Raw genomic sequence first — 70,006 nt, forward strand, 5'->3', positions numbered from 1 at the left:
CCTCCATCGACCACAACTCCAGGTACACTCTTTACATGTTGCTTTTATTGTTGCATCCTTTGGCTTCAGCATTCAAATTTTAAAACATAGTTATCTTAACTTGTTGATGTAAAAGGTTTGAATAAATAAGCGTCCATTGGACTCTTACAGAGGTCATTTTATGCCCTTTTATGGGTTCATATATTTAATTTATGTGCCTACTAAAGTACGTTCACAATCGCTAATGTTCAAAAAACGTGTTTGTTTTCATGTACTGCTCCTCCTTGCTCCCTCTCCGCTCTGAGTCTGTCAGCTACGCTCTGTTGTGCCCACACTGCAAGACCCCACGTGGGCCAAGTCTGCTCTGATTGGTCGGCCTGTCGGCTCTGCTGTAATTGGTCAGTTGCTCAGCACGGTTCTCGGAAATGTCACGCCCCTTTCACCATATTGGGAAGTCATTCATTAGTTTCCCCCTTCCTTTTTTAACTTTCATTGACAAACTTTGGGTTTCACTGCAACGAGAGTGAGTGCTGTCAGATGGGGCCCCTTAGGGAGGTCTGCTACTGTCATTGCAAAATTTGAACATTTTGGGCCACTGCTTTGGTTTAAAGTTTGTTAGCCCTCAGGGGCCCCCCTTACTGGTCTGGGGCCCCAAGCAGTTTGCCTGCCCCCTGGAAACATCATGTGTATATAGTTACTGCAGTTTTAAAGTGTGTTGTTTTCTTCTTTGTGTAATTCAGTTTCAATTTGTTTTTTGAGATTTTAAATGATGTTTTAAAAAAAAAAAAAACCCAATCTCTTCTTCTCTTGGGACAATGCTGTAAAAAGTGCACACACAAACACAGACACACCCACACACATCATAAAGAACCAGTACATGTATGACAAGAAGAACAAGGTAAATCCCCGTCCAGCCCTGTCTCTGGGTGTGTCAGGTGTTGGCAGGTAAATCAGAATCACTGACACTCCTGAGGCCAGAACTGGTTGATAAATTCTTTATTTGATCCCTCTTCTGCTCCACTAGCGACGGCAGGCTAAATAACAGAGCTTCACTTACACAGCCTCCAAAGACACTTCCTTCATATTTTAACATCTTAAGACCCACAAGCACTTTATGTATAAATAGATTTATTCTAAAGGCTAACAACAGGATGTACAGAACTGTTACATCGTCTATTTATTTCAAAGCAAAATGAACTATAGTGATGTGATGAATATTGATATCCTTAAATCAAATCTGAATTTCTAAACTACGAGACATCTCACACATTATACACCAGCTGAAGTGAAAGTTAAACTTATCACAGTATATATTATGATGTCAAATTTCACACTTAAGTATAGTCTATTCATTTATGTATATATATAATACATAATGTAGTGAGTATAAATAATGAGTTTGCAATGGTTTTCAAATAGGATCTGAACTCAGTTTAAATGGAAACAATGTAAAGAGTGATATTATATTTGGTCCAACACATGAAAAATGCAGAAACAGTAAAAAAAAAGCTATAAAGGACGGATGCTTTTATGAGATCACAGTGAACCACCAACCGGCAACCTCCAGAAAAATAAAGCCAATGCTGAAGTGCAAAATCCTGCAGGTGCTCGAGTGTCCGCTTGAGGCTGACTCCAGGAAGTCACATACACACAACAGGCAAAAAAGCCATTTTTGCAGCAGAAATAAAAAAAAATAAAAAAAATAAACAGGTCTGATTAGGGATTGTCATTACTGGCACACACAGTACAGGGGGTTATTTTTTAAATAACTGCTCCATTTTGATCTTGAAAACGAGACGTGTTATCCATAGTTAGGCGTGGAGCTGACATGATTGACAGGTGGGCGTGGTTTAACGGTTTGTCAAGAGGCTTAAAACCCACCTCAGCTTCAGCTCTCAACCTGTCAACAGGTTGACTGAAAGTTAGACTGAGACAGGATTTCCAGCCGGCAGAAACAGATGGCTGACATCACTCAGACTTCATCCATTAATATTTACAGTCCACTGTTTGTGACCCACACATTGCTTCTGAAGAGTATTAATGATGCTGCGCTTTTGTCAAATCCAAACGGTTGAGATTTGTGGACAAAGTATACTGAAATGTTATTCAAACAGCAGATTAAAAGTGGTGTAGGGAGTTTAAGAGCCTTTCTTTGACTTAAAAACAAACTGAGGGACATGAGGGAAATAAATGCAATTCAATTAAAAAAAACTGTATTTGTCCAGGGGGGGAAATTAAAAAATGTAGAAGGGAGAAGATTTTCTTTTATAACAAATTATAAAAAGTTAAAATGTTGAGAAAAAGTTGAAGGTTAAGTTTCATTTCCAGGTTCAGGCTCAAATCATTTGGGATCAATTCTTCTCTGATATTTAGCATTTTATTCTCATTTTTGATTCTCTCCTACTTATTTGACATGTCTTAAGGTGAAGTTTTGACTTGATTATAAACATTTAAAATATATTCAATATGCTGAATGTGAGAAGATCTCTCCTATAATTAGTTTAAGCCTGTTACTGCGCAGTAGGTTCTAATAGAACCCTAAAGTACTAGGTATGTGGGTCTTGGCGGCTGCTGTAGAAATACACTCTATGTGCTCCATCCTCGCCACCTGAGGCACAAAAACAGGAACGTTTTATATATTCTGTTGGAACACAGAATGTGCAGATATTTAAGGTGTGAGGTGATACCCTCACCTGAATGGCAGATAAAGTTGAGGTGCTCCTCACACGGCCTGTCTTTCCACAGGAAGCTGTCTCCTCTGGCTACAGCTCCACAGGCGTGACTCACACGTTGGGGGGCAGAATCGTACTGCCATTTGGTAAAATCCATGGCTTCACCGGACATCCAGAACCAGCTGTCCCCCATTATCTGTCTGCCCAATCAAATGAACAGGTTTACACATTAAAGGTGCTGGCATGTTAAGGTCCCTTATGCTTTGTTCAGTCTCCAACACATCCTGGCATTTCAGAAGGTCTAACAAGAAAATGTGATGAAAAAAAAAAAAAAAAGGAAAACTGTGGCTTGTAATTTTATGTTAGCGACAAATAGATTTCAGTTTGTTTCTAAGGTTATTTTTTTTAAAGATTTTTTAGGGTGTGGCTTCACTGAGAGCTGTTTTCAATGCATCGAAGCACGTCCATGCAAATATGGCACAAAAACAAAGGACACGCTACATTTGACTGGACGACCTGTGTCTTTTGAGTAAACAGAATTCATCAGCAACATTTAAATGGATTAAGCCCTCTGATTTGGTTGAGGGAGAGAGCAGGAATCTGCCATTTGAGTCTTCATCAGGACCATAGACTTCAGTCAAAAGTGCTTCTTCCTATCTCTTTCAACCTCCAATCTTTGTGTTGAAAGGTTTCTTCCATGCAAACGTTTCTGCACTTAGAATAATAGACTGTGTTGTTGCAAACTTAAAGGTCACATATTCTCCTCCTTTTCCGACCAGTTTAAATAAGTCTCAGAGGTCTCAAAAAACATGCCTGTGAAGTTTCTCAGAACAGGCTGTTTCAGTGTCTGTAGCTTTAAATGCAAATGAGCACTTTATCCAGGTTTGTTTTGAAACTCCCAAAGCCTACCACCTGTACCACCAACCTGCCAAGGGACTACAGGTGGAATTAAGTCCATGGCTACAACCGGGTATACAGTATTTACATGTTAATGTTCATTAATGTGCACTGTCCCTATTTTGAAATAAATAAATAAAACAGTGTTTGACCACGCCCCCTCTCTGTAAGGCCTCGATTGTCTTGGCCTCTCCCGCTCCATGCCCAGTTGTTTACGGTGAGAAGGCGGACTCAGAGGGCAGAACAAACGCCGAGCTGTGGGAGTGTCACCCACCTGGGGAAGGGGTTACTGCCCTTTGTGATGTCATGAAGCCACAATATGTGACCTTTACATTATATCAGAGTACTATAAACAAACAAATATTTAAAAAAGGGACCTATACAGATGGTAATTCTTCAAAAACATTTTAAATTATAAGATTTAAACACTTGAAATTTTGAAGATGAAAATCCAACGGTCACATTTTATACAGCCCCCATGGACAGCCGTACCTGCGCAACCCCAGCCAGACATGATCTGTGAGCAGGAAAGAACCTCGGCTCAGCAGCTGCTCCACCTCGCTCTGCTCCTCTCGGCTGAGAATGCTCAGCAGGTCCCAGTGATGACGTCTGCAGTAGAGGAGAGCATCGGACCAGCAAAGCCGCTCACCCACCACCGTCACATTCCTGCCGTTCAACAGCATGCTCTCAGTCGCAGGAGGAGGAGGAGCGGTGTCTGCTGGCCAAAAACATACTTGAAATACATTTTAAAACAGGCTTGTTTTGATGATTAATTTCCTCGGGAAGTTTTAGTCAATGATGAAATGCTGACAACTGACAGCCAAAATTTGGGATTGGATCCAAAATGTCCCTGAAATGCTTTTACACTAACATTTTGTCTGATGCAATGAACCCTGAAGCCATTGAAAATAACCTTTTTTTTGTGTATCTGGCCAACCCCTTTTGGATAGAACACATCTTGTCTCTTTGCCAGGGGCGTGTCCAAAGGGGTGGCATGGGCCCCCACTAGAAAGTTGATTGGCCACCCCAAAACAATGAATTGGCTATATGCCATGTCAGAGGCGGGATATAAAAAATAATATGCTGAACCGCCATGTTCACCTATGTGTGTGTTTATTCACTGCTGTGCTAGCTTACTCTCAGTTAACTTCTTTCACAATCAGAAGGTAGCGAGAGAGAACTCCAATGATCCCCAGCTAGCCTCGAAGTCATCGTTTGTTATTGTTGTATTGATTGAGAGGAATCTACATATTGAGTCTTCAAATAATCAGGTCTTTTTTTATATCATGGACAAAAAGGGGAAGCAACATACCTGCCAAAGAAGCATACACTTCCACTTCACAGAGTGACAAAATCCTTTTCTGTCCCGGTAAGATCACAACCACGTAGCGACCTTCCATGTCTCCACAATGGAAGGTGTGTGTTAATGTACCTTCAACCGATGAGATAGTACCACATCTAATGGAGGAAGATGATGGAAATATTTCTCAGATTATATACAAAACTAAGAATTTCCATCACCAGTGGTGCTGCTAAGGCTTTCTAATGGCTGCTTGAGCGGAATTTAAGGAATGATAGTTCTATCGTGCTGCTAGACTGAAGCTGAAGAATGATTTCTTTAAGAGATAAGTCTGACTTACCTGGGGTTTTGGGTGACCTCGGTTGACGAAGAGTTCCCAATCAGGATCTCTGCCCCAATGAGCCTTTTAGGACAACAGTCTGGCCTGTTGAAGATAGTAACAGCACGAACCCTGTGCACAGCTAACAAGTCCAATTTCCACCAAGGAGAGGACTGGTTTGCAGTATGTGAACATAATCCAGTCATATCCCCATTTATAACATTGACTGCATGTACATTGTTCGCGTAAAGGGATGACTGCGTTGCTTGTCCGTTTGGGGCCACGTTTGCGAGAGGGTCCACTAAAGTGAGAAAAGACAAGAAAAAGAGGAATGAACTATTATCAGAATTTTTGAAACAAACCAAAAAAAACAAGGCAAAGTCAGTGACAGTTGTACCTGCATACACCTCCACTTCACACAGAGTGAGAATCTTCTTCGGTCCAGGGATAATGACGTTGACAAAGCGACCCATCACGCTGCCTCCCTCGCAGTAAAATGTGACCGTTTTACCCGCCCCGATGTGGGAGATGGAAGCACACCTGACAGTGGAAAAGAGTCAAAAGTCAGTAGGTTTTGGTCAACTTACAGACTTTTCATTCAAACACAACATCAGAGTCATGAATGGCTCAAAGAAACTCCAGGAGAGTCACAGCTCATCTCAAAAAGTACCAGCCAATGAATATGCTGCATTTTGGACACACTGCAAATGTCCATTTTCAGAATCCCATGATGGAAATGCCGTCATTCAAAGCTATATGAGATGAAGAAAAACACAAACGCTTGGAACAGAAAGTAGCACTGGTGCAACCTTCTTCAGTGCGGCAAACGCCGGTGACGACAAACTTAAACGGGCTGCTAAGGAAGGCACCTTGTGTGACCAGTGTAGGTCGATACATGTGGGTACAGTTCAATTAAAGTATCCTGATATGGAGGTTTCGACCATCACCCTAGCCATAGCAATAGTTATGCTAGATTGCTATCATGTTCCATATGATATGGCCTGGCTAACTGCATAACAGCAAAATGAATGAATAAATAAGTAGCATCAAGCTTTCCAAAAATATGAATTAAAGACACAGTAAACCCTTTCCTTGATGTAACCAAGTGAAATGGATGAAAACATCAACGAAGTGAGTTTCAAGACAAACATGACTGCACGTGGTTGATTCTAGAAGTTTGCGGATGAATCCTGGCGTTTGGTGAAGACTTCAAAGTCATGTAAAGTTTGCAGGGATTGGTTGAATTTTGCGAAGTTGACAACATTATAACTCCCCTTGAGGGAGTTCATTCCTGTCTTAACTTTTCCCATGAGCACTGAAGAATGTTTAACATAATCGCTGCAGAGAAATATCTGAACTTTTACAAGTTCTCCTGAATAATACACCTTGCTGGGCGATTAGTGATAGAGCAGCTTCTATTTTGGTTTCTGGCTATGCACAAAGAAAGTTATATATGCTAGATAAAAGAATATATTAGTCTGATAGTGATTAAAAAATGAAATTGACATTGATGCTGAATGCTCCCTTATTATGGTTTTTACTTGGGGTTGTCATTTCCGTTGTTCTCTGCCGAGTTCCCGATTCGGATCTCGGCTCCATCCAGCCTCTGAGCGCAGCAGTCTCTTCTATTGGTTACTTGGACAGATGTGACTGCGTGTGTTTCTCGTAGGTCCAACCTCCACCATGGGTTTGTCTCTTCCAAGGTGTGGGTACAAAACCCGTCACCGTAGTTGGAATCGCGTCGCCCATCGATGGCCTTGGACGCAGAACTAGAACCACTAGCTGTTGAGGACTGGAATGCTTTGCCTCTTAGAGCCAGATTGGGTACATGATTTCCTTGAAACAAAGAAAGACAGACATCCTTCTTTACAATGATTCATCAAGTGCATACAAGTTTAAACAAGTGCTAATTGCAACAGGCAATCACTAATTGGATGGAGGAGAAGGTGGACTTAAAAAACGTAAAAAAAACAAAACAAAATAAATTGCTCATAAATGATTGGTTTATTCTCAAAAATGTGTCATGAGAGTTCACAGTGACATTGATCTCAGACGTATTCACAAACTCAGTCTTATCAGACTCAATCTTTGAGTTGAAATCCACAAATTGCCTAAATTTGATGAAATGTCACCAAGGCGTCACTGAGATTCAAAGTTCAAGAGAATGGGACTGATGATAGACAATTTGTGAGGCAGAATGCCTCCTGGATCCTGTCACAGGTCTCATTGGCCCAAAAGCAGAAGTCTCAAGACTGAAAAAATGTGAACCAAAAACACTAGGCCCATACAGGTTGATTTTCGTCAACTCGGGTAAATAACAACTCTCAAACTTATTCAACCTTAAAAACAGTGAGATTTACGACGGAGGATTAGGGCCATGTTAAATTTTTTTTATTTTTTTTATTTCAAGATTAAACATGTAAATTTAGGACTTTATTCTTGTAAATTTACAACTTTATTCTCGTAAATTTGGGACTTTATTCTTGTAAATTTACTACATTATTCTTGCAAATTTACTACTTTATTCTTGTAAATTTACAACTTTATTCTCGTAAATTTAGGAGTTTATTCTCGTAAATTTACTACTTTATTCACGTAAATTCACGTAAATTTACGACTTTATTTTTGTAAATTTTAGGAGTTTAATCTCGAAATTTAAAAAAATCATAATTTTTTCACATGGCCTAATCCTCCCTCGTAGGGATTAACATTAGTTAGAAAAATGTTGTCTGTTACTGACTGATTTTAATATTCTTGGCCCTAGACTGAAGAGTTCTTGAGCTCCAAAACTTGTTTGAATCATATGTACGTACCATCAGCATAATCTAAAGGGAAAACTTGGACATCGCAGAGACTAAGAATCTTCTTTGTTCCTGGAAGAAAAACTGTGACGTAGCGTCCCTCTGTAGAGCTACATGGGAAGTAGAAAGTGCGTCCTTTGGGAATGTGGGAGATGATTGCACACCTGAGTTTGAGAAAAGGATCAGAAAAGAAAACACAAAGTGAGGTAGGTAAAAGCTTTTCCTTGTCCCAATGGGGGATGTAATATAGAAGTCTGCGTCAAGCACCTGGATTTTTTGGCACCATTGTCCTCCAATGAGTTTCCAATCCAGATTTCAGCACCGTCTAGCCTGTTTTCAAATTCATTTCTGTTGGTTATCATCACAGCAGTAACTGTGTACACATTCTGCAGGTCCACCCTCCACCAGGGATTGGACTCTTGGTGGGTAAGTGAGCAGGATCCTTTCGCAAAATTTGGGTCTCGGTTTCCATCAACAGCATTTCTGGCAGGACCATCAGGGTGCGATGAAGACTGGTCTGCAGTTCGACTCAGAGCCACATTTTGCATAAGAACACCTAGTTGAGTAAACAAATATTCACCAGTCAAAAGAAACAACAAACAAGTCTTCAGCACAAAGCTTTCCAAAAATGTACATAAAAGATACAGTAAACACAATCCTTGATGTCTATACAGTAGAGTGAAATGGATCAGTATTTTGAACATCAATGAAGTGAGTTTAAAGACAAAAAGTTTACCTGCCAGTGCTCCAGATGTCATCATGAGGGAAATGCCTGTAAGGCGATTCGACAACCAAGTTAGAGATTTAGACTTAGACAAGACCAACAAAAAGGATCACATTAGTCCAGTTCTGGAGGTCTTTACACCGGCTCCCAGTCTGTCAGAGAATCGACTTTAAAACCCTGCTGCTGGTTTATAATGTGCTGAATGGTTTAGGGCCAAAAATACATCAGTGACCTTCTGATTAACTGTGAACCATCCAGACCGCTCGGGTCGTCTGGGACAGGTCTGCTCTCTGTCCCCAGAGTCAGAACCAAACACTGAGAAGCAGTGTTCAGCTTCTACGCTCCTTATATCTGGAAAAAACTCCCAGAAACCTGCAGGTCAACTGAAACTCTCAGCTCCTTTGAATCAAGGTTGAAAACTCTTACTGCCTTTCATTAAACGATTCCAATTGAAACTCTGCACTGTAACTTTTACACTTATTATATTTTTTATTCTTATTTTACTTATTTCAATTAATTTTAGTTTAATGATTCAGATTTTATTTTAACATACAGTATTTCAGTGATTTTTACATTTTCTATTTTAATGTTTCTTGTCTTTCCTCTGTCATGATGCTTTTTGACGTCTTGTGTGAAGCACTTTGAATTTCCTTGCTGTTGAAATGTGCTTTATCAATAAGCCTACCTTGCATTAATGAAATATAATAATTAAGTGCACTGTTCAAATTAACACAAACTTACCAATAGTGGGCTTAGTTTAAAATACTCTGACTCACCATTTAGGATCCAGATGTACTGACTCCCATTCATAGCTTCGGAGGCCGGCAAAGAGTCAAGGTGAAAATAATTTTAATAAAAAAACGATCAAGAGGGATACACATCAGTCACTTTGTAGACGTTCTCTCTCCCTCTGTATTTCCAGTTTACCCGTGAGCATTACCAACTACCCTATTTACTGGATAATTTGTCTTGTTACACACGAATATGCAAATTGGAAATCAAGGAAGTTTGCATGAAAGGCAAAACATCCAGATGGGTAAACAGTCCATGCCTATTTAATCAACTTGGATTCTTACGTATCATACGTATTAACATTTCCTTGCCAATGAAATGTAAAACAAGCCTTCGTTTTTTGACTTCTTGTCATGGTTAAGGGCCATTTTGTACATTTTGCGATATTCCCCCAATGGAAATTCATTTGAGAGTTAAATAAAACAAAACAAAAAAAAGAATAATGCTAAAAGTTCAGATTAAACAAATGACGATTCAGACATTTTGACATTACATATTTATTTCAAAATGATGTACAAAATAAAACTCAACTGTAATATAATGCACTGTGCAAAGTCAGTTTCACCAATATTAGCATTCTAAATGAGCGACAACTCATTTGCAGTATGTTTTCTTCATTTACACACACATACACACAGACACGCACACACAATCACATATGGCTTCATTATCACCATTGTTCAAGCATACACATTCACATCTCAAAAATAAAATAACAATATTATATTAGTGATAATAAAAAAATCAACATATTTCAGAAGTGCTGTTTGTTCTTTTACCGTAATCAGTGAAAGAGGAACAACATTCATACTTTTCTTGTCTTGTACAGCATGTGTCACAAGAACACATTGATGAGCATGGGATGAAGCAAAAATAACTCTGGTCCTTAATAAGTGAATAACTCTGGTCCGAATAAAGTGTCACTGGTATCACAGGAAGTAGATTGATACAGAGGTCACACCAACTCATGAGGTTCTTTCCCAACAGTAGTGATGTGGGAAACAAAAATAATCAGACCCTGGTCCCCAAATTTGTATTTGCTGACCTCTGCTGGTGAAAACAAGGTATTGGTTCATTTGATTTCCATTTTTTTCCAGGGTTGATAAGCATTCATGGTTGTTTTTGCGAGATTCTAGCCGTTCAAAGATTAAGGCCCTGTGTCCACCTATGATTTTTTTTTCTGAGCGTCAGCATCCCCAATTATTTCCAAAGAAGAGAGAGAGCTTTTCAAAACAGACGGCCGCCTGAATAAAGGCAAAGCTTTTTTCAAACATTTTTCTCTGCATTAAATAACTCATTGGACATAAATCCAGCAGTCCTATAGTTACAAAAAAAAACAATCTATAAGTCTTAGAACCTGTTTTAGAGCCCTTTAAAGATGTGAAAGTGAAAAAAAGCAGAAAAAAAAGAGGAGTGATACATACAGTTTATACATCATGCCACCTTTTGCATAAGTCAGTGCCCAAGGGTAAAAAGTCTGAACACCCTCCTTAACATGGATAACTTCCTGGTGGATAGTTGTTTACAGATGAAAATGAAAAAAGATTGTGTCATAAATAACATGTTAGAAGTTACATTTCTGAGCTCAGGGATGTCCTCACCCATTTTTCTCTGATTCGTCTCTTCATTCAGGGAGAGCATGTCTCCTCTTGACTCGATGGTGTTGCAGCTGATAAAGCCGGACCTGCTGGACCAGGAAATAGAGAATCCCCTCAGTGCCACCTCCAGCACCCCGGCCCTCCATCGACCACAACTCCAGGTACACTCTTTACATGTTGCTTTTATTGTTGCATCCTTTGGCTTCAGCATTCAAATTTTAAAACATAGTTATCTTAACTTGTTGATGTAAAAGGTTTGAATAAATAAGCGTCCATTGGACTCTTAAAGAGGTCATTTTATGCCCTTTTATGGGTTCATATATTTAATTTATGTGCCTACTAAAGTACGTTCACAATCGCTAATGTTCAAAAAACGTGTTTGTTTTCATGTACTGCTCCTCCTTGCTCCCTCTCCGCTCTGAGTCTGTCAGCTACGCTCTGTTGTGCCCACACTGCAAGACCCCACGTGGGCCAAGTCTGCTCTGATTGGTCGGCCTGTCGGCTCTACTGTAATTGGTCAGTTGCTCAGCACAGTTCTCGGAAATGTCACGCCCCTTTCACCATATTGGGAAGTCATTCATTAGTTTCCCCCTTCCTTTTTTAACTTTCATTGACAAACTTTGGTTTTCACTGCAACGAGAGTGAGTGCTGTCAGATGGGGCCCCTTAGGGAGGTCTCCTACTGTCATTGCAAAATTTGAACATTTTGGGCCACTGCTTTGGTTTAAAGTTTGTTAGCCCTCAGGGGCCCCCCTTACTGGTCTGGGGCCCCAAGCAGTTTGCCTGCCCCCTGGAAACATCATGTGTACATAGTTACTGCAGTTTTAAAGTGTGTTGTTTTCTTCTTTGTGTAATTCAGTTTCAATTTGTTTTTTGAGATTTTAAATGATGTTTCCAAAAAAAAAAAAACCCAATCTCTTCTTCTCTTGGGACAATGCTGTAAAAAGTGCACACACAAACACAGACACACCCACACACATCATAAAGAACCAGTACATGTATGACAAGAAGAACAAGGTAAATCCCCGTCCAGCCCTGTCTCTGGGTGTGTCAGGTGTTGGCAGGTAAATCAGAATCACTGACACTCCTGAGGCCAGAACTGGTTGATAAATTCTTTATTTGATCCCTCTTCTGCTCCACTAGCGACGGCAGGCTAAATAACAGAGCTTCACTTACACAGCCTCCAAAGACACTTCCTTCATATTTTAACATCTTAAGACCCACAAGCACTTTATGTATAAATAGATTTATTCTAAAGGCTAACAACAGGATGTACAGAACTGTTACATTGTCTATTTATTTCAAAGCAAAATGAACTATAGTGATGTGATGAATATTGATATCCTTAAATCAAATCTGAATTTCTAAACTACGAGACATCTCACACATTATACACCAGCTGAAGTGAAAGTTAAACTTATCACAGTATATATTATGATGTCAAATTTCACACTTAAGTATAGTCTATTCATTTATGTATATATATATATAATACATAATGTAGTGAGTATAAATAATGAGTTTGCAATGGTTTTCAAATAGGATCTGAACTCAGTTTAAATGGAAACAATGTTAAGAGTGATATTATATTTGGTCCAACACATGAAAAATGCAGAAACAGTAAAAAAAAAAAGCTATAAAGGACGGATGCTTTTATGAGATCACAGTGACCCACCAACCGGCAACCTCCAGAAAAATAAAGCCAATGCTGAAGTGTAAAATCCTGCAGGTGCTCGAGTGTCCGCTTGAGGCTGACTCCAGGAAGTCACATACACACAACAGGCAAAAAAGCCATTTTTGCAGCAGAAATAAAAAAAAATAAAAAAAATAAACAGGTCTGATTAGGGATTGTCATTACTGGCACACACAGTACAGGGGGTTATTTTTTAAATAACTGCTCCATTTTGATCTTGAAAACGAGACGTGTTATCCATAGTTAGGCGTGGAGCTGACATGATTGACAGGTGGGCGTGGTTTAACGGTTTGTCAAGAGGCTTAAAACCCACCTCAGCTTCAGCTCTCAACCTGTCAACAGGTTGACTGAAAGTTAGACTGAGACAGGATTTCCAGCCGGCAGAAACAGATGGCTGACATCACTCAGACTTCATCCATTAATATTTACAGTCCACTGTTTGTGACCCACACATTGCTTCTGAAGAGTATTAATGATGCTGCGCTTTTGTCAAATCCAAACGGTTGAGATTTGTGGACAAAGTATACTGAAATGTTATTCAAACAGCAGATTAAAAGTGGTGTAGGGAGTTTAAGAGCCTTTCTTTGACTTTAAAACAAACTGAGGGACATGAGGGAAATAAATGCAATTCAATTAAAAAAAACTGTATTTGTCCAGGGGGGGAAATTAAAAAATGTAGAAGGGAGAAGATTTTCTTTTATAACAAATTATAAAAAGTTAAAATGTTGAGAAAAAGTTGAAGGTTAAGTTTCATTTCCAGGTTCAGGAAATCAAATCATTTGGGATCAATTCTTCTCTGATATTTAGCATTTTATTCTCATTTTTGATTCTCTCCTACTTATTTGACATGTCTTAAGGTGAAGTTTTGACTTGATTATAAACATTTAAAATGTATTCAATATGCTGAATGTGAGAAGATCTCTCCTATAATTAGTTTAAGCCTGTTACTGCGCAGTAAGTTCTAATAGAACCCTAAAGTACTAGGTATGTGGGTCTTGGCGGCTGCTGTAGAAATACACTCTATGTGCTCCATCCTCGCCACCTGAGGCACAAAAACAGGAACGTTTTATATATTCTGTTGGAACACAGAATGTGCAGATATTTAAGGTGTGAGGTGATACCCTCACCTGAATGGCAGATAAAGTTGAGGTGCTCCTCACACGGCCTGTCTTTCCACAGGAAGCTGTCTCCTCTGGCTACAGCTCCGCAGGCGTGACTCACACGTTGGGGGGCAGAATCGTACTGCCATTTGGTAAAATCCATGGCTTCACCGGACATCCAGAACCAGCTGTCCCCCATTATCTGTCTGCCCAATCAAATGAACAGGTTTACACATTAAAGGTGCTGGCATGTTAAGGTCCCTTTTGCTTTGTTCAGTCTCCAACACATCCTGGCATTTCAGAAGGTCTAACAAGAAAATGTGCTGAAAAAAATAAAAAAAAGGAAAACTGTGGCTTGTAATTTTATGTTAGCGACAAATAGATTTCAGTTTGTTTCTAAGGTTATTTTTTTAAAAGATTTTTTAGGGTGTGGCTTCACTGAGAGCTGTTTTCAATGCATCGAAGCACGTCCATGCAAATATGGCACAAAAACAAAGGACACACAACATTTGACTGGACGACCTGTGTCTTTTGAGTAAACAGAATTCATCAGCAACATTTAAATGGATTAAGCCCTCTGATTTGGTTGAGGAAGAGAGCAGGAATCTACCATTTGAGTCTTCATCAGGACCATAGACTTCAGTCAAAAGTGCTTCTTCCTATCTCTTTTAACCTCCAATCTTTGTGTTGAAAGGTTTCTTACATGCAAACGTTTCTGCACTTAGAATAATAGACTGTGTTGTTGCAAACTTAAAGGTCACATATTCTCCTCCTTTTCCGACCAGTTTAAATAAGTCTCAGAGGTCTCAAAAAACATGCCTGTGAAGTTTCTCAGAACAGGCTGTTTCAGTGTCTGTAGCTTTAAATGCAAATGAGCACTTTATCCAGGTTTGTTTTGAAACAAATCCCAAAGCCTACCACCTGTACCACCAACCTGCCAAGGGAATATAGGTGGAATTAAGTCCATGGCTACAACCGGGTATACAGTATTTACATGTTAATGTTCATTAATGTGCACTGTCCCTATTTTGAAATAAATAAATAAAACGGTGTTTGACCACGCCCCCTCTCTGTAAGGCCTCGATTGTCTTGGCCTCTCCCGCTCCATGCCCAGTTGTTTACGGTGAGAAGGCGGACTCAGAGGGCAGAACAAACGCCGAGCTGTGGGAGTGTCACCCACCTGGGGGAGCGGTTACTGCCCTTTGTGATGTCATGAAGCCACAATATGTGACCTTTACATTATATCAGAGTACTATAAACAAACAAATATTTAAAAAAGGGACCTATGCAGATGGTAATACTTCAAAAACATTTTAAATTATAAGATTTAAACACTTGAAATTTTGAAGATGAAAATCCAACGGTCACATTTTATACAGCCCCCATGGACAGCCGTACCTGCGCAACCCCAGCCAGACATGATCTGTGAGCAGGAAAGAACCTCGGCTCAGCAGCTGCTCCACCTCGCTCTGCTCCTCTCGGCTGAGAATGCTCAGCAGGTCCCAGTGATGACGTCTGCAGTAGAGGAGCGCATCGGACCAGCAAAGCCGCTCACCCACCACCGTCACATTCCTGCCGTTCAACAGCATGCTCTCAGTCGCAGGAGGAGGAGGAGCGGTGTCTGCTGGCCAAAAACATACTTGAAATACATTTTAAAACAGGCTTGTTTTGATGATTAATTTCCTCGGGAAGTTTTAGTCAATGATGAAATGCTGACAACTGACAGCCAAAATTCGGGATTGGATCCAAAATGTCCCTGAAATGCTTTTACACTAACATTTTGTCTGATGCAATGAACCCTGAAGCCATTGAAAATAACCTTTAATTTGTGCATCTGGTCGACCCTTTTTGGATAGAACACATCTTGTCTCTTTGCCAGGGGCGTGTCCAAAGGGGTGGCATGGGCCCCCACTAGAAATTTGATTGGCCACCCCAAAACAATGAATTGGCTATATGCCATGTCAGAGGCGGGATATAAAAAATAATATGCTGAACCGCCATGTTCACCTATGTGTGTGTTTATTCACTGCTGTGCTAGCTTACTCTCAGTTAACTGCTTTCACAATCAGAAGGTAGCGAGAGAGAACTGCAATGATCCCCAGCTAGCCTCGAAGTCATCGTTTGTTATTGTTGTATTGATTGAGAGGAATCCACATATTGAGTCTTCAAATAATCAGGTCTTTTTTTATATTATGGACAAAAAGGGGAAGCAACATACCTGCCAAAGAAGCATACACTTCCACTTCACAGAGTGACAAAATCCTTTTCTGTCCCGGTAAGATCACAACCACGTAGCGACCTTCCATGTCTCCACAATGGAAGGTGTGTGTTAATGTACCTTCAACCGATGAGATAGTACCACATCTAATGGAGGATGATGGAAATATTTCTCAAATTATATACAAAACTAAGAATTTCCATCACCAGTGGTGCTGCTAAGGCTTTCTAATGGCTGCTTGAGCGGAATTTAAGGAATGATAGTTCTATCGTGCTGCTAGACTGAAGCTGAAGAATGATTTCTTTAAGAGATAAGTCTGACTTACCTGGGGTTTTGGGTGACCTCGGTTGACAGAGAGTTCCCAATCAGGATCTCTGCCCCAATGAGCCTTTTAGGACAACAGTCTGGCCTGTTGAAGATAGTAACAGCACGAACCCTGTGCACAGCTAACAAGTCCAATTTCCACCAAGGAGAGGACTGGTTTGCTGTATGTGAACATAATCCAGTCATATCCTCATTTATTACATTGACTGCATGTACATTGTTCGCGTAAAGGGATGACTGCGTTGCTTGTCCGTTTGGGGCCACATTTGCGAGAGGGTCCACTAAAGTGAGAAAAGTCAAGAGGAATGAACTATTATCGGAATTTTTGAAACAAACAAAAAAAACAAGGCAAAGTCAGTGACAGTTGTACCTGCATACACCTCCACTTCACACAGAGTGAGAGCCTTCTTCGGTCCAGGGATAATGACGTTGACAAAGCGACCCATCACGCTGCCTCCCTCACAGTAAAATGTGACCGTTTTACCCTCCCCGATGTGGGAGATGGAAGCACACCTGACAGTGGAAAAGAGTCAAAAGTCAGTAGGTTTTGGTCAACTTACAGACTTCTCATTCAAACACGACATCAGAGTCATGAATGGCTCAAAGAAACTCCAGGAGAGTTACAGCTCATCTCAAAAAGTACCAGCCAATGAATATGCTGCATTTTGGACACACTGCAAATGTCCATTTTCAATATCCCGTGATGGAAATGTCGTCATTCAAGTATCTCTATAATGAAGAAAACACAAACGCTTGGAACAGAAAGTAGCACTGGTGCAACCTTCTTCAGTGCGGCAAACGCCGGTGATGACAAACTTAAACGGGCTGCTAAGGAAGGCACCTTGTGTGACCAGTGTAGGTCGATACATGTGGGTACAGTTCAATTAAAGTATCCTGATATGGAGGTTTCGACCATCACCCTAGCCATAGCAATAGTTATGCTAGATTGCTATCATGTTCCATATGATATGGCCTGGCTAACTGCACAACAGCAAAATGAATGAATAAATAAGAAGCATCAAGCTTTCCAAAAATATGAATTAAAGACACAGTAAACCCTTTCCTTGATGTAACCAAGTGAAATGGATGAAAACATCAATGAAGTCAGTTTCAAGACAAACATGACTGCACATGGTTGATTCTACAAGTTTGCGGATGAATCCTGGCGTTTGGTTAAGACTTCAAAGTCATGTAAAGTTTGCAGGGATTGGTTGAATTTTGCGAAGTTGACAACATTATAACTCCCCTTGAGGGAGTTCATTCCTGTCTTAACTTTTCCCATGAGCACTGAAGAATGTTTAACATAATCGCTGGAGAGAAATAGCTTTTACAAGTTCTCCTGAATAATACGCCTTGCTGGGCGATTAGTGATAGAGCAGCTTCTATTTTGGTTTCTGGCTATGCACAAAGAAAGTTATATATGCTAGATAAAAGAATATATTAGTCTGATAGTGATTAAAAAATGAAATTGATGCTGAATGCTCCCTTATTATGGTTTTTACTTGGGGTTGTCATTTCCGTTGTTCTCTGCCGAGTTCCCGATTCGGATCTCGGCTCCATCCAGCCTCTGAGCGCAGCAGTCTCCTCTATTGGTTACTTTGACAGATGTGACTGTGTGTGTTTCTCGTAGGTCCAACCTCCACCATGGGTTTGTCTCCATGCTAGTGTGGGTACAAAACCCGTCACCGTACTTGGAATCGCGGCGCCCATCGATGGCCTTGGACGCATGACCATCAGCATGTGTTGAGGACTGGAATGCGTTGCCTCCTAGAGCCAGATTGGGTACACGATTTCCTTGAAACAAAAAAAGACAGACATCCTTCTTTACAATGATTCATCAAGTGCATACAAGTTTAAACAAGTGCTAATTGCAACAGGCAATCACTAATTGGATGGACGGGCAGGTGGACTTAAAAAACGTAAAAAAAAACAAACTCAGTCTTATCAGACTCAATCTTTAAGTTGAAGTCCACAAATTGGCCAAATTTCATGAAATGTCACCATTTCATGAAATGAAATTGAGATTCAAAGTTCAAGAGAATGGGACTGATGATGGACAATTTGTAAAGCAGAATGCCTCCTGGATCCTGTTAAAGGTCTCATTGGCCCAAAAGCAGAAGTCTCAAGACTGAAAAAATGTGAACCAAAAACACTAGGCCCATACAGGTTGATTTTCGTCAACTCGGGTAAATAACAACTCTCAAACTTATTCAACCTTAAAAACAGTGGGATTTACGACGGAGGATTAGGGCCATGTTAAATTTTTTTTATTTTTTTATTTCAAGATTAAACATGTAAATTTAGGACTTTATTCTTGTAAATTTACAACTTTATTCTCGTAAATTTGGGACTTTATTCTTGTAAATTTACTACATTATTCTTGCAAATTTACTACTTTATTCTTGTAAATTTAGGACTTTATTCTTGTAAATTTAGGACTTTATTCTCGTAAATTTACTTCTTTATTCACGTAAATTCACGTAAATTTACGACTTTATTTTTGTAAATTTCAGGAGTTTAATCTCGAAATTTAAAAAAATCATAATTTTTTCACATGGCCCTAATCCTCCCTTGTAGGGTTTACCATTATTTAGAAAAAGTTGTCTGTTATTGACTGATTTTAATATTATTGGCCCTAGACTGAAGAGTTCTTGCACTCCAAAACTTGTTTGAATCATATGTACGTACCATCAGCATAATCTAAAGGGAAAACTTCAACCTCGCAGAGAGTAAGAATCTTCTCTGTTCCTGGAAGAAAAACTGTGACGTAGCGTCCCTCTGTAGAGCTACATGGGAAGTAGAAAGTGCGTCCTTTGGGAATGTGGGAGATGATTGCACACCTGAGTTTGAGAAAAGGATCAGAAAAGAAAACACAAAGTGAGGTAGGTAAAAGCTTTTCCTTGTCCCAATGGGGGATGTAATATAGAAGTCTGCGTCAAGCACCTGGATTTTTTGGCACCATTGTCCTCCAATGAGTTTCCAATCCAGATTTCAGCACCGTCTAGCCTGTTTTCAAATTCATTTCTGTTGGTTATCATCACAGCAGTAACTGTGTACACATTCTGCAGGTCCACCCTCCACCAGGGATTGGACTCTTGGTGGGTAAGTGAGCAGGATCCTTTCGCAAAATTTGGGTCTCGGTTTCCATCAACAGCATTTCTGGCAGGACCATCAGGGTGCGATGAAGACTGGTCTGCAGTTCGACTCAGAGCCACATTTTGCATAAGAACACCTAGTTGAGTAAACAAATATTCACCAGTCAAAAGAAACAACAAACAAGTCTTCAGCACAAAGCTTTCCAAAAATGTACATAAAAGATACAGTAAACACAATCCTTGATGTCTATACAGTAGAGTGAAATGGATCAGTATTTTGAACATCAATGAAGTGAGTTTAAAGACAAAAAGTTTACCTGCCAGTGCTCCAGATGTCATTATGAGGGAAATGCCTGTAAGGCGATTCGACAACCAAGTTAGAGATTTAGACTTAGACAAGACCAACAAAAAGGATCACATTAGTCCAGTTCTGGAGGTCTTTACACCGGCTCCCAGTCTGTCAGAGAATCGACTTTAAAACCCTGCTGCTGGTTTATAATGTGCTGAATGGTTTAGGGCCAAAAATACATCAGTGACCTTCTGATTAACTGTGAACCATCCAGACCGCTCGGGTCGTCTGGGACAGGTCTGCTCTCTGTCCCCAGAGTCAGAACCAAACACTGAGAAGCAGTGTTCAGCTTCTACGCTCCTTATATCTGGAAAAAACTCCCAGAAACCTGCAGGTCAACTGAAACTCTCAGCTCCTTTGAATCAAGGTTGAAAACTCTTACTGCCTTTCATTAAACGATTCCAATTGAAACTCTGCACTGTAACTTTTACACTTATTATATTTTTTATTCTTATTTTACTTATTTCAATTAATTTTAGTTTAATGATTCAGATTTTATTTTAACATACAGTATTTCAGTGATTTTTACATTTTCTATTTTAATGTTTCTTGTCTTTCCTCTGTCATGATGCTTTTTGATGTCTTGTGTGAAGCACTTTGAATTTCCTTGCTGTTAAAATGTGCTTTATCAATAAGCCTACCTTGCCTTAATGAAATATAATAATTAAGTGCACTGTTTAAATTAACACAAACTTACCAATAGTGGGCTTAGTTTAAAACACTCTGACTCACCATTTAGGATCCAGATGTACTGACTCCCATTCATAGCTTCGGAGGCCGGCAAAGAGTCAAGGTGAAAATAATTTTAATAAAAAAACGATCAAGAGGGATACACATCAGTCACTTTGTAGACGTTCCCTCTCTCTCTGTATTTCCAGTTTACCCGTGAGCATTACCAACTACCCTATTTACTGGATAATTTGTCTTGTTACACACGAATATGCAAATTGGAAATCAAGGAAGTTTGCATGAAAGGCAAAACATCCAGATGGGTAAACAGTCCATGCCTATTTAATCAACTTGGATTCTTACGTATCATACGTATTAACATTTCCTTGCCAATGAAATGTAAAACAAGCCTTCGTTTTTTGACTTCTTGTCATGGTTAAGGGCCATTTTGTACATTTTGCGATATTCCCCCAATGGAAATTCATTTGAGAGTTAAATAAAACAAAACAAAAAAAAGAATAATGCTAAAAGTTCAGATTAAACAAATGACGATTCAGACATTTTGACATTACATATTTATTTCAAAATGATGTACAAAATAAAACTCAACTGTAATATAATGCACTGTGCAAAGTCAGTTTCACCAATATTAGCATTCTAAATGAGCGACAACTCATTTGCAGTATGTTTTCTTCATTTACACACACGCACGCACACACACACACACACACACACACACACACGCACACACACACACGCACACACAATCACATATGGCTTCATTATCACCATTGTTCAAGGATACACATTCACATCTCAAAAATAAAATAACAATATTATATTAGTGATAATAAAAAAATCAACATATTTCAGAAGTGCTGTTTGTTCTTTTACCGTAATCAGTGAAAGAGGAACAACATTCATACTTTTCTTGTCTTGTACAGCATGTGTCACAAGAACACATTGATGAGCATGGGATGAAGCAAAAATAACTCTGGTCCTTAATAAGTGAATAACTCTGGTCCGAATAAAGTGTCACTGGTATCACAGGAAGTAGATTGATACAGAGGTCACACCAACTCATGAGGTTCTTTCCCAACAGTAGTGATGTGGGAAACAAAAATAATCAGACCCTGGTCCCCAAATTTGTATTTGCTGACATCTGCTGGTGAAAACAAGGTTTTGGTTCATTTGATTTCCATTTTTTTCCAGGGTTGATAAGCATTCATGGTTGTTTTTGCAAGATTCTAGCCGTTCAAAGATTAAGGCCCTGTGTCCACCTATGATTTTTTTTCTGAGCGTCAGCATCCCCAATTATTTCCAAAGAAGAGAGAGAGCTTTTCAAAACAGACGGCCGCCTGAATAAAGGCAAAGCTTTTTTCAAACATTTTTCTCTGCATTAAATAACTCATTGGACATAAATCCAGCAGTCCTATAGTTACAAAAAAAACAATCTATAAGTCTTAGAACCTGTTTTAGAGCCCTTTAAAGATGTGAAAGTGAAAAAAAGCAGAAAAAAAAGAGGAGTGATACATACAGTTTATACGTCATGCCACCTTTTGCATAAGTCAGTGCCCAAGGGGAAAAAGTCTGAACACCCTCCTTAACATGGATAACTTCCTGGTGGATAGTTGTTTACAGATGAAAATGGAAAAAAGATTGTGTCATAAATAACATGTTAGAAGTTACATTTCTGAGCTCAGGGATGTCCTCACCCATTTTTCTCTGATTCGTCTCTTCATTCAGGGAGAGCATGTCTCCTCTTGACTCGATGGTGTTGCAGCTGATAAAGCCGGACCTGCTGGACCAGGAAATAGAGAATCCCCTCAGTGCCACCTCCAGCACCCCGGCCCTCCATCGACCACAACTCCAGGTACACTCTTTACATGTTGCTTTTATTGTTGCATCCTTTGGCTTCAGCATTCAAATTTTAAAACATAGTTATCTTAACTTGTTGATGTAAAAGGTTTGAATAAATAAGCGTCCATTGGACTCTTAAAGAGGTCATTTTATGCCCTTTTATGGGTTCATATATTTAATTTATGTGCCTACTAAAGTACGTTCACAATCGCTAATGTTCAAAAAACGTGTTTGTTTTCATGTACTGCTCCTCCTTGCTCCCTCTCCGCTCTGAGTCTGTCAGCTACGCTCTGTTGTGCCCACACTGCAAGACGTGGGCCAAGTCTGCTCTGATTGGTCGGCCTGTCGGCTCTGCTGTAATTGGTCAGTTGCTCAGCACGGTTCTCGGAAATGTCACGCCCCTTTCACCATATTGGGAAGTCATTCATTAGTTTCCCCCTTCCTTTTTTAACTTTCATTGACAAACTTTGGGTTTCACTGCAACGAGAGTGAGTGCTGTCAGATGGGGCCCCTTAGGGAGGTCTGCTACTGTCATTGCAAAATTTGAACATTTTGGGCCACTGCTTTGGTTTAAAGTTTGTTAGCCCTCAGGGGCCCCCCTTACTGGTCTGGGGCCCCAAGCAGTTTGCCTGCCCCCTGGAAACATCATGTGTATATAGTTACTGCAGTTTTAAAGTGTGTTGTTTTCTTCTTTGTGTAATTCAGTTTCAATTTGTTTTTTGAGATTTTAAATGATGTTTTAAAAAAAAAAAAAACCCAATCTCTTCTTCTCTTGGGACAATGCTGTAAAAAGTGCACACACAAACACAGACACACCCACACACATCATAAAGAACCAGTACATGTATGACAAGAAGAACAAGGTAAATCCCCGTCCAGCCCTGTCTCTGGGTGTGTCAGGTGTTGGCAGGTAAATCAGAATCACTGACACTCCTGAGGCCAGAACTGGTTGATAAATTCTTTATTTGATCCCTCTTCTGCTCCACTAGCGACGGCAGGCTAAATAACAGAGCTTCACTTACACAGCCTCCAAAGACACTTCCTTCATATTTTAACATCTTAAGACCCACAAGCACTTTATGTATCAATAGATTTATTCTAAAGGCTAACAACAGGATGTACAGAACTGTTACATCGTCTATTTATTTCAAAGCAAAATGAACTATAGTGATGTGATGAATATTGATATCCTTAAATCAAATCTGAATTTCTAAACTACGAGACATCTCACACATTATACACCAGCTGAAGTGAAAGTTAAACTTATCACAGTATATATTATGATGTCAAATTTCACACTAAAGTATAGTCTATTCATTTATGTATATATATATAATACATAATGTAGTGAGTATAAATAATGAGTTTGCAATGGTTTTCAAATAGGATCTGAACTCAGTTTAAATGGAAACAATGTAAAGAGTGATATTATATTTGGTCCAACACATGAAAAATGCAGAAACAGTAAAAAAAAAGCTATAAAGGACGGATGCTTTTATGAGATCACAGTGAACCACCAACCGGCAACCTCCAGAAAAATAAAGCCAATGCTGAAGTGCAAAATCCTGCAGGTGCTCGAGTGTCCGCTTGAGGCTGACTCCAGGAAGTCACATACACACAACAGGCAAAAAAGCCATTTTTGCAGCAGAAATAAAAAAATATAAAAAAAAGAAACAGGTCTGATTAGGGATTGTCATTACTGGCACACACAGTACAGGGGGTTATTTTTTAAATAACTGCTCCATTTTGATCTTGAAAACGAGACGTGTTATCCATAGTTAGGCGTGGAGCTGACATGATTGACAGGTGGGCGTGGTTTAACGGTTTGTCAAGAGGCTTAAAACCCACCTCAGCTTCAGCTCTCAACCTGTCAACAGGTTGACTGAAAGTTAGACTGAGACAGGATTTCCAGCCGGCAGAAACAGATGGCTGACATCACTCAGACTTCATCCATTAATATTTACAGTCCACTGTTTGTGACCCACACATTGCTTCTGAAGAGTATTAATGATGCTGCGCTTTTGTCAAATCCAAACGGTTGAGATTTGTGGACAAAGTATACTGAAATGTTATTCAAACAGCAGATTAAAAGTGGTGTAGGGAGTTTAAGAGCCTTTCTTTGACTTAAAAACAAACTGAGGGACATGAGGGAAATAAATGCAATTCAATTAAAAAAAACTGTATTTGTCCAGGGGGGGAAATTAAAAAATGTAGAAGGGAGAAGATTTTCTTTTATAACAAATTATAAAAAGTTAAAATGTTGAGAAAAAGTTGAAGGTTAAGTTTCATTTCCAGGTTCAGGCTCAAATCATTTGGGATCAATTCTTCTCTGATATTTAGCATTTTATTCTCATTTTTGATTCTCTCCTACTTATTTGACATGTCTTAAGGTGAAGTTTTGACTTGATTATAAACATTTAAAATATATTCAATATGCTGAATGTGAGAAGATCTCTCCTATAATTAGTTTAAGCCTGTTACTGCGCAGTAGGTTCTAATAGAACCCTAAAGTACTAGGTATGTGGGTCTTGGCGGCTGCTGTAGAAATACACTCTATGTGCTCCATCCTCGCCACCTGAGGCACAAAAACAGGAACGTTTTATATATTCTGTTGGAACACAGAATGTGCAGATATTTAAGGTGTGAGGTGATACCCTCACCTGAATGGCAGATAAAGTTGAGGTGCTCCTCACACGGCCTGTCTTTCCACAGGAAGCTGTCTCCTCTGGCTACAGCTCCACAGGCGTGACTCACACGTTGGGGGGCAGAATCGTACTGCCATTTGGTAAAATCCATGGCTTCACCGGACATCCAGAACCAGCTGTCCCCCATTATCTGTCTGCCCAATCAAATGAACAGGTTTACACATTAAAGGTGCTGGCATGTTAAGGTCCCTTATGCTTTGTTCAGTCTCCAACACATCCTGGCATTTCAGAAGGTCTAACAAGAAAATGTGATGAAAAAAAAAAAAAAAAAGGAAAACTGTGGCTTGTAATTTTATGTTAGCGACAAATAGATTTCAGTTTGTTTCTAAGGTTATTTTTTTTAAAGATTTTTTAGGGTGTGGCTTCACTGAGAGCTGTTTTCAATGCATCGAAGCACGTCCATGCAAATATGGCACAAAAACAAAGGACACGCTACATTTGACTGGACGACCTGTGTCTTTTGAGTAAACAGAATTCATCAGCAACATTTAAATGGATTAAGCCCTCTGATTTGGTTGAGGGAGAGAGCTGGAATCTGCCATTTGAGTCTTCATCAGGACCATAGACTTCAGTCAAAAGTGCTTCTTCCTATCTCTTTCAACCTCCAATCTTTGTGTTGAAAGGTTTCTTCCATGCAAACGTTTCTGCACTTAGAATAATAGACTGTGTTGTTGCAAACTTAAAGGTCACATATTCTCCTCCTTTTCCGACCAGTTTAAATAAGTCTCAGAGGTCTCAAAAAACATGCCTGTGAAGTTTCTCAGAACAGGCTGTTTCAGTGTCTGTAGCTTTAAATGCAAATGAGCACTTTATCCAGGTTTGTTTTGAAACTCCCAAAGCCTACCACCTGTACCACCAACCTGCCAAGGGACTACAGGTGGAATTAAGTCCATGGCTACAACCGGGTATACAGTATTTACATGTTAATGTTCATTAATGTGCACTGTCCCTATTTTGAAATAAATAAATAAAACAGTGTTTGACCACGCCCCCTCTCTGTAAGGCCTCGATTGTCTTGGCCTCTCCCGCTCCATGCCCAGTTGTTTACGGTGAGAAGGCGGACTCAGAGGGCAGAACAAACGCCGAGCTGTGGGAGTGTCACCCACCTGGGGGAGGGGTTACTGCCCTTTGTGATGTCATGAAGCCACAATATGTGACCTTTACATTATATCAGAGTACTATAAACAAACAAATATTTAAAAAAGGGACCTATACAGATGGTAATTCTTCAAAAACATTTTAAATTATAAGATTTAAACACTTGAAATTTTGAAGATGAAAATCCAAGGGTCACATTTTATACAGCCCCCATGGACAGCCGTACCTGCGCAACCCCAGCCAGACATGATCTGTGAGCAGGAAAGAACCTCGGCTCAGCAGCTGCTCCACCTCGCTCTGCTCCTCTCGGCTGAGAATGCTCAGCAGGTCCCAGTGATGACGTCTGCAGTAGAGGAGAGCATCGGACCAGCAAAGCCGCTCACCCACCACCGTCACATTCCTGCCGTTCAACAGCATGCTCTCAGTCGCAGGAGGAGGAGGAGCGGTGTCTGCTGGCCAAAAACATACTTGAAATACATTTTAAAACAGGCTTGTTTTGATGATTAATTTCCTCGGGAAGTTTTAGTCAATGATGAAATGCTGACAACTGACAGCCAAAATTTGGGATTGGATCCAAAATGTCCCTGAAATGCTTTTACACTAACATTTTGTCTGATGCAATGAACCCTGAAGCCATTGAAAATAACCTTTTTTTTGTGTATCTGGCCAACCCCTTTTGGATAGAACACATCTTGTCTCTTTGCCAGGGGCGTGTCCAAAGGGGTGGCATGGGCCCCCACTAGAAAGTTGATTGGCCACCCCAAAACAATGAATTGGCTATATGCCATGTCAGAGGCGGGATATAAAAAATAATATGCTGAACCGCCATGTTCACCTATGTGTGTGTTTATTCACTGCTGTGCTAGCTTACTCTCAGTTAACTTCTTTCACAATCAGAAGGTAGCGAGAGAGAACTCCAATGATCCCCAGCTAGCCTCGAAGTCATCGTTTGTTATTGTTGTATTGATTGAGAGGAATCTACATATTGAGTCTTCAAATAATCAGGTCTTTTTTTATATCATGGACAAAAAGGGGAAGCAACATACCTGCCAAAGAAGCATACACTTCCACTTCACAGAGTGACAAAATCCTTTTCTGTCCCGGTAAGATCACAACCACGTAGCGACCTTCCATGTCTCCACAATGGAAGGTGTGTGTTAATGTACCTTCAACCGATGAGATAGTACCACATCTAATGGAGGAAGATGATGGAAATATTTCTCAGATTATATACAAAACTAAGAATTTCCATCACCAGTGGTGCTGCTAAGGCTTTCTAATGGCTGCTTGAGCGGAATTTAAGGAATGATAGTTCTATCGTGCTGCTAGACTGAAGCTGAAGAATGATTTCTTTAAGAGATAAGTCTGACTTACCTGGGGTTTTGGGTGACCTCGGTTGACGAAGAGTTCCCAATCAGGATCTCTGCCCCAATGAGCCTTTTAGGACAACAGTCTGGCCTGTTGAAGATAGTAACAGCACGAACCCTGTGCACAGCTAACAAGTCCAATTTCCACCAAGGAGAGGACTGGTTTGCAGTATGTGAACATAATCCAGTCATATCCCCATTTATAACATTGACTGCATGTACATTGTTCGCGTAAAGGGATGACTGCGTTGCTTGTCCGTTTGGGGCCACGTTTGCGAGAGGGTCCACTAAAGTGAGAAAAGTCAAGAGGAATGAACTATTATCGGAATTTTTGAAACAAACCAAAAAAAACAAGGCAAAGTCAGTGACAGTTGTACTTGCATACACCTCCACTTCACACAGAGTGAGAGTCTTCTTCGGTCCAGGGATAATGACGTTGACAAAGCGACCCATCACGCTGCCTCCCTCGCAGTAAAATGTGACCGTTTTACCCGCCCCGATGTGGGAGATGGAAGCACACCTGACAGTGGAAAGGAGTCAAAAGTCAGTAGGTTTTGGTCAACTTACAAACTTCTCATTCAAACACAACATCAGAGTCATGAATGGCTCAAAGAAACTCCAGGAGAGTTACAGCTCATCTCAAAAAGTACCAGCCAATGAAGTACCAGCTGCATTTTGGACACACTGCAAATGTCCATTTTCAGAATCCCATGATGGAAATGCCGTCATTCAAAGCTATATGAGATGAAGAAAAACACAAACGCTTGGAACAGAAAGTAGCACTGGTGCAACCTTCTTCAGTGCGGCAAACGCCGGTGACAACAAACTTAAACGGGCTGCTAAGGAAGGCACCTTGTGTGACCAGTGTAAGTCGATACATGTGGGTACAGTTCAATTAAAGTATCCTGATATGGAGGTTTCGACCATCACCCTAGCCATAGCAATACTTACGCTAGATTGCTATCATGTTCCATATGATATGGCCTGGCTAACTGCATAACAGCAAAATGAATGAATAAATAAGAAGCATCAAGCTTTCCAAAAATATGAATTAAAGACACAGTAAACCCTTTTCCTTGATGTAACCAAGTGAAATGGATGAAAACATCAACGAAGTGAGTTTCAAGACAAACATGACTGCACGTGGTTGATTCTACAAGTTTGCGGATGAATCCTGGCGTTTGGTTAAGACTTCAAAGTCATGTAAAGTTTGCAGGGATTGGTTGAATTTTGCGAAGTTGACAACATTATAACTCCCCTTGAGGGAGTTCATTCCTGTCTTAACTTTTCCCATGAGCACTGAAGAATGTTTAACATAATCGCTGGAGAGAAATATCTGAACTTTTACAAGTTCTCCTGAATAATACGCCTTGCTGGGCGATTAGTGATAGAGCAGCTTCTATTTTGGTTTCTGGCTATGCACAAAGAAAGTTAAATATGCTAGATAAAAGAATATATTAGTCTGATAGTGATTAAAAAATGAAATTGATGCTGAATGCTCCCTTATTATGGTTTTTACTTGGGGTTGTCATTTCCGTTGTTCTCTGCCGAGTTCCCGATTCGGATCTCGGCTCCATCCAGCCTCTGAGCGCAGCAGTCTCCTCTATTGGTTACTTTGACAGATGTGACTGCGTGTGTTTCTCGTAGGTCCAACCTCCACCATGGGTTTGTCTCTTCCAAGGTGTGGGTACAAAACCCTTTATCGTACGTGGAATCGCGTCGCCCATCGATAGCCTTGGACGCAGGACCAGTAAAACTTGTTGAGGACTGGAATGCTTTGCCTCTTAGAGCCAGATTGGGTACATGATTTCCTTGAAACAAAAAAAGACAGACATCCTTCTTTACAATGATTCATCAAGTGCATACAAGTTTAAACAAGTGCTAATTGCAACAGGCAATCACTAATTGGATGGACGGGCAGGTGGACTTAAAAAACGTAAAAAAATAAAATAAAATAAAATAAATTGCTCATAAATGATTGGTTTATTCTCAAAAATGTGTCATGAGAGTTCACAGTGACATTGATCTCAGACGTATTCACAAACTCAGTCTTATCAGACTCAATCTTTGAGTTGAAATCCACAAATTGGCCAAATTTGATGAAATGTCACCAAGGTGTCACTGAGATTCAAAGTTCAAGAGAATGGGACTGATGATAGACAATTTGTGAGGCAGAATGCCTCCTGGATCCTGTCACAGGTCTCATTGGCCCAAAAGCAGAAGTCTCAAGACTGAAAAAATGTGAACCAAAAACACTAGGCCCATACAGGTTGATTTTCGTCAACTCGGGTAAATAACAACTCTCAAATTTATTCAACCTTAAAAACAGTGGGATTTACGATGGAGGATTAGGGCCATGTTAAAAAGTTTTTATTTTTTTTATTTCAAGATTAAACATGTAAATTTAGGACTTTATTCTTGTAAATTTACAACTTCATTCTCGTAAATTTACTACTTTATTCCCGTAAATTTACGACTTTATTTTTGTAAATTTCAGGAGTTTAATCTCGAAATTTAAAAAAATCATAATTTTTTCACATGGCCCTAATCCTCCCTCATAGGGTTTACCATTATTTAGAAAAATGTTGTCTGTTACTGACTGATTTTAATATTCTTAGAATCATATGTACGTACCATCAGCATAATCTAAAGGGAAAACTTGGACATCGCAGAGACTAAGAATCTTCTCTGTTCCTGGAAGAAAAACTGTGACATAGCGTCCCTCTGTAGAGTTACATGGGAAGTAGAAAGTGCGTCCTTTGGGAATGTGGGAGATGATTGCACACCTGAATTTGAGAAAAGGATCAGAAAAGAAAACACAAAGTGAGGTAGGCAAAAGCTTTTCCTTGTCCCAATGGGGGATGTAATATAGAAGTCTACGTCAAGCACCTGGATTTTTTGGCACCATTGTCCTCCAATGAGTTTCCAATCCAGATTTCAGCACCGTCTAGCCTGTTTTCAAATTCATTTCTGTTGGTTATCATCACAGCAGTAACTGTGTACACATTCTGCAGGTCCACCCTCCACCAGGGATTGGACTCTTGGTGGGTAAGTGAGCAGGATCCTTTAGCAAAATTTGGGTCTCGGTTTCCATCAACAGCATTTCTGGCAGGACCATCAGGGTGCGATGAAGACTGGTCTGCAGTTCGACTCAGAGCCACATTTTGCACAAGAACACCTAGTTGAGTAAACAAATATTCACCAGTCAAAAGAAACAACAAATAATTAAGTCTTCAGCACAAAGCTTTCCAAAAATGTACATAAAAGATACAGTAAACACAATCCTTGATGTCTATACAGTAGAGTGAAATGGATCAGTATTTTGAACATCAATGAAATGAGTTTAAAGACAAAAAGTTTACCTGCCAGTGCTCCCGATGTCATCATGAGGGAAATGCCTGTAAGGCGATTCGACAACCGAGTTAGAGATTTAGACTTAGAAAAGACCAACAAAAAAGATCACATCAGTCCAGTTCTGGAGGTCTTTACACCGGCTCCCAGTCTGTCAGAGAATCGACTTTAAAATCCTGCTGCTGGTTTATAATGCGCTGAATGGTTTAGGGCCAAAAATACATCAGTGACCTTCTGATTAACTGTGAACCATCCAGACCGCTCGGGTCGTCTGGGACAGGTCTGCTCTCTGTTCCCAGAGTCAGAACCAAACACTGAGAAGCAGTGTTCAGCTTCTACGCTCCTTATATCTGGAAAAAACTCCCAGAAACCTGCAGGTCAACTGAAACTCTTAGCTCCTTTGAATCAAGGTTGAAAACTCTTACTGCCTTTCATTAAACGATTCCAATTGAAACTCTGCACTGTAACTTTTACACTTATTATATTTTTTATTCTTATTTTACTTATTTCAATTAATTTTAGTTTAATGATTCAGATTTTATTTTAACATACAGTATTTCAGTGATTTTTACATTTTCTATTTTAATGTTTCTTTTCTTTCCTCTGTCATGATGCTTTTTGACGTCTTGTGTGAAGCACTTTGAATTTCCTTGCTGTTGAAATGTGCTTTATCAATAAGCCTACCTTGCCTTAATGAAATATAATAATTAAGTGCACTGTTTAAATTAACACAAACTTACCAATAGTGGGCTTAGTTTAAAACACTCTGACTCACCATTTAGGATCCAGATGTACTGACTCCCATTCATAGCTTCGGAGGCCGGCAAAGAGTCAAGGTGAAAATAATTTTAATAAAAAAACGATCAAGAGGGATACACATCAGTCACTTTGTAGACGTTCCCTCTCCCTCTGTATTTCCAGTTTACCCGTGAGCATTACCAACTACCCTATTTACTGGATAATTTGTCTTGTTAAACAAGAATATGCAAATTGGAAGGAAGTTTGCATGAAAGGCAAAACATCCAGATGGGTAAACAGCCCATGCCTATTTAACCAACTTGGATTCTTAAGTATTCCTTGAAACAATGATTTCATCTCCAAACAAATTGACTTAACATTTCCTAAAACAAGCCTTCGTTTTTTGACTTCATACGTAAGGGCCATACAAACAACGCTGAATACTTCCAAGAGTTTACATGATGCCACAATATTGTCATACAAAGAAACAAATAGAGGCATAAAGGGGCTGAAACTCAAAAACAAAAAGCAACACTAACCCCAGTATTTTTCACCAATAATAGGGTAAAGTTCATCCCCTCCATTAGTCACTTTAATGTTTTTTCTGATTATTTGCATTAACTGTCTTCTGTAAAATTATTTGTCAATGTTTAATATATTTCGTGATATTCCCCCAATGGAAATTAATTTGAGAGTTAAATAAAACAAAACAAAAAAAAAGAATAATGCTAAAAGTTCAGATTAAACAAATGACGATTCAGACATTTTGACATTACATATTTATTTCAAAATGATGTACAAAATAAAACTCAACTGTAATATAATGCACTGTGCAAAGTCAGTTTCACCAATATTAGCATTCTAAATGAGCGACAACTCATTTGCAGTATGTTTTCTTCATTTACACACACGCACACGCACACGCACACACACACACACACACACACACACGCACACACAATCACATATGGCTTCATTATCACCATTGTTCAAGCATACACATACACATCTCAAAAATAAAATAACAATAATATATTCGTGATAATAACAAAATCAACATATTTCAGAAGTGCTGTTTGTTCTTTTACCGTAATCAGTGAAAGAGGAACAACATTCATACTTTTCTTGTCTTGTACAGCATGTGTCACAAGAACACATTGATGAGCATGGGATGAAGCAAAAATAACTCTGGTCCTTAATAAGTGAATAACTCTGGTCCGAATAAAGTGTCACTGGTATCACAGGAAGTAGATTGATACAGAGGTCACACCAACTCATGAGGTTCTTTCCCAACAGTAGTGATGTGGGAAACAAAAATAATCAGACCCTGGTCCCCAAATTTGTATTTGCTGACCTCTGCTGGTGAAAACAAGGTATTGGTTCATTTGATTTCCATTTTTTTCCAGGGTTGATAAGCATTCATGGTTGTTTTTGCAAGATTCTAGCCGTTCAAAGATTAAGGCCCTGTGTCCACCTATGATTTTTTTTTCTGAGCGTCAGCATCCCCAATTATTTCCAAAGAAGAGAGAGAGCTTTTCAAAACAGACGGCCGCCTGAATAAAGGCAAAGCTTTTTTCAAACATTTTTCTCTGCATTAAATAACTCATTGGACATAAATCCAGCAGTCCTATAGTTCCAAAAAAAACAATCTATAAGTCTTAGAACCTGTTTTAGAGCATGTCTCCTCTTGACTCGATGGTGTTGCAGCTGATAAAGCCGGACCTGCTGGACCAGGAAATAGAGAATCCCCTCAGTGCCACCTCCAGCACCCCGGCCCTCCATCGACCACAACTCCAGGTACACTCTTTACATGTTGCTTTTATTGTTGCATCCTTTGGCTTCAGCATTCAAATTTTAAAACATAGTTATCTTAACTTGTTGATGTAAAAGGTTTGAATAAATAAGCGTCCATTGGACTCTTAAAGAGGTCATTTTATGCCCTTTTATGGGTTCATATATTTAATTTATGTGCCTACTAAAGTACGTTCACAATCGCTAATGTTCAAAAAACGTGTTTGTTTTCATGTACTGCTCCTCCTTGCTCCCTCTCCGCTCTGAGTCTGTCAGCTACGCTCTGTTGTGCCCACACTGCAAGACGTGGGCCAAGTCTGCTCTGATTGGTCGGCCTGTCGGCTCTGCTGTAATTGGTCAGTTGCTCAGCACGGTTCTCGGAAATGTCACGCCCCTTTCACCATATTGGGAAGTCATTCATTAGTTTCCCCCTTCCTTTTTTAACTTTCATTGACAAACTTTGGTTTTCACTGCAACGAGAGTGAGTGCTGTCAGGTGGGGCCCCTTAGGGAGGTCTCCTACTGTCATTGCAAAATTTGAACATTTTGGGCCACTGCTTTGGTTTAAAGTTTGTTAGCCCTCAGGGGCCCCCCTTACTGGTCTGGGGCCCCAAGCAGTTTGCCTGCCCCCTGGAAACATCATGTGTACATAGTTACTGCAGTTTTAAAGTGTGTTGTTTTCTTCTTTGTGTAATTCAGTTTCAATTTGTTTTTTGAGATTTTAAATGATGTTTCCAAAAAAAAAAACCCAATCTCTTCTTCTCTTGGGACAATGCTGTAAAAAGTGCACACACAAACACAGACACACCCACACACATCATAAAGAACCAGTACATGTATGACAAGAAGAACAAGGTAAATCCCCGTCCAGCCCTGTCTCTGGGTGTGTCAGGTGTTGGCAGGTAAATCAGAATCACTGACACTCCTGAGGCCAGAACTGGTTGATAAATTCTTTATTTGATCCCTCTTCTGCTCCACTAGCGACGGCAGGCTAAATAACAGAGCTTCACTTACACAGCCTCCAAAGACACTTCCTTCATATTTTAACATCTTAAGACCCACAAGCACTTTATGTATAAATAGATTTATTCTAAAGGCTAACAACAGGATGTACAGAACTGTTACATCGTCTATTTATTTCAAAGCAAAATGAACTATAGTGATGTGATGAATATTGATATCCTTAAATCAAATCTGAATTTCTAAACTACGAGACATCTCACACATTATACACCAGCTGAAGTGAAAGTTAAACTTATCACAGTATATATTATGATGTCAAATTTCACACTTAAGTATAGTCTATTCATTTATGTATATATATAATACATAATGTAGTGAGTATAAATAATGAGTTTGCAATGGTTTTCAAATAGGATCTGAACTCAGTTTAAATGGAAACAATGTAAAGAGTGATATTATATTTGGTCCAACACATGAAAAATGCAGAAACAGTAAAAAAAAAGCTATAAAGGACGGATGCTTTTATGAGATCACAGTGAACCACCAACCGGCAACCTCCAGAAAAATAAAGCCAATGCTGAAGTGCAAAATCCTGCAGGTGCTCGAGTGTCCGCTTGAGGCTGACTCCAGGAAGTCACATACACACAACAGGCAAAAAAGCCATTTTTGCAGCAGAAATAAAAAAATATAAAAAAAAGAAACAGGTCTGATTAGGGATTGTCATTACTGGCACACACAGTACAGGGGGTTATTTTTTAAATAACTGCTCCATTTTGATCTTGAAAACGAGACGTGTTATCCATAGTTAGGCGTGGAGCTGACATGATTGACAGGTGGGCGTGGTTTAACGGTTTGTCAAGAGGCTTAAAACCCACCTCAGCTTCAGCTCTCAACCTGTCAACAGGTTGACTGAAAGTTAGACTGAGACAGGATTTCCAGCCGGCAGAAACAGATGGCTGACATCACTCAGACTTCATCCATTAATATTTACAGTCCACTGTTTGTGACCCACACATTGCTTCTGAAGAGTATTAATGATGCTGCGCTTTTGTCAAATACAAAACGGTTGAGATTTGTGGACAAAGTATACTGAAATGTTATTCAAACAGCAGATTAAAAGTGGTGTAGGGAGTTTAAGAGCCTTTCTTTGACTTAAAAACACACTGAGGGACATGAGGGAAATAAATGCAATTCAATTAAAAAAAACTGTATTTGTCCAGGGGGGGAAATTAAAAAATGTAGAAGGGAGAAGATTTTCTTTTATAACAAATTATAAAAAGTTAAAATGTTGAGAAAAAGTTGAAGGTTAAGTTTTATTTCCAGGTTCAGGCTCAAATCATTTGGGATCAATTCTTCTCTGATATTTAGCATTTTATTCTCATTTTTGATTCTCTCCTACTTATTTGACATGTCTTAAGGTGAAGTTTTGACTTGATTATAAACATTTAAAATATATTCAATATGCTGAATGTGAGAAGATCTCTCCTATAATTAGTTTAAGCCTGTTACTGCGCAGTAGGTTGTAATAGAACCCTAAAGTACTAGGTATGTGGGTCTTGGCGGCTGCTGTAGAAATACACTCTATGTGCTCCATCCTCGCCACCTGAGGCACAAAAACAGGAACGTTTTATATATTCTGTTGGAACACAGAATGTGCAGATATTTAAGGTGTGAGGTGATACCCTCACCTGAATGGCAGATAAAGTTGAGGTGCTCCTCACACGGCCTGTCTTTCCACAGGAAGCTGTCTCCTCTGGCTACAGCTCCACAGGCGTGACTCACACGTTGGGGGGCAGAATCGTACTGCCATTTGGTAAAATCCATGGCTTCACCGGACATCCAGAACCAGCTGTCCCCCATTATCTGTCTGCCCAATCAAATGAACAGGTTTACACATTAAAGGTGCTGGCATGTTAAGGTCCCTTATGCTTTGTTCAGTCTCCAACACATCCTGGCATTTCAGAAGGTCTAACAAGAAAATGTGCTGAAAAAAAAAAAGGAAAACTGTGGCTTGTAATTTTATGTTAGCGACAAATAGATTTCAGTTTGTTTCTAAGGTTATTTTTTTAAAAGATTTTTTAGGGTGTGGCTTCACTGAGAGCTGTTTTCAATGCATCGAAGCACGTCCATGCAAATATGGCACAAAAACAAAGGACACGCTACATTTGACTGGACGACCTGTGTCTTTTGAGTAAACAGAATTCATCAGCAACATTTAAATGGATTAAGCCCTCTGATTTGGTTGAGGGAGAGAGCAGGAATCTGCCATTTGAGTCTTCATCAGGACCATAGACTTCAGTCAAAAGTGCTTCTTCCTATCTCTTTCAACCTCCAATCTTTGTGTTGAAAGGTTTCTTCCATGCAAACGTTTCTGCACTTAGAATAATAGACTGTGTTGTTGCAAACTTAAAGGTCACATATTCTCCTCCTTTTCCGACCAGTTTAAATAAGTCTCAGAGGTCTCAAAAAACATGCCTGTGAAGTTTCTCAGAACAGGTTGTTTCAGTGTCTGTAGCTTTAAATGCAAATGAGCACTTTATCCAGGTTTGTTTTGAAACAAATCCCAAAGCCTACCACCTGTACCACCAACCTGCCAAGGGACTACAGGTGGAATTAAGTCCATGGCTACAACCGGGTATACAGTATTTACATGTTAATGTTCATTAATGTGCACTGTCCCTATTTTTAAATAAATAAATAAAACAGTGTTTGACCACGCCCCCTCTCTGTAAGGCCTCGATTGTCTTGGCCTCTCCCACTCCATGCCCAGTTGTTTACGGTGAGAAGGCGGACTCAGAGGGCAGAACAAACGCCGAGCTGTGGGAGTGTCACCCACCTGGGGGAGGGGTTACTGCCCTTTGTGATGTCATGAAGCCACAATATGTGACCTTTACATTATATCAGAGTACTATAAACGAACAAATATTTAAAAAAAGGGACCTATGCAGATGGTAATACTTCAAAAACATTTTAAATTATAAGATTTAAACACTTGAAATTTTGAAGATGAAAATCCAAGGGTCACATTTTATACAGCCGCCCGGAACAAGAGCACCAACTGTTTCCCCTAAACTGTTATCATGAACCGCCGTACCTGCGCAACCCCAGCCAGACATGATCTGTGAGCAGGAAAGAACCTCGGCTCAGCAGCTGCTCCACCTCGCTCTGCTCCTCTCGGCTGAGAATGCTCAGCAGGTCCCAGTGATGACGTCTGCAGTAGAGGAGAGCATCGGACCAGCAAAGCCGCTCACCCACCACCGTCACATTCCTGCCGTTCAACAGCATGCTCTCAGTCGCAGGAGGAGGAGGAGCGGTGTCTGCTGGCCAAAAACATACTTGAAATACATTTTAAAACAGGCTTGTTTTGATGATTAATTTCCTCGGGAAGTTTTAGTCAATGATGAAATGCTGACAACTGACAGCCAAAATTCGGGATTGGATCCAAAATGTCCCTGAAATGCTCTAACACTAACATTTTGTCTGATGCAATGAACCCTGAAGCCATTGAAAATAACCTTTAATTTGTGTATCTGGCCGACCCTTTTTGGATAGAACACATCTTGTCTCTTTGCCAGGGGCGTGTCCAAAGGGGTGGCATGGGCCCCCACTAGAAATTTGATTGGCCACCCCAAAACAATGAATTGGCTATATGCCATGTCAGAGGCGGGATATAAAAAATAATATGCTGAACCGCCATGTTCACCTATGTGTGTGTTTATTCACTGCTGTGCTAGCTTACTCTCAGTTAACTTCTTTCACAATCAGAAGGTAGCGAGAGAGAACTCCAATGATCCCCAGCTAGCCTCAAAGTCATCGTTTGTTATTGATTGAGAGGAATCTACATATTGAGTCTTCAAATAATCAGGTCTTTTTTTATATTATGGACAAAAAGGGGAAGCAACATACCTGCCAAAGAAGCATACACTTCCACTTCACAGAGTGACAAAATCCTTTTCTGTCCCGGTAAGATCACAACCACGTAGCGACCTTCCATGTCTCCACAATGGAAGGTGTGTGTTAATGTACCTTCAACCGATGAGATAGTACCACATCTAATGGAGGATGATGGAAATATTTCTCAAATTATATACAAAACTAAGAATTTCCATCACCAGTGGTGCTGCTAAGGCTTTCTAATGGCTGCTTGAGCGGAATTTAAGGAATGATAGTTCTATCGTGCTGCTAGACTGAAGCTGAAGAATGATTTCTTTAAGAGATAAGTCTGACTTACCTGGGGTTTTGGGTGACCTCGGTTGACGGAGAGTTCCCAATCAGGATCTCTGCCCCAATGAGCCTTTTAGGACAACAGTCTGGCCTGTTGAAGATAGTAACAGCACGAACCCTGTGCACAGCTAACAAGTCCAATTTCCACCAAGGAGAGGACTGGTTTGCAGTATGTGAACATAATCCAGTCATATCCCCATTTATAACATTGACTGCATGTACATTGTTCGCGTAAAGGGATGACTGCGTTGCTTGTCCGTTTGGGGCCACGTTTGCGAGAGGGTCCACTAAAGTGAGAAAAGTCAAGAGGAATGAACTATTATCGGAATTTTTGAAACAAACCAAAAAAAACAAGGCAAAGTCAGTGACAGTTGTACCTGCATACACCTCCACTTCACACAGAGTGAGAGCCTTCTTCGGTCCAGGGATAATGACGTTGACAAAGCGACCCATCACGCTGCCTCCCTCGCAGTAAAATGTGACCGTTTTACCCGCCCCGATGTGGGAGATGGAAGCACACCTGACAGTGGAAAAGAGTCAAAAGTCAGTAGGTTTTGGTCAACTTACAAACTTTTCATTCAAACACAACATCAGAGTCATGAATGGCTCAAAGAAACTCCAGGAGAGTTACAGCTCATCTCAAAAAGTACCAGCCAATGAATATGCTGCATTTTGGACACACTGCAAATGTCCATTTTCAGAATCCCATGATGGAAATGCCGTCATTCAAAGCTATATGAGATGAAGAAAAACACAAACGCTTGAAACAGAAAGTAGCACTGGTGCAACCTTCTTCAGTGCGGCAAACGCCGGTGACAACAAACTTAAACAGGCTGCTAAGGAATGAATCCTGGCGTTTGGTTAAGACTTCAAAGTCATGTAAAGTTTGCAGGGATTGGTTGAATTTTGCGAAGTTGACAACATTATAACTCCCTTTGAGGGAGTTCATTCCTGTCTTAACTTTTCCCATGAGCACTGAAGAATGTTTAACATAATCGCTGGAGAGAAATAGCTTTTACAAGTTCTCCTGAATAATACGCCTTGCTGGGCGATTAGTGATAGAGCAGCTTCTATTTTGGTTTCTGGCTATGCACAAAGAAAGTTATATATGCCAGATAAAAGAATATATTAGTCTGATAGTGATTAAAAAATGAATTTGATGCTGAATGCTCCCTTATTATGGTTTTTACTTGGGGTTGTCATTTCCGTTGTTCTCTGCCGAGTTCCCGATTCGGATCTCGGCTCCATCCAGCCTCTGAGCGCAGCAGTCTCCTCTATTGGTTACTTTGACAGATGTGACAGCGTGTGTTTCTCGCAGGTCCAACCTCCACCATGGGTTTGTCTCTTCCAAGGTGTGGGTACAAAACCCTTCATAGTACGTGGAATCGCGTCGCCCATCGATAGCCTTGGACGCAGAGCCATTAGCAAGTGTTGAGGACTGGAATGCTTTGCCTCTTAGAGCCAGATTGGGTACATGATTTCCTTGAAACAAAAAAAGACAGACATCCTTCTTTACAATGATTCATCAAGTGCATACAAGTTTAAACAAGTGCTAATTGCAACAGGCAATCACTAATTGGATGGACGGGCAGGTGGACTTAAAAAACGTAAAAAAAAAACAAAAAACAAAATAAATTGCTCATAAATGATTGGTTTATTCTCAAAAATGTGTCATGAGAGTTCACAGTGACATTGATCTCAGACGTATTCACAAACTCAGTCTTATCAGACTCAATCTTTGAGTTGAAATCCACAAATTAGCCAAATTTGATGAAATGTCACCAAGGCGTCACTGAGATTCAAAGTTCAAGAGAATGGGACTGATGATAGACAATTTGTGAGGCAGAATGCCTCCTGGATCCTGTCACAGGTCTCATTGGCCCAAAAGCAGAAGTCTCAAGACTGAAAAAATGTGAACCAAAAACACTAGGCCCATACAGGTTGATTTTCGTCAACTCGGGTAAATAACAACTCTCAAACTTATTCAACCTTAAAAACAGTGGGATTTACGACGGAGGATTAGGGCCATGTTAAATTTAGGACTTTATTCTTGTAAATTTACAACTTTATTCTCGTAAATTTGGGACTTTATTCTTGTAAATTTAGGACTTTATTCTCGTAAATTTACTACTTTATTCACGTAAATTCACGTAAATTTACTACTTTATTTTTGTAAATTTCAGGAGTTTAATCTCGAAATTTAAAAAAATCATAATTTTTTCACATGGCCCTAATCCTCCCTCGTAGGGTTTACCATTATTTAGAAAAATGTTCTCTGTTATTGACTGATTTTAATATTATTGGCCCTAGACTGAAGAGTTCTTGCACTCCAAAACTTGTTTGAATCATATGTACGTACCATCAGCATAATCTGAAGGGAAAACTTCAACCTCGCAGAGAGTAAGAATCTTCTTTGTTCCTGGAAGAAAAACTGTGACGTAGCGTCCCTCTGTAGAGCTACATGGGAAGTAGAAAGTGCGTCCTTTGGGAATGTGGGAGATGATTGCACACCTGAGTTTGAGAAAAGGATCAGAAAAGAAAACACAAAGTGAGGTAGGCAAAAGCTTTTCCTTGTCCCAATGGGGGATGTAATATAGAAGTTTGCGTCAAGCACCTGGATTTTTTGGCACCATTGTCCTCCAATGAGTTTCCAATCCAGATTTCAGCACCGTCTAGCCTGTTTTCAAATTCATTTCTGTTGGTTATCATCACAGCAGTAACTGTGTACACATTCTGCAGGTCCACCCTCCACCAGGGATTGGACTCTTGGTGGGTATGTGAGCAGGATCCTTTAGCAAAATTTGGGTCTCGGTTTCCATCAACAGCATTTCTGGCAGGACCATCAGGGTGCGATGAAGACTGGTCTGCCGTTTGACTCAGAGCCACATTTTGCATAAGAACACCTAGTTGAGTAAACAAATATTCACCAGTCAAAAGAAACAACAAATAAGTCTTCAGCACAAAGCTTTCCAAAAATATACATAAAAGATACAGTAAACACAATCCTTGATGTCTATACAGTAGAGTGAAATGGATCAGTATTTTGAACATCAATGAAGTGAGTTTAAAGACAAAAAGTTTACCTGCCAGTGCTCCCGATGTCATCATGAGGGAAATGCCTGTAAGGCGATTCGACAACCGAGTTAGAGATTTAGACTTAGACAAGACCAACAAAAAGGATCACATTAGTCCAGTTCTGGAGGTCTTTACACCGGCTCCCAGTCTGTCAGAGAATCGACTTTAAAATCCTGCTGCTGGTTTATAATGCGCTGAATGGTTTAGGGCCAAAAATACATCAATGACCTTCTGATTAACTGTGAACCATCCAGACCGCTCGGGTCGTCTGGGACAGGTCTGCTCTCTGTCCCCAGAGTCAGAACCAAACACTGAGAAGCAGTGTTCAGCTTCTACGCTCCTTATATCTGGAAAAAAACTCCCAGAAACCTGCAGGTCAACTGAAACTCTTAGCTCCTTTGAATCAAGGTTGAAAACTCTTACTGCCTTTCATTAAATTTCAATTGAAACTCTGCACTGTAACTTTTACACTTGTTATTTTTTAAATCTTATTTTATTTATTTCAATTAATTTTAGTTTAATGATTCAGATTTTATTTTAACATACAGTATTTCAGTGATTTTTACATTTTCTATTTTAATGTTTCTTTTCTTTCCTCTGTCATGACGCTTTTTGACGTCTTGTGTGAAGCACTTTGAATTTCCTTGCTGTTAAAATGTGCTTTATCAATAAGCCTACCTTGCCTTAATGAAATATAATAATTAAGTGCACTGTTTAAATTAACACAAACTTACCAATAGTGGGCTTAGTTTAAAACACTCTGACTCACCATTTAGGATCCAGATGTACTGACTCCCATTCATAGCTTCGGAGGCCGGCAAAGAGTCAAGGTGAAAATAATTTTAATAAAAAGACGATCAAGAGGGATACACATCAGTCACTTTGTAGACGTTCCCTCTCCCTCTGTATTTCCAGTTTACCCGTGAGCATTACCAACTACCCTATTTACTGGATAATTTGTCTTGTTACACACGAATATGCAAATTGGAAATCAAGGAAGTTTGCATGAAAGGCAAAACATCCAGATGGGTAAACAGTCCATGCCTATTTAATCAACTTGGATTCTTACGTATCTTACCTATTAACATTTCCTTGCCAATGAAATGTAAAACAAGCCTTCGTTTTTTGACTTCTTGTCAAGGTTAAGGGCCATTTTGTACATTTTGCGATATTCCCCCAATGGAAATTAATTTGAGAGTTAAATAAAACAAAACAAAAAAAAAGAATAATGCTAAAAGTTCAGATTAAACAAATGACGATTCAGACATTTTGACATTACATATTTATTTCAAAATGATGTACAAAATAAAACTCAACTGTAATATAATGCACTGTGCAAAGTCAGTTTCACCAATATTAGCATTCTAAATGAGCGACAACTCATTTGCAGTATGTTTTCTTCATTTACACACACATACACACAGACACGCACACACAATCACATATGGCTTCATTATCACCATTGTTCAAGCATACACATTCACATCTCAAAAATAAAATAACAATAATATATTAGTGATAATAAAAAAATCAACATATTTCAGAAGTGCTGTTTGTTCTTTTACCGTAATCAGTGAAAGAGGAACAACATTCATACTTTTCTTGTCTTGTACAGCATGTGTCACAAGAACACATTGATGAGCATGGGATGAAGCAAAAATAACTCTGGCCCTTAATAAGTGAATAACTCTGGTCCGAATAAAGTGTCACTGGTATCACAGGAAGTAGATTGATACAGAGGTCACACCAACTCATGAGGTTCTTTCCCAACAGTAGTGATGTGGGAAACAAAAATAATCAGACCCTGGTCCCCAAATTTGTATTTGCTGACCTCTGCTGGTGAAAACAAGGTATTGGTTCATTTGATTTCCATTTTTTTCCAGGGTTGATAAGCATTCATGGTTGTTTTTGCAAGATTCTAGCCGTTCAAAGATTAAGGCCCTGTGTCCACCTATGATTTTTTTTCTGAGCGTCAGCATCCCCAATTATTTCCAAAGAAGAGAGAGAGCTTTTCAAAACAGACGGCCGCCTGAATAAAGGCAAAGCTTTTTTCAAACATTTTTCTCTGCATTAAATAACTCATTGGACATAAATCCAGCAGTCCTATAGTTACAAAAAAAACAATCTATAAGTCTTAGAACCTGTTTTAGAGCCCTTTAAAGATGTGAAAGTGAAAAAAAGCAGAAAAAAAAGAGGAGTGATACATACAGTTTATACGTCATGCCACCTTTTGCATAAGTCAGTGCCCAAGGGGAAAAAGTCTGAACACCCTCCTTAACATGGATAACTTCCTGGTGGATAGTTGTTTACAGATGAAAATGAAAAAAGATTGTGTCATAAATAACATGTTAGAAGCTACATTTCTGAGCTCAGGGATGTCCTCACCCATTTTTCTCTGATTCGTCTCTTCATTCAGGGAGAGCATGTCTCCTCTTGACTCGATGGTGTTGCAGCTGATAAAGCCGGACCTGCTGGACCAGGAAATAGAGAATCCCCTCAGTGCCACCTCCAGCACCCCGGCCCTCCATCGACCACAACTCCAGGTACACTCTTTACATGTTGCTTTTATTGTTGCATCCTTTGGCTTCAGCATTCAAATTTTAAAACATAGTTATCTTAACTTGTTGATGTAAAAGGTTTGAATAAATAAGCGTCCATTGGACTCTTACAGAGGTCATTTTATGCCCTTTTATGGGTTCATATATTTAATTTATGTGCCTACTAAAGTACGTTCACAATCGCTAATGTTCAAAAAACGTGTTTGTTTTCATGTACTGCTCCTCCTTGCTCCCTCTCCGCTCTGAGTCTGTCAGCTACGCTCTGTTGTGCCCACACTGCAAGACACCACGTGGGCCAAGTCTGCTCTGATTGGTCGGCCTGTCGGCTCTGCTGTAATTGGTCAGTTGCTCAGCACGGTTCTCGGAAATGTCACGCCCCGTTCACCATATTGGGAAGTCATTCATTAGTTTCCCCCTTCCTTTTTTAACTTTCATTGACAAACTTTGGTTTTCACTGCAACGAGAGTGAGTGCTGTCAGATGGGGCCCCTTAGGGAGGTCTCCTACTGTCATTGCAAAATTTGAACATTTTGGGCCACTGCTTTGGTTTAAAGTTTGTTAGCCCTCAGGGGCCCCACTTACTGGTCTGGGGCCCCAAGCAGTTTGCCTGCCCCCTGGAAACATCATGTGTACATAGTTACTGCAGTTTTAAAGTGTGTTGTTTTCTTCTTTGTGTAATTCAGTTTCAATTTGTTTTTTGAGATTTTAAATGATGTTTCCAAAAAAAAAAACCCCAATCTCTTCTTCTCTTGGGACAATGCTGTAAAAAGTGCACACACAAACACAGACACACCCACACACATCATAAAGAACCAGTACATGTATGACAAGAAGAACAAGGTAAATCCCCGTCCAGCCCTGTCTCTGGGTGTGTCAGGTGTTGGCAGGTAAATCAAAATCACTGACACTCCTGAGGCCAGAACTGGTTGATAAATTCTTTATTTGATCCCTCTTCTGCTCCACTAGCGACGGCAGGCTAAATAACAGAGCTTCACTTACACAGCCTCCAAAGACACTTCCTTCATATTTTAACATCTTAAGACCCACAAGCACTTTATGTATAAATAGATTTATTCTAAAGGCTAACAACAGGATGTACAGAACTGTTACATCGTCTATTTATTTCAAAGCAAAATGAACTATAGTGATGTGATGAATATTGATATCCTTAAATCAAATCTGAATTTCTAAACTACGAGACATCTCACACATTATACACCAGCTGAAGTGAAAGTTAAACTTATCACAGTATATATTATGATGTCAAATTTCACACTTAAGTATAGTCTATTCATTTATGTATATATATATATATATAATAAATATTGTAGTGAGTATAAATAATGAGTTTGCAATGGTTTTCAAATAGGATCTGAACTCAGTTTAAATGGAAACAATGTTAAGAGTGATATTATATTTGGTCCAACACATGAAAAATGCAGAAACAGTAAAAAAAAAGCTATAAAGGACGGATGCTTTTATGAGATCACAGTGACCCACCAACCGGCAACCTCCAGAAAAATAAAGCCAATGCTGAAGTGCAAAATCCTGCAGGTGCTCGAGTGTCCGCTTGAGGCTGACTCCAGGAAGTCACATACACACAACAGGCAAAAAAGCCATTTTTGCAGCAGAAATAAAAAAATATTAAAAAAATAAACAGGTCTGATTAGGGATTGTCATTACTGGCACACACAGTACAGGGGGTTATTTTTTAAATAACTGCTCCATTTTGATCTTGAAAACGAGACGTGTTATCCATAGTTAGGCGTGGAGCTGACATGATTGACAGGTGGGCGTGGTTTAACGGTTTGTCAAGAGGCTTAAAAACCACCTCAGCTTCAGCTCTCAACCTGTCAACAGGTTGACTGAAAGTTAGACTGAGACAGGATTTCCAGCCGGCAGAAACAGATGGCTGACATCACTCAGACTTCATCCATTAATATTTACAGTCCACTGTTTGTGACCCACACATTGCTTCTGAAGAGTATTAATGATGCTGCGCTTTTGTCAAATCCAAACGTTTGAGATTTGTGGACAAAGTATACTGAAATGTTATTCAAACAGCAGATTAAAAGTGGTGTAGGGAGTTTAAGAGCCTTTCTTTGACTTTAAAACAAACTGAGGGACATGAGGGAAATAAATGCAATTCAATTAAAAAAAACTGTATTTGTCCAGGGGGGGAAATTAAAAAATGTAGAAGGGAGAAGATTTTCTTTTATAACAAATTATAAAAAGTTAAAATGTTGAGAAAAAGTTGAAGGTTAAGTTTCATTTCCAGGTTCAGGCTCAAATCATTTGGGATCAATTCTTCTCTGATATTTAGCATTTTATTCTCATTTTTGATTCTCTCCTACTTATTTGACATGTCTTAAGGTGAAGTTTTGACTTGATTATAAACATTTAAAATGTATTCAATATGCTGAATGTGAGAAGATCTCTCCTATAATTAGTTTAAGCCTGTTACTGCGCAGTAAGTTCTAATAGAACCCTAAAGTACTAGGTATGTGGGTCTTGGCGGCTGCTGTAGAAATACACTCTATGTGCTCCATCCTCGCCACCTGAGGCACAAAAACAGGAACGTTTTATATATTCTGTTGGAACACAGAATGTGCAGATATTTAAGGTGTGAGGTGATACCCTCACCTGAATGGCAGATAAAGTTGAGGTGCTCCTCACACGGCCTGTCTTTCCACAGGAAGCTGTCTCCTCTGGCTACAGCTCCACAGGCGTGACTCACACGTTGGGGGGCAGAATCGTACTGCCATTTGGTAAAATCCATGGCTTCACCGGACATCCAGAACCAGCTGTCCCCCATTATCTGTCTGCCCAATCAAATGAACAGGTTTACACATTAAAGGTGCTGGCATGTTAAGGTCCCTTATGCTTTGTTCAGTCTCCAACACATCCTGGCATTTCAGAAGGTCTAACAAGAAAATGTGCTGAAAAAAAAAAAAGGAAAACTGTGGCTTGTAATTTTATGTTAGCGACAAATAGATTTCAGTTTGTTTCTAAGGTGATTTATTTTTATTTTTTATTTTTTAGGGTGTGGCTTCACTGAGAGCTGTTTTCAATACATCAAAGCACGTCCATGCAAATATGGCACAAAAACAAAGGACACACAACATTTAACTTGAAGACCTGTGTCTTTTGCGTAAACAGAATACATTAGCAACATTTAAATGGATTAAGCCCTCTGATTTGTTTGAGGGAGAGAGCAGGAAGCTGCCATTTGAGTGTTCATCAGGATGTAAATGATATTAAAATTGTTGTCCTCGGTTTACCTGCCTGGTTCTGCTGTGGCATCGACTTACCGGCATCAAAATGGTGGTGAGAATTGTGGAGTGTATAGTTGAATTCTTGAGTTGGTTTTTGAGTGTGGCTGATTCCTATCTCTTTTAACCTCCAATCTTTGTGTTGAAAGATTTCCATGCAAAAGTTTCTGCACTTAGAATAATAGACTGTGTTGTTGCAAACTTAAAGGTCACATATTCTCCTCCTTTTCCGACCAGTTTAAATAAGTCTCAGAGGTCTCAAAAAACATGCCTGTGAAGTTTCTCAGAACAGGCTGTTTCAGTGTCTGTAGCTTTAAATGCAAATGAGCACTTTATCCAGGTTTGTTTTGAAACAAATCCCAAAGCCTTCCACCTGTACCACCAACCTGCCAAGGGAATATAGGTGGAATTAAGTCCATGGCTACAACCGGGTATACAGTATTTACATGTTAATGTTCATTAATGTGCACTGTCCCTATTTTTAAATAAATAAATAAAACAGTGTTTGACCACGCCCCCTCTCTGTAAGGCCTCGATTGTCTTGGCCTCTCCCGCTCCATGCCCAGTTGTTTACAGTGAGAAGGCGGACTCAGAGGGCAGAACAAACGTCGAGCTGTGGGAGTGTCACCCACCTGGGGGAGGGGTTACTGCCCTTTGTGATGTCATGAAGCCACAATATGTGACCTTTACATTATATCAGAGTACTATAAACAAACAAATATTTAAAAAAGGGACCTATGCAGATGGTAATACTTCAAAAACATTTTAAATTATAAGATTTAAACACTTGAAATTTTGAAGATGAAAATCCAACGGTCACATTTTATACAGCCCCCATGGACAGCCGTACCTGCGCAACCCCAGCCAGACATGATCTGTGAGCAGGAAAGAACCTCGGCTCAGCAGCTGCTCCACCTCGCTCTGCTCCTCTCGGCTGAGAATGCTCAGCAGGTCCCAGTGATGACGTCTGCAGTAGAGGAGAGCATCGGACCAGCAAAGCCGCTCACCTACCACCGTCACATTCCTGCCGTTCAACAGCATGCTCTCAGTCGCAGGAGGAGGAGGAGTGGTGTCTGCTGGCCAAAAACATACTTGAAATACATTTTAAAACAGGCTTGTTTTGATGATTAATTTCCTCGGGAAGTTTTAGTCAAGGATGAAATGCTGACAACTGACAGCCAAAATTTGGGATTGGATCCAAAATGTCCCTGAAATGCTTTTACACTAACATTTTGTCTGATGCAATGAACCCTGAAGCCATTGAAAATAACCTTTAATTTGTGTATCTGGCCGACCCTTTTTGGATAGAACACATCTTGTCTCTTTGCCAGGGGCGTGTCCAAAGGGGTGGCATGGGCCCCCACTAGAAATTTGATTGGCCACCCCAAAACAATGAATTGGCTATATGCCATGTCAGAGGCAGGATTTAAAAAATAATATGCTGAACCGCCATGTTCACCTATGTGTGTGTTTATTCACTGCTGTGCTAGCTTACTCTCAGTTAACTGCTTTCACAATCAGAAGGTAGCGAGAGAGAACTCCAATGATCCCCAGCTAGCCTCGAAGTCATCGTTTGTTATTGTTGTATTTATTGAGAGGAATCTACATATTGAATCTTTAAATAATCAGGTCTATTTTTATATTATGGACAAAAAGGGGAAGCAACATACCTGCCAAAGAAGCATACACTTCCACTTCACAGAGTGACAAAATCCTTTTCTGTCCCGGTAAGATCACAACCACATAGCGACCTTCCATGTCTCCACAATGGAAGGTGTGTGTTAATGTACCTTCAACCGATGAGATAGTACCACATCTAATGGAGGAAGATGATGGAAATATTTCTCAGATTATATACAAAACTAAGAATTTCCATCACCAGTGGTGCTGCTAAGGCTTTCTAATGGCTGCTTGAGCGGAATTTAAGGAATGATAGTTCTATCGTGCTGCTAGACTGAAGCTGAAGAATGATTTCTTTAAGAGATAAGTCTGACTTACCTGGGGTTTTGGGCGACCTCGGTTGACGGAGAGTTCCCAATCAGGATCTCTGCCCCAATGAGCCTTTCAGGACAACAGTCTGGCCTGTTGAAGATAGTAACAGCAAGAACCCTGTGCACAGCTAACAAGTCCAATTTCCACCAAGGAGAGGACTGGTTTGCAGTATGTGAACATAATCCAGTCATATCCCCATTTATAACATTGACTGCATGTACATTGTTCGCGGAAAGGGATGACTGCGTTGTTTGTCCGTTTGGGGCCACGTTTGCGAGAGGGTCCACTAAAGTGAGAAAAGTCAAGAGGAATGAACTATTATCGGAATTTTTGAAACAAACCAAAAAAAACAAGGCAAAGTCAGTGACAGTTGTACTTGCATACACCTCCACTTCACACAGAGTGAGAGTCTTCTTCGGTCCAGGGATAATGACGTTGACAAAGCGACCCATCACGCTGCCTCCCTCGCAGTAAAATGTGACCGTTTTACCCGCCCCGATGTGGGAGATGGAAGCACACCTGACAGTGGAAAGGAGTCAAAAGTCAGTAGGTTTTGGTCAACTTACAAACTTCTCATTCAAACACAACATCAGAGTCATGAATGGCTCAAAGAAACTCCAGGAGAGTTACAGCTCATCTCAAAAAGTACCAGCCAATGAATATGCTGCATTTTGGACACACTGCAAATGTCCATTTTCAGAATCCCATGATGGAAATGCCGTCATTCAAAGCTATATGAGATGAAGAAAAACACAAACGCTTGGAACAGAAAGTAACACTGGTGCAACCTTCTTCAGTGCGGCAAACGCCGGTGACAACAAACTTAAACGGGCTGCTAAGGAAGGCACCTTGTGTGACCAGTGTAAGTCGATACATGTGGGTACAGTTCAATTAAAGTATCCTGATATGGAGGTTTCGACCATCACCCTAGCCATAGCAATACTTACGCTAGATTGCTATCATGTTCCATATGATATGGCCTGGCTAACTGCATAACAGCAAAATGAATGAATAAATAAGAAGCATCAAGCTTTCCAAAAATATGAATTAAAGACACAGTAAACCCTTTTCCTTGATGTAACCAAGTGAAATGGATGAAAACATCAACGAAGTGAGTTTCAAGACAAACATGACTGCACGTGGTTGATTCTACAAGTTTGCGGATGAATCCTGGCGTTTGGTTAAGACTTCAAAGTCATGTAAAGTTTGCAGGGATTGGTTGAATTTTGCGAAGTTGACAACATTATAACTCCCCTTGAGGGAGTTCATTCCTGTCTTAACTTTTCCCATGAGCACTGAAGAATGTTTAACATAATCGCTGGAGAGAAATATCTGAACTTTTACAAGTTCTCCTGAATAATACGCCTTGCTGGGCGATTAGTGATAGAGCAGCTTCTATTTTGGTTTCTGGCTATGCACAAAGAAAGTTATATATGCTAGATAAAAGAATATATTAGTCTGGTAGTGATTAAAAAATGAAATTGACATTGATGCTGAATGCTCCCTTATTATGGTTTTTACTTGGGGTTGTCATTTCCGTTGTTCTCTGCCGAGTTCCCGATTCGGATCTCGGCTCCATCCAGCCTCTCAGCGCAGCAGTCTCCTCTATTGGTTACTTTGACAGATGTGACTGCGTGTGTTTCTCGCAGGTCCAACCTCCACCATGGGTTTGTCTCTTCCAAGGTGTGGGTACAAAACCCGTCATGGTAGTTGGAATCGCGTCGCCCATCGATGGCCTTGGACGCAGGACCATTAGAACTTGTTGAGGACTGGAATGCATTGCCTCCTAGAGCCAGATTGGGTACACGATTTCCTTGAAACAAAAAAAGACAGACATCCTTCTTTACAATGATTCATCAAGTGCATACAAGTTTAACAAGTCCTAATTGCAACAGGCAATCACTAATTGGATGGACGGGCAGGTGGACTTAAAAAACGTAAAAAAAACAAACTCAGTCTTATCAGACTCAATCTTTAAGTTGAAGTCCACAAATTGGCCAAATTTCATGAAATGTCACCATTTCATGAAATGAAATTGAGATTCAAAGTTCAAGAGAATGGCACTGATAATGGACAATTTGTGAGGCAGAATGCCTCCTGGATCCTGTTAAAGGTCTCATTGGCCCAAAAGCAGAAGTCTCAAGACTGAAAAAATGTGAACCAAAAACACTAGGCCCATACAGGTTGATTTTCGTCAACTCGGGTAAATAACAACTCTCAAATTTATTCATCCTTAAAAACATTGGGATTTACGATGGAGGATTAGGGCCATGTTAAATTTTTTTTTTTTTTTTAATTTCAAGATTAAACATGTAAATGTAGGACTTTATTCTTGTAAATTTACAACTTTATTCTCGTAAATTTACGACTTTATTCTTGTAAATTTATGACTTTATTCTTGGAAATTTACGACTTTATTCTTGTAAATTCCGACTTTATTCTCATAAATTTACGACTTTATTCTTGTAAATTTACGACTTTATTCTTGTAAATTTACGACTTTATTCTTGTAAATTCCGACTTTATTCTCATAAATTTATGACTTTATTCTTGTAAATTTACGACTTTATTCTTGTCAATTTCCGACTTTATTCTCATAAATTTCCGACTTTATTTTTGTAAATTTTAGGAGTTTAATCTCGAGATTTAAAAAAATCATAATTTTTTCACATGGCCCTAATCCTCCCTCGTAGGGTTTACCATTAGTTAGAAAAATGTTGTCTGTTACTGACTGATTTTAATATTCTTGGCCCTAGACTGAAGAGTTCTTGCACGCCAAAACTTGTTTGAATCATATGTACGTACCATCAGCATAATCTAAAGGGAAAACTTGGACATCGCAGAGAGTAAGAATCTTCTCTGTTCCTGGAAGAAAAACTGTGACGTAGCGTCCCTCTGTAGAGCTACATGGGAAGTAGAAAGTGCGTCCTTTGGAAATGTGGGAGATGATTGCACACCTGAGTTTGAGAAAAGGATCAGAAAAGAAAACACAAAGTGAGGTAGGTAAAAGCTTTTCCTTGTCCCAATGGGGGATGTAATATAGAAGTCTGCGTCAAGCACCTGGATTTTTTGGCACCATTGTCCTCCAATGAGTTTCCAATCCAGATTTCAGCACCGTCTAGCCTGTTTTCAAATTCATTTCTGTTGGTTATCATCACAGCAGTAACTGTGTACACATTCTGCAGGTCCACCCTCCACCAGGGATTGGACTCTTGGTGGGTAAGTGAGCAGGATCCTTTCGCAAAATTTGGGTCTCGGTTTCCATCAACAGCATTTCTGGCAGGACCATCAGGGTGCGATGAAGACTGGTCTGCAGTTCGACTCAGAGCCACATTTTGCATAAGAACACCTAGTTGAGTAAACAAATATTCACCAGTCAAAAGAAACAACAAATAAGTCTTCAGCACAAAGCTTTCCAAAAATGTACATAAAAGATACAGTAAACACAATCCTTGATGTCTATACAGTAGAGTGAAATGGATCAGTATTTTGAACATCAATGAAATGAGTTTAAAGACAAAAAGTTTACCTGCCAGTGCTCCAGATGTCATCATGAGGGAAATGCCTGTAAGGCGATTCGACAACCAAGTTAGAGATTTAGACTTAGACAAGACCAACAAAAAAGATCACATTAGTCCAGTTCTGGAGGTTTTTACACCGGCTCCCAGTCTGTCAGAGAATCGACTTTAAAATCCTGCTGCTGGTTTATAATGTGCTGAATGGTTTAGGGCCAAAAATACATCAGTGACCTTCTGATTAACTGTGAACCATCCAGACCGCTCGGGTCGTCTGGGACAGGTCTGCTCTCTGTCCCCAGAGTCAGAACCAAACACTGAGAAGCAGTGTTCAGCTTCTACGCTCCTTATATCTGGAAAAAAACTCCCAGAAACCTGCAGGTCTGCTGAAACTCTCAGCTCCTTTGAATCAAGGTTGAAAACTCTTACTGCCTTTCATTAAATTTCAATTGAAACTCTGCACTGTAACTTTTACACTTGTTATTTTTTAAATCTTATTTTATTTATTTCAATTAATTTTAGTTTAATGATTCAGATTTTATTTTAACATACAGTATTTCAGTGATTTTTACATTTTCTATTTTAATGTTTCTTGTCTTTCCTCTGTCATGATGCTTTTTGACGTCTTGTGTGAAGCACTTTGAATTTCCTTGCTGTTAAAATGTGCTTTATCAATACACTTGCCTTGCCTTAATGAAAGATAATAATTAAGTGCACTGTTTAAATTAACACAAACTTACCAATAATGGGCTTAGTTTAAAACACTCTGACTCACCATTTAGGATCCAGATGTACTGACTCCCATTCATAGCTTCGGAGGCCGGCAAAGAGTCAAGGTGAAAATAATTTTAATAAAGAAACGATCAAGGATACACATCAGTCACTTTGTAGATGTTCTCTCTCCCTCTGTATTTCCAGTTTACCCGTGAGCATTACCAACTACCCTATTTACTGGATAATTTGTCTTGTTACACACGAATATGAAAATTGAAAATCAAGGAAGTTTGCATGAAGGCAAAACATCCAGATGGGTAGATGGGTGGATTCTCAAGTATTCCATGAAACAATGATTTCATCTCCAAACAAATTTGCTTAACATTTCCTTGACAATGAAATGTAAAAGAAGCCTTCGTTTTTTGACTTCATACGTAAGGGCCATACAAACAACGCTGAATACTTCCAAGAGTTTACATGATGCCACAATATTGTCATACAAAGAAACAAATAGAGGCATAAAGGGGCTGAAACTCAAAAACAAAAAGCAACACTAACCCCAGTATTTTTCACCAATAATAGGGTAAAGTTCATCCCCTCCATTAGTCACTTTAATGTTTTTTCTGATTATTTGCATTAACTGTCTTCTGTAAAATTATTTGTCAATGTTTAATATATTTCGTGATATTCCCCCAATGGAAATTAATTTGAGAGTTAAATAAAACAAAACAAAACAAAAGAATAATGCTAAAAGTTGAGATTAAACAAATGACGATTCAGACATTTTGACATTTCATATTTATTTCAAATGCGACAACTCATTTGCAGTATGTTTTCTTCATTCACACACACACACACACACACACACACACACGCACACACAGGCACACATAATCACATTTCAGCCAGTGATGGCTTCATTATCACCATTGTTCAAGCATACACATTCACATCTCAAAAATAAAATAACAATATTATATTAGTCATAATAACAAAATCAACATATTTCACTTATGCCCCCCTTACTGGTCTGGGGCCCCAAGCAGTTTGCCTGCCCCCTGGAAACATCATGTGTACATAGTTACTGCAGTTTTAAAGTATGTTGTTTTCTTCTTTGTGTAATTCAGTTTCAATTTGTTTTTTTGAGATTTTAAATGATGTTTCCAAAAAAAACCCCCAATCTCTTCTTCTCTTGGGACAATGCTGTAAAAAGTGCACACACAAACACAGACACACCCACACACATCATAAAGAACCAGTACATGTATGACAAGAAGAACAAGGTAAATCCCCGTCCAGCCCTGTCTCTGGGTGTGTCAGGTGTTGGCAGGTAAATCAGAATCACTGACACTCCTGAGGCCAGAACTGGTTGATAAATTCTTTATTTGATCCCTCTTCTGCTCCACTAGCGACGGCAGGCTAAATAACAGAGCTTCACTTACACAGCCTCCAAAGACACTTCCTTCATATTTTAACATCTTAAGACCCACAAGCACTTTATGTATAAATAGATTTATTCTAAAGGCTAACAACAGGATGCACAGAACTGTTACATCGTCTATTTATTTCAAAGCAAAATGAACTATAGTGATGTGATGAATATTGATATCCTTAAATCAAATCTGAATTTCTAAACTACGAGACATCTCACACATTATACACCAGCTGAAGTGAAAGTTAAACTTATCACAGTATATATTATGATGTCAAATTTCACACTTAAGTATAGTCTATTCATTTATGTATATATATAATACATAATGTAGTGAGTATAAATAATGAGTTTGCAATGGTTTTCAAATAGGATCTGAACTCAGTTTAAATGGAAACAATGTAAAGAGTGATATTATATTTGGTCCAACACATGAAAAATGCAGAAACAGTAAAAAAAAAGCTATAAAGGACGGATGCTTTTATGAGATCACAGTGAACCACCAACCGGCAACCTCCAGAAAAATAAAGCCAATGCTGAAGTGCAAAATCCTGCAGGTGCTCGAGTGTCCGCTTGAGGCTGACTCCAGGAAGTCACATACACACAACAGGCAAAAAAGCCATTTTTGCAGCAGAAATAAAAAAATATAAAAAAAAGAAACAGGTCTGATTAGGGATTGTCATTACTGGCACACACAGTACAGGGGGTTATTTTTTAAATAACTGCTCCATTTTGATCTTGAAAACGAGACGTGTTGTCCATAGTTAGGCGTGGAGCTGACATGATTGACAGGTGGGCGTGGTTTAACGGTTTGTCAAGAGGCTTAAAACCCACCTCAGCTTCAGCTCTCAACCTGTCAACAGGTTGACTGAAAGTTAGACTGAGACAGGATTTCCAGCCGGCAGAAACAGATGGCTGACATCACTCAGACTTCATCCATTAATATTTACAGTCCACTGTTTGTGACCCACACATTGCTTCTGAAGAGTATTAATGATGCTGCGCTTTTGTCAAATCCAAACGTTTGAGATTTGTGGACAAAATATACTGAAATGTTATTCAAACAGCAGATTAAAAGTGGTGTAGGGAGTTTAAGAGCCTTTCTTTGACTTAAAAACAAACTGAGGGACATGAGGGAAATAAATGCAATTCAATTAAAAAAAACTGTATTTGTCCAGGGGGGGAAATTAAAAAAATGTAGAAGGGAGAAGATTTTCTTTTATAACAAATTATAAAAAGTTAAAATGTTGAGAAAAAGTTGAAGGTTAAGTTTCATTTCCAGGTTCAGGCTCAAATCATTTGGGATCAATTCTTCTCTGATATTTAGCATTTTATTCTCATTTTTGATTCTCTCCTACTTATTTGACATGTCTTAAGGTGAAGCTTTGACTTGATTATAAACATTTAAAATGTATTCAATATGCTGAATGTGAGAAGATCTCTCCTATAATTAGTTTAAGCCTGTTACTGCGCAGTAGGTTGTAATAGAACCCTAAAGTACTAGGTATGTGGGTCTTGGCGGCTGCTGTAGAAATACACTCGCCACCTGAGGCACAAAAACAGGAACGTTTTATATATTCTGTTGGAACACAGAATGTGCAGATATTTAAGGTGTGAGGTGATACCCTCACCTGAATGGCAGATAAAGTTGAGGTGCTCCTCACACGGCCTGTCTTTCCACAGGAAGCTGTCTCCTCTGGCTACAGCTCCGCAGGCGTGACTCACACGTTGGGGGGCAGAATCGTACTGCCATTTGGTAAAATCCATGGCTTCACCGGACATCCAGAACCAGCTGTCCCCCATTATCTGTCTGCCCAATCAAATGAACAGGTTTACACATTAAAGGTGCTGGCATGTTAAGGTCCCTTATGCTTTGTTCAGTCTCCAACACATCCTGGCATTTCAGAAGGTCTAACAAGAAAATGTGCTGAAAAAAAAAAAAGGAAAACTGTGGCTTGTAATTTTATGTTAGCGACAAATAGATTTCAGTTTGTTTCTAAGGTGATTTATTTTTATTTTTTATTTTTTAGGGTGTGGCTTCACTGAGAGCTGTTTTCAATACATCAAAGCACGTCCATGCAAATAGGGCACAAAAACAAAGGACACACAACATTTAACTTGAAGACCTGTGTCTTTTGCGTAAACAGAATACATTAGCAACATTTAAATGGATTAAGCCCTCTGATTTGTTTGAGGGAGAGAGAAAGAATCTGCCATTTGAGTCTTCATCAGGATGTAAATGATATTAAAATTGTTGTCCTCGGTTTACCTGCCTGGTTCTGCTGTGGCATCGACTCACCGGCATCAAAATGGTGGTGAGAATTGTGGAGTGTATAGTTGAATTCTGTGAGTTGGTTTTTGAGTGTGGCTGATTCCTATCTCTTTTAACCTCCAATCTTTGTGTTGAAAGGTTTCTTCCATGCAAACGTTTCTGCACTTAGAATAATAGACTGTGTTGTTGCAAACTTAAAGGTCACATATTCTCCTCCTTTTCCGACCAGTTTAAATAAGTCTCAGAGGTCTCAAAAAACATGCCTGTGAAGTTTCTCAGAACAGGCTGTTTCAGTGTCTGTAGCTTTAAATGCAAATGAGCACTTTATCCAGGTTTGTTTTGAAACAAATCCCAAAGCCTACCACCTGTACCACCAACCTGCCAAGGGACTACAGGTGGAATTAAGTCCATGGCTACAACCGGGTATACAGTATTTACATGTTAATGTTCATTAATGTGCACTGTCCCTATTTTGAAATAAATAAATAAAACAGTGTTTGACCACGCCCCCTCTCTGTAAGGCCTCGATTGTCTTGGCCTCTCCCACTCCATGCCCAGTTGTTTACAGTGAGAAGGCGGACTCAGAGGGCAGAACAAACGCCGAGCTGTGGGAGTGTCACCCACCTGGGGGAGGGGTTACTGCCCTTTATGATGTCATGAAGCCACAATATGTGACCTTTACATTATATCAGAGTACTATAAACGAACAAATATTTAAAAAAGGGACCTATGCAGATGGTAATACTTCAAAAACATTTTAAATTATAAGATTTTAACACTTGAAATTTTGAAGATGAAAATCCAAGGGTCACATTTTATACAGCCCCCATGGACAGCCGTACCTGCGCAACCCCAGCCAGACATGATCTGTGAGCAGGAAAGAACCTCGGCTCAGCAGCTGCTCCACCTCGCTCTGCTCCTCTCGGCTGAGAATGCTCAGCAGGTCCCAGTGATGACGTCTGCAGTAGAGGAGCGCATCGGACCAGCAAAGCCGCTCACCCACCACCGTCACATTCCTGCCGTTCAACAGCATGCTCTCAGTCGCAGGAGGAGGAGGAGCGGTGTCTGCTGGCCAAAAACATACTTGAAATACATTTTAAAACAGGCTTGTTTTGATGATTAATTTCCTCGGGAAGTTTTAGTCAATGATGAAATGCTGACAACTGACAGCCAAAATTCGGGATTGGATCCAAAATGTCCCTGAAATGCTTTTACACTAACATTTTGTCTGATGCAATGAACCCTGAAGCCATTGAAAATAACCTTTAATTTGTGTATCTGGCCGACCCTTTTTGGATAGAACACATCTTGTCTCTTTGCCAGGGGCGTGTCCAAAGGGGTGACACGGGCCCCCACTAGAAATTTGATTGGCCACCCCAAAACAATGAATTGGCTATATGCCATGTCAGAGGCGGGATATAAAAAATAATATGCTGAACCGCCATGTTCACCTATGTGTGTGTTTATTCACTGCTGTGCTAGCTTACTCTCAGTTAACTGCTTTCACAATCAGAAGGTAGCGAGAGAGAACTCCAATGATCCCCAGCTAGCCTCGAAGTCATCGTTTGTTATTGTTGTATTTATTGAGAGGAATCTACATATTGAGTCTTCAAATAATCAGGTCTTTTTTTATATCATGGACAAAAAGGGGAAGCAACATACCTGCCAAAGAAGCATACACTTCCACTTCACAGAGTGACAAAATCCTTTTCTGTCCCGGTAAGATCACAACCACATAGCGACCTTCCATGTCTCCACAATGGAAGGTGTGTGTTAATGTACCTTCAACCGATGAGATAGTACCACATCTAATGGAGGAAGATGATGGAAATATTTCTCAGATTATATACAAAACTTTCCATCACCAGTGGTGCTGCTAAGGCTTTCTAATGGCTGCTTGAGCGGAATTTAAGGAATGATAGTTCTATCGTGCTGCTAGACTGAAGCTGAAGAATGATTTCTTTAAGAGATAAGTCTGACTTACCTGGGGTTTTGGGCGACCTCGGTTGATGGAGAGTTCCCAATCAGGATCTCTGCCCCAATGAGCCTTTCAGGACAACAGTCTGGCCTGTTGAAGATAGTAACAGCAAGAACCCTGTGCACAGCTAACAAGTCCAATTTCCACCAAGGAGAGGACTGGTTTGCTGTATGTGAACATAATCCAGTCATATCCTCATTTATTACATTGACTGCATGTACATTGTTCGCGTAAAGGGATGACTGCGTTGTTTGTCCGTTTGGGGCCACGTTTGCGAGAGGGTCCACTAAAGTGAGAAACGTCAAGAGGAATGAACTATTATCGGAATTTTTGAAACAAACAAAAAAAACAAGGCAAAGTCAGTGACAGTTGTACCTGCATACACCTCCACTTCACACAGAGTGAGAATCTTCTTCGGTCCAGGGATAATGACGTTGACAAAGCGACCCATCACGCTGCCTCCCTCAAAGTAAAATGTGACCGTTTTACCCGCCCCGATGTGGGAGATGGAAGCACACCTGACAGTGGAAAAGAGTCAAAAGTCAGTAGGTTTTGGTCAACTTACAGACTTTTCATTCAAACACAACATCAGAGTCATGAATGGCTCAAAGAATCTCCAGGAGAGTTACAGCTCATCTCGAAAAGTACCAGCCAATGAATATGCTGCATTTTGGACACACTGCAAATGTCCATTTTCAGAATCCCATGATGGAAATGCCGTCATTCAAAGCTATATGAGATGAAGAAAAACACAAACGCTTGGAACAGAAAGTAACACTGGTGCAACCTTCTTCAGTGCGGCAAACGCCGGTGACAACAAACTTAAACAGGCTGCTAAGGAAGGCACCTTGTGTGACCAGTGTAGGTCGATACATGTGGGTACAGTTCAATTAAAGTATCCTGATATGGAGGTTTCGACCATCACCCTAGCCATAGCAATACTTACGCTAGATTGCTATCATGTTCCATATGGTATGGCCTGGCTAACTGCATAACAGCAAAATGAATGAATAAATAAGAAGCATCAAGCTTTCCAAAAATATGAATTAAAGACACAGTAAACCCTTTTCCTTGATGTAACCAAGTGAAATGGATGAAAACATCAACGAAGTGAGTTTCAAGACAAACATGACTGCACATGGTTGATTCTACAAGTTTGCGGATGAATCCTGGCGTTTGGTTAAGACTTCAAAGTCATGTAAAGTTTGCAGGGATTGGTTGAATTTTGCGAAGTTGACAACATTATAACTCCCCTTGAGGGAGTTCATTCCTGTCTTAACTTTTCCCATGAGCACTGAAGAATGTTTAACATAATCGCTGGAGAGAAATAGCTTTTACAAGTTCTCCTGAATAATACGCCTTGCTGGGCGATTAGTGATAGAGCAGCTTCTATTTTGGTTTCTGGCTATGCACAAAGAAAGTTATATATGCCAGATAAAAGAATATATTAGTCTGATAGTGATTAAAAAATGAAATTGATGCTGAATGCTCCCTTATTATGGTTTTTACTTGGGGTTGTCATTTCCGTTGTTCTCTGCCGAGTTCCCGATTCGGATCTCGGCTCCATCCAGCCTCTGAGCGCAGCAGTCTCCTCTATTGGTTACTTTGACAGATGTGACTGCGTGTGTTTCTCGCAGGTCCAACCTCCACCATGGGTTTGTCTCTTCCAAGGTGTGGGTACAAAACCGAATCGATGGCCTTGGACGCAGAACTAGAACCACTAGCTGTTGAGGACTGGAATGCTTTGCCTCTTAGAGCCAGATTGGGTACATGATTTCCTTGAAACAAAAAAAGACAGACATCCTTCTTTACAATGATTCATCAAGTGCATACAAGTTTAAACAAGTGCTAATTGCAACAGGCAATCACTAATTGGATGGACGGGCAGGTGGACTTAAAAAACGTAAAAAAAAAAAAATAAAAATAAAAAAAATAAATTGCTCATAAATGATTGGTTTATTCTCAAAAATGTGTCATGAGAGTTCACAGTGACATTGATCTCAGATGTTTTCACAAACTCAGTCTTATCAGACTCAATCTTTGAGTTGAAATCCACAAATTGGCCAAATTTGATGAAATGTCACCAAGGCGTCACTGAGATTCAAAGTTCAAGAGAATGGGACTGATGATAGACAATTTGTGAGGCAGAATGCCTCCTGGATCCTGTCACAAGTCTCATTGGCCCAAAAGCAGAAGTCTCAAGACTGAAAAAATGTGAACCAAAAACACTAGGCCCATACAGGTTGATTTTCGTCAACTCGGGTAAATAACAACTCTCAAACTTATTCAACCTTAAAAACAGTGGGATTTACGACGGAGGATTAGGGCCATGTTAAATTTTTTTTATTTTTTTGTTTCAAGATTAAAAATCTTGTAAATTTAGGACTATATTCTTGTAAATTTACAACTTTATTCTCGTAAATTTGGGACTTTATTCTTGTAAATTTACTACATTATTCTTGCAAATTTACTACTTTATTCTTGTAAATTTAGGACTTTATTCTTGTAAATTTAGGACTTTATTCTCGTAAATTTACTTCTTTATTCACGTAAATTCACGTAAATTTACGACTTTATTTTTGTAAATTTCAGGAGTTTAATCTCGAAATTTAAAAAAATCATAATTTTTTCACATGGCCCTAATCCTCCCTCGTAGGGTTTACCATTATTTAGAAAAATGTTGTCTGTTATTGACTGATTTTAATATTATTGGCCCTAGACTGAAGAGTTCTTGCACTCCAAAACTTGTTTGAATCATATGTACGTACCATCAGCATAATCTAATGGGAAAACTTCAACCTCGCAGAGAGTAAGAATCTTCTCTGTTCCTGGAAGAAAAACTGTGACGTAGCGTCCCTCTGTAGAGTTACATGGGAAGTAGAAAGTGCGTCCTTTGGGAATGTGGGAGATGATTGCAGACCTGAGTTTGAGAAAAGGATCAGAAAAGAAAACACAAAGTGAGGTAGGTAAAAGCATTTCCTTGTCCCAATGGGGGATGTAATATAGAAGTCTGCGTCAAGCACCTGGATTTTTTGGCACCATTGTCCTCCAATGAGTTTCCAATCCAGATTTCAGCACCGTCTAGCCTGTTTTCAAATTCATTTCTGTTGGTTATCATCACAGCAGTAACTGTGTACACATTCTGCAGGTCCACCCTCCACCAGGGATTGGACTCTTGGTGGGTAAGTGAGCAGGATCCTTTCGCAAAATTTGGGTCTCGGTTTCCATCAACAGCATTTCTGGCAGGACCATCAGGGTGCGATGAAGACTGGTCTGCAGTTCGACTCAGAGCCACATTTTGCACAAGAACACCTAGTTGAGTAAACAAATATTCACCAGTCAAAAGAAACAACAAATAAGTCTTCAGCACAAAGCTTTCCAAAAATGTACATAAAAGATACAGTAAACACAATCCTTGATGTCTATACAGTAGAGTGAAATGGATCAGTATTTTGAACATCAATGAAATGAGTTTAAAGACAAAAAGTTTACCTGCCAGTGCTCCAGATGTCATCATGAGGGAAATGCCTGTAAGGCGATTCGACAACCAAGTTAGAGATTTAGACTTAGACAAGACCAACAAAAAGGATCACATTAGTCCAGTTCTGGAGGTCTTTACACCGGCTCCCAGTCTGTCAGAGAATCGACTTTAAAATCCTGCTGCTGGTTTATAATGTGCTGAATGGTTTAGGGCCAAAAATACATCAGTGACCTTCTGATTAACTGTGAACCATCCAGACCGCTCGGGTCGTCTGGGACAGGTCTGCTCTCTGTCCCCAGAGTCAGAACCAAACACTGAGAAGCAGTGTTCAGCTTCTACGCTCCTTATATCTGGAAAAAAACTCCCAGAAACCTGCAGGTCTGCTGAAACTCTCAGCTCCTTTGAATCAAGGTTGAAAACTCTTACTGCCTTTCATTAAATTTCAATTGAAACTCTGCACTCTAACTTTTACACTTGTTATTTTTTAAATCTTATTTTATTTATTTCAATTAATTTTAGTTTAATGATTCAGATTTTATTTTAACATACAGTATTTCAGTGATTTTTACATTTTCTATTTTAATGTTTCTTGTCTTTCCTCTGTCATGATGCTTTTTGACGTCTTGTGTGAAGCACTTTGAATTTCCTTGCTGTTAAAATGTGCTTTATCAATACACTTGCCTTGCCTTAATGAAAGATAATAATTAAGTGCACTGTTTAAATTAACACAAACTTACCAATAATGGGCTTAGTTTAAAACACTCTGACTCACCATTTAGGATCCAGATGTACTGACTCCCATTCATAGCTTCGGAGGCCGGCAAAGAGTCAAGGTGAAAATAATTTTAATAAAAAAACGATCAAGAGGGATACACATCAGTCACTTTGTAGATGTTCTCTCTCCCTCTGTATTTCCAGTTTACCCGTGAGCATTACCAACTACCCTGTTACTGGATAATTTGTCTTGTTAAACAAGAATATGCAAATTGGAAGGAAGTTTGCATGAAAGGCAAAACATCCAGATGGGTAAACAGCCCATGCCTATTTAACCAACTTGGATTCTCAAGTATTCCTTGAAACAATGATTTCATCTCCAAACAAATTTGCTTAACATTTCCTTGACAATGAAATGTAAAAGAAGCCTTCGTTTTTTGACTTCATACGTAAGGGCCATACAAACAACGCTGAATACTTCCAAGAGTTTACATGATGCCACAATATTGTCATACAAAGAAACAAATAGAGGCATAAAGGGGCTGAAACTCAAAAACAAAAAGCAACACTAACCCCAGTATTTTTCATCAATAATACGGTTAAAGTTCATCCCCTCCATTAATCACTTTAATGTTTTTTCTGATTATTTGCATTAACTGTCTTCTGTAAAATTATTTGTCAATGTTTAATATATTTCGTGATATTCCCCCAATGGAAATTAATTTGAGAGTTAAATAAAACAAAACAAAACAAAAGAAAAATGCTAAAAGTTCAGATTAAACAAATGACGATTCAGACATTTTGACATTACATATTTATTTCAAAAGCGACAACTCATTTGCAGTATGTTTTCTTCATTTACACACACACACACACACACACATGCACACACAGGCACACACAATCAAATTTCAGCCAGTGATGGCTTCATTATCACCATTGTTCAAGCATACACATTCACATCTCAAAAATAAAATAACAATATTATATTAGTCATAATAACAAAATCAACATATTTCACTTATGCCCCCCTTACTGGTCTGGGGCCCCAAGCAGTTTGCTTGCCCCCTGGAAACATCATGTGTACATAGTTACTGCAGTTTTAAAGTGTGTTGTTTTCTTCTTTGTGTAATTCAGTTTCAATTTGTTTTTTTGAGATTTTAAATGATGTTTCCAAAAAAAAAACCCAATCTCTTCTTCTCTTGGGACAATGCTGTAAAAAGTGCACACACAAACACAGACACACCCACACACATCATAAAGAACCAGTACATGTATGACAAGAAGAACAAGGTAAATCCCCGTCCAGCCCTGTCTCTGGGTGTGTCAGGTGTTGGCAGGTAAATCAGAATCACTGACACTCCTGAGGCCAGAACTGGTTGATAAATTCTTTATTTGATCCCTCTTCTGCTCCACTAGCGACGGCAGGCTAAATAACAGAGCTTCACTTACACAGCCTCCAAAGACACTTCCTTCATATTTTAACATCTTAAGACCCACAAGCACTTTATGTATAAATAGATTTATTCTAAAGGCTAACAACAGGATGTACAGAACTGTTACATCGTCTATTTATTTCAAAGCAAAATGAACTATAGTGATGTGATGAATATTGATATCCTTAAATCAAATCTGAATTTCGAAACTACGAGACATCTCACACATTATACACCAGCTGAAGTGAAAGTTAAACTTATCACGATATATATTATGATGTCAAATTTCACACTTAAGTATAGTCTATTCATTTATGTATATATATAATAAATATTGTAGTGAGTATAAATAATGAGTTTGCAATGGTTTTCAAATAGGATCTGAACTCAGTTTAAATGGAAACAATGTAAAGAGTGATATTATATTTGGTCCAACACATGAAAAATGCAGAAACAGTAAAAAAAAAAGGGACTTTAAGCTATAAAGGACGGATGCTTTTATGAGATCACAGTGAACCACCAACCGGCAACCTCCAGAAAAATAAAGCCAATGCTGAAGTGCAAAATCCTGCAGGTGCTCGAGTGTCCGCTTGAGGCTGACTCCAGGAAGTCACATACACACAACAGGCAAAAAAGCCATTTTTACAGCAGAAATAAAAAGAAAAAAGAAAAAAAAGAAACAGGTCTGATTAGTGATTGTCATTACTGGCACACACAGTACAGGGGGTTATTTTTTAAATAACTGCTCCATTTTGATCTTGAAAACGAGACGTGTTATCCATAGTTAGGCGTGGAGCTGACATGATTGACAGGTGGGCGTGGTTTAACGGTTTGTCAAGAGGCTTAAAACCCACCTCAGCTTCAGCTCTCAACCTGTCAACAGGTTGACTGAAAGTTAGACTGAGACAGGATTTCCAGCCGGCAGAAACAGATGGCTGACATCACTCAGACTTCATCCATTAATATTTACAGTCCACTGTTTGTGACCCACACATTGCTTCTGAAGAGTATTAATGATGCTGCGCTTTTGTCAAATCCAAACGTTTGAGATTTGTGGACAAAGTATACTGAAATGTTATTCAAACAGCAGATTAAAAGTGGTGTAGGGAGTTTAAGAGCCTTTCTTTGACTTAAAAACAAACTGAGGGACATGAGGGAAATAAATGCAATTCAATTAAAAAAAACTGTATTTGTCCAGGGGGGGAAATTAAAAAATGTAGAAGGGAGAAGATTTTCTTTTATAACAAATTATAAAAAGTTAAAATGTTGAGAAAAAGTTGAAGGTTAAGTTTCATTTCCAGGTTCAGGCTCAAATCATTTGGGATCAATTCTTCTCTGATATTTAGCATTTTATTCTCATTTTTGATTCTCTCCTACTTATTTGACATGTCTTAAGGTGAAGCTTTGACTTGATTATAAACATTTAAAATGTATTCAATATGCTGAATGTGAGAAGATCTCTCCTATAATTAGTTTAAGCCTGTTACTGCGCAGTAGGTTCTAATAGAACCCTAAAGTACTAGGTATGTGGGTCTTGGCGGCTGCTGTAGAAATACACTCTATGTGCTCCATCCTCGCCACCTGAGGCACAAAAACAGGAACGTTTTATATATTCTGTTGGAACACAGAATGTGCAGATATTTAAGGTGTGAGGTGATACCCTCACCTGAATGGCAGAAAAAGTTGAGGTGCTCCTCACACGGCCTGTCTTTCCACAGGAAGCTGTCTCCTCTGGCTACAGCTCCACAGGCGTGACTCACACGTTGGGGGGCAGAATCGTACTGCCATTTGGTAAAATCCATGGCTTCACCGGACATCCAGAACCAGCTGTCCCCCATTATCTGTCTGCCCAATCAAATGAACAGGTTTACACATTAAAGGTGCTGGCATGTTAAGGTCCCTTATGCTTTGTTCAGTCTCCAACACATCCTGGCATTTCAGAAGGTCTAACAAGAAAATGTGCTGAAAAAAAAAAAAGGAAAACTGTGGCTTGTAATTTTATGTTAGCGACAAATAGATTTCAGTTTGTTTCTAAGGTGATTTATTTTTATTTTTTATTTTTTAGGGTGTGGCTTCACTGAGAGCTGTTTTCAATACATCAAAGCACGTCCATGCAAATATGGCACAAAAACAAAGGACACACAACATTTAACTTGAAGACCTGTGTCTTTTGAGTAAACAGAATACATTAGCAACATTTAAATGGATTAAGCCCTCTGATTTGTTTGAGGGAGAGAGCAGGAAGCTGCCATTTGAGTGTTCATCAGGATGTAAATGATATTAAAATTGTTGTCCTCGGTTTACCTGCCTGGTTCTGCTGTGGCATCGACTTACCGGCATCAAAATGGTGGTGAGAATTGTGGAGTGTATAGTTGAATTCTTGAGTTGGTTTTTGAGTGTGGCTGATTCCTATCTCTTTTAACCTCCAATCTTTGTGTTGAAAGATTTCCATGCAAAAGTTTCTGCACTTAGAATAATAGACTGTGTTGTTGCAAACTTAAAGGTCACATATTCTCCTCCTTTTCCGACCAGTTTAAATAAGTCTCAGAGGTCTCAAAAAACATGCCTGTGAAGTTTCTCAGAACAGGCTGTTTCAGTGTCTGTAGCTTTAAATGCAAATGAGCACTTTATCCAGGTTTGTTTTGAAACAAATCCCAAAGCCTTCCACCTGTACCACCAACCTGCCAAGGGACTACAGGTGGAATTAAGTCCATGGCTACAACCGGGTATACAGTATTTACATGTTAATGTTCATTAATGTGCACTGTCCCTATTTTTAAATAAATAAATAAAACAGTGTTTGACCACGCCCCCTCTCTGTAAGGCCTCGATTGTCTTGGCCTCTCCCGCTCCATGCCCAGTTGTTTACAGTGAGAAGGCGGACTCAGAGGGCAGAACAAACGTCGAGCTGTGGGAGTGTCACCCACCTGGGGGAGGGGTTACTGCCCTTTGTGATGTCATGAAGCCACAATATGTGACCTTTACATTATATCAGAGTACTATAAACAAACAAATATTTAAAAAAGGGACCTATGCAGATGGTAATACTTCAAAAACATTTTAAATTATAAGATTTAAACACTTGAAATTTTGAAGATGAAAATCCAACGGTCACATTTTATACAGCCCCCATGGACAGCCGTACCTGCGCAACCCCAGCCAGACATGATCTGTGAGCAGGAAAGAACCTCGGCTCAGCAGCTGCTCCACCTCGCTCTGCTCCTCTCGGCTGAGAATGCTCAGCAGGTCCCAGTGATGACGTCTGCAGTAGAGGAGAGCATCGGACCAGCAAAGCCGCTCACCCACCACCGTCACATTCCTGCCGTTCAACAGCATGCTCTCAGTCGCAGGAGGAGGAGGAGCGGTGTCTGCTGGCCAAAAACATACTTGAAATACATTTTAAAACAGGCTTGTTTTGATGATTAATTTCCTCGGGAAGTTTTAGTCAAGGATGAAATGCTGACAACTGACAGCCAAAATTTGGGATTGGATCCAAAATGTCCCTGAAATGCTTTTACACTAACATTTTGTCTGATGCAATGAACCCTGAAGCCATTGAAAATAACCTTTAATTTGTGTATCTGGCCGACCCTTTTTGGATAGAACACATCTTGTCTCTTTGCCAGGGGCGTGTCCAAAGGGGTGGCATGGGCCCCCACTAGAAATTTGATTGGCCACCCCAAAACAATGAATTGGCTATATGCCATGTCAGAGGCAGGATTTAAAAAATAATATGCTGAACCGCCATGTTCACCTATGTGTGTGTTTATTCACTGCTGTGCTAGCTTACTCTCAGTTAACTGCTTTCACAATCAGAAGGTAGCGAGAGAGAACTCCAATGATCCCCAGCTAGCCTCGAAGTCATCGTTTGTTATTGTTGTATTTATTGAGAGGAATCTACATATTGAATCTTTAAATAATCAGGTCTATTTTTATATTATGGACAAAAAGGGGAAGCAACATACCTGCCAAAGAAGCATACACTTCCACTTCACAGAGTGACAAAATCCTTTTCTGTCCCGGTAAGATCACAACCACGTAGCGACCTTCCATGTCTCCACAATGGAAGGTGTGTGTTAATGTACCTTCAACCGATGAGATAGTACCACATCTAATGGAGGAAGATGATGGAAATATTTCTCAGATTATATACAAAACTAAGAATTTCCATCACCAGTGGTGCTGCTAAGGCTTTCTAATGGCTGAATTTGAGCGGAATTTAAGGAATGATAGTTCTATCGTGCTGCTAGACTGAAGCTGAAGAATGATTTCTTTAAGAGATAAGTCTGACTTACCTGGGGTTTTGGGCGACCTCGGTTGATGGAGAGTTCCCAATCAGGATCTCTGCCCCAATGAGCCTTTCAGGACAACAGTCTGGCCTGTTGAAGATAGTAACAGCAAGAACCCTGTGCACAGCTAACAAGTCCAATTTCCACCAAGGAGAGGACTGGTTTGCAGTATGTGAACATAATCCAGTCATATCCCCATTTATAACATTGACTGCATGTACATTGTTCGCGGAAAGGGATGACTGCGTTGTTTGTCCGTTTGGGGCCACGTTTGCGAGAGGGTCCACTAAAGTGAGAAAAGTCAAGAGGAATGAACTATTATCGGAATTTTTGAAACAAACCAAAAAAAACAAGGCAAAGTCAGTGACAGTTGTACTTGCATACACCTCCACTTCACACAGAGTGAGAGTCTTCTTCGGTCCAGGGATAATGACGTTGACAAAGCGACCCATCACGCTGCCTCCCTCGCAGTAAAATGTGACCGTTTTACCCGCCCCGATGTGGGAGATGGAAGCACACCTGACAGTGGAAAGGAGTCAAAAGTCAGTAGGTTTTGGTCAACTTACAAACTTCTCATTCAAACACAACATCAGAGTCATGAATGGCTCAAAGAATCTCCAGGAGAGTTACAGCTCATCTCAAAAAGTACCAGCC

General features: G+C 39.7%; 7 protein-coding genes and 1 long non-coding RNA gene across 8 annotated transcripts in view; all 8 read right to left on the bottom strand.

The window, feature by feature from the left end:
- Window positions 1–781: 781 nt before the first annotated feature.
- Window positions 782–9,595, bottom strand: LOC110005991 (uncharacterized). The gene is made up of 11 exons (XM_065950687.1): window positions 9,469–9,595; window positions 8,705–8,740; window positions 8,236–8,524; window positions 7,981–8,132; window positions 6,709–7,003; window positions 5,565–5,707; window positions 5,189–5,468; window positions 4,861–5,006; window positions 4,041–4,263; window positions 2,673–2,851; window positions 782–2,587 (listed from the first exon to the last, which is right to left on the bottom strand). Exons 1-11 carry the CDS (start codon window positions 9,500–9,502, stop codon window positions 2,526–2,528), a joined length of 1,839 nt encoding a protein of 612 aa, XP_065806759.1. The 5' UTR covers window positions 9,503–9,595; the 3' UTR covers window positions 782–2,525.
- A 2,407-nt stretch (window positions 9,596–12,002) lies between these two features.
- On the bottom strand, window positions 12,003–16,223 carry LOC136177433 (lithostathine-1-alpha-like). Its single transcript, XM_065950691.1, has 4 exons — window positions 16,093–16,223; window positions 15,273–15,495; window positions 13,902–14,080; window positions 12,003–13,816 (listed from the first exon to the last, which is right to left on the bottom strand). Exons 1-4 carry the CDS (start codon window positions 16,178–16,180, stop codon window positions 13,755–13,757), a joined length of 552 nt encoding a protein of 183 aa, XP_065806763.1. The 5' UTR covers window positions 16,181–16,223; the 3' UTR covers window positions 12,003–13,754.
- Window positions 16,224–16,483: 260 nt separating this feature from the next.
- LOC109995164 (fucolectin-like) lies at window positions 16,484–20,626 on the bottom strand. Its single transcript, XM_065950910.1, has 7 exons — window positions 20,593–20,626; window positions 19,474–19,648; window positions 19,105–19,256; window positions 17,919–18,210; window positions 16,787–16,929; window positions 16,633–16,697; window positions 16,484–16,501 (listed from the first exon to the last, which is right to left on the bottom strand). The coding sequence occupies exons 1-7, from the start codon at window positions 20,624–20,626 to the stop codon at window positions 16,484–16,486; spliced, it is 879 nt and encodes a 292-aa protein (XP_065806982.1).
- A 2,530-nt stretch (window positions 20,627–23,156) lies between these two features.
- On the bottom strand, window positions 23,157–28,154 carry LOC136176981 (uncharacterized). The gene is made up of 5 exons (XM_065950689.1): window positions 27,567–28,154; window positions 27,239–27,384; window positions 26,419–26,641; window positions 25,050–25,228; window positions 23,157–24,964 (listed from the first exon to the last, which is right to left on the bottom strand). Exons 1-5 carry the CDS (start codon window positions 28,010–28,012, stop codon window positions 24,903–24,905), a joined length of 1,056 nt encoding a protein of 351 aa, XP_065806761.1. The 5' UTR covers window positions 28,013–28,154; the 3' UTR covers window positions 23,157–24,902.
- Window positions 28,155–29,084: 930 nt separating this feature from the next.
- Window positions 29,085–31,811, bottom strand: LOC110005990 (uncharacterized). Its single transcript, XR_010665040.1, has 4 exons — window positions 31,686–31,811; window positions 30,922–30,957; window positions 30,194–30,737; window positions 29,085–29,370 (listed from the first exon to the last, which is right to left on the bottom strand). It is a non-coding gene; the product is annotated as an uncharacterized lncRNA (long non-coding RNA).
- A 2,345-nt stretch (window positions 31,812–34,156) lies between these two features.
- On the bottom strand, window positions 34,157–42,503 carry LOC109978355 (uncharacterized). Its single transcript, XM_065950911.1, has 9 exons — window positions 42,470–42,503; window positions 40,985–41,233; window positions 39,816–40,107; window positions 39,003–39,145; window positions 38,633–38,912; window positions 38,308–38,453; window positions 37,496–37,718; window positions 36,090–36,268; window positions 34,157–36,004 (listed from the first exon to the last, which is right to left on the bottom strand). Exons 1-9 carry the CDS (start codon window positions 42,501–42,503, stop codon window positions 35,943–35,945), a joined length of 1,608 nt encoding a protein of 535 aa, XP_065806983.1. The 3' UTR covers window positions 34,157–35,942.
- A 14,179-nt stretch (window positions 42,504–56,682) lies between these two features.
- LOC136177504 (C-type lectin-like) lies at window positions 56,683–59,808 on the bottom strand. Its single transcript, XM_065950912.1, has 5 exons — window positions 59,439–59,808; window positions 59,117–59,262; window positions 58,297–58,519; window positions 56,774–56,992; window positions 56,683–56,728 (listed from the first exon to the last, which is right to left on the bottom strand). Exons 1-5 carry the CDS (start codon window positions 59,621–59,623, stop codon window positions 56,683–56,685), a joined length of 819 nt encoding a protein of 272 aa, XP_065806984.1. The 5' UTR covers window positions 59,624–59,808.
- Window positions 59,809–66,582: 6,774 nt separating this feature from the next.
- The window catches only part of LOC136177505 (uncharacterized), a 7,097-nt gene continuing 3,673 nt past the window's right edge, over window positions 66,583–70,006 (bottom strand). Inside the window, exons 6-10 of the mRNA XM_065950913.1 lie at window positions 69,359–69,871; window positions 69,029–69,174; window positions 68,209–68,431; window positions 66,730–66,908; window positions 66,583–66,644 (exon numbers count right to left, since the gene is read on the bottom strand). Coding sequence (XP_065806985.1) covers window positions 66,583–66,644; window positions 66,730–66,908; window positions 68,209–68,431; window positions 69,029–69,174; window positions 69,359–69,871 — 1,123 coding nt within the window. The remainder of the gene's footprint in view (window positions 66,645–66,729; window positions 66,909–68,208; window positions 68,432–69,028; window positions 69,175–69,358; window positions 69,872–70,006) is intronic.

Source organism: Labrus bergylta, chromosome 22 (genome assembly GCF_963930695.1).
Source record: "Labrus bergylta chromosome 22, fLabBer1.1, whole genome shotgun sequence".
In the NCBI taxonomy this organism is placed as follows: Eukaryota; Metazoa; Chordata; class Actinopteri; order Labriformes; family Labridae; genus Labrus; species Labrus bergylta.

Excerpts from the sequence above, each read along its gene's own strand:
- LOC110005991 (XM_065950687.1), bottom strand. The coding sequence starts at position 9,502 with ATGAATGGGAGTCAGTACATCTGGATCCTAAATG. Across the intron at positions 7,004-7,980 it reads CCCTTTAGATTATGCTGATG|GAAATCATGTACCCAATCTG; the intron begins GTACGTACATAT and ends CTTTGTTTCAAG. Across the intron at positions 5,469-5,564 it reads TGAAGTGGAGGTGTATGCAG|TGGACCCTCTCGCAAACGTG; the intron begins GTACAACTGTCA and ends TTCTCACTTTAG.
- LOC136177433 (XM_065950691.1), bottom strand. The coding sequence starts at position 16,180 with ATGGAAGGTCGCTACGTGGTTGTGATCTTACCGGGACAGAAAAGGATT. Across the intron at positions 15,496-16,092 it reads AGTGTATGCTTCTTTGGCAG|ACACCGCTCCTCCTCCTCCT; the intron begins GTATGTTGCTTC and ends TTTGGCCAGCAG. Across the intron at positions 14,081-15,272 it reads GTCTGGCTGGGGTTGCGCAG|ACAGATAATGGGGGACAGCT; the intron begins GTACGGCTGTCC and ends TTGATTGGGCAG.
- LOC109995164 (XM_065950910.1), bottom strand. The coding sequence starts at position 20,626 with ATGAATGGGAGTCAGTACATCTGGATCCTAAATG. Across the intron at positions 19,257-19,473 it reads AGGGTGGACCTGCAGAATGT|GTGTGCAATCATCTCCCACA; the intron begins GTACACAGTTAC and ends TCTCAAACTCAG. Across the intron at positions 16,930-17,918 it reads AACGGAAATGACAACCCCAA|GTGTGCTTCCATCTCCCACA; the intron begins GTAAAAACCATA and ends TTCCACTGTCAG.
- LOC136176981 (XM_065950689.1), bottom strand. The coding sequence starts at position 28,012 with ATGGGTCGCTTTGTCAACGTCATTATCCCTGGACCGAAGAAGACTCTC. Across the intron at positions 25,229-26,418 it reads GTCTGGCTGGGGTTGCGCAG|ACAGATAATGGGGGACAGCT; the intron begins GTACGGCTGTCC and ends TTGATTGGGCAG. Across the intron at positions 24,965-25,049 it reads CAACTTTATCTGCCATTCAG|GTGGCGAGGATGGAGCACAT; the intron begins GTGAGGGTATCA and ends TTTGTGCCTCAG.
- LOC109978355 (XM_065950911.1), bottom strand. The coding sequence starts at position 42,503 with ATGAATGGGAGTCAGTACATCTGGATCCTAAATG. Across the intron at positions 37,719-38,307 it reads AGTGTATGCTTCTTTGGCAG|ACACCGCTCCTCCTCCTCCT; the intron begins GTATGTTGCTTC and ends TTTGGCCAGCAG. Across the intron at positions 36,269-37,495 it reads GTCTGGCTGGGGTTGCGCAG|ACAGATAATGGGGGACAGCT; the intron begins GTACGGCGGTTC and ends TTGATTGGGCAG.
- LOC136177504 (XM_065950912.1), bottom strand. The coding sequence starts at position 59,623 with ATGACTGGATTATGTTCACATACAGCAAACCAGTCCTCTCCTTGGTGG. Across the intron at positions 59,263-59,438 it reads GAGGTCGCCCAAAACCCCAG|ATGTGGTACTATCTCATCGG; the intron begins GTAAGTCAGACT and ends TTCCTCCATTAG. Across the intron at positions 56,729-56,773 it reads CTTAAATATCTGCACATTCT|GTGGCGAGTGTATTTCTACA; the intron begins GTGTTCCAACAG and ends TTTGTGCCTCAG.